The 72,089-nt window shown below is 38.5% G+C and overlaps 2 protein-coding genes across 2 annotated transcripts; both read right to left on the bottom strand.

The window, feature by feature from the left end:
• Window positions 1-33,896: 33,896 nt before the first annotated feature.
• Window positions 33,897-44,610, bottom strand: LOC110917475 (neurofilament light polypeptide-like). Its single transcript, XM_035984825.1, has 4 exons — window positions 44,149-44,610; window positions 43,675-44,072; window positions 34,627-34,652; window positions 33,897-34,195 (listed from the first exon to the last, which is right to left on the bottom strand). Exons 1-4 carry the CDS (start codon window positions 44,608-44,610, stop codon window positions 33,897-33,899), a joined length of 1,185 nt encoding a protein of 394 aa, XP_035840718.1.
• A 5,150-nt stretch (window positions 44,611-49,760) lies between these two features.
• LOC110916321 (CASP-like protein 1F2) lies at window positions 49,761-53,168 on the bottom strand. Its single transcript, XM_022161064.2, has 3 exons — window positions 52,805-53,168; window positions 52,582-52,705; window positions 49,761-50,188 (listed from the first exon to the last, which is right to left on the bottom strand). The coding sequence occupies exons 1-3, from the start codon at window positions 53,017-53,019 to the stop codon at window positions 49,967-49,969; spliced, it is 561 nt and encodes a 186-aa protein (XP_022016756.1). The 5' UTR covers window positions 53,020-53,168; the 3' UTR covers window positions 49,761-49,966.
• Window positions 53,169-72,089: the final 18,921 nt, after the last annotated feature.

Below are 72,089 nucleotides of genomic sequence, written 5' to 3'. Positions count from 1 at the left end.
CACTTGTTACCATCGTCATGTTAAGTCATCTTACCTAACTTGTAAATACACATGGATTTTTGAAAACTAGTCTTCGTAACCTCTTTTTAATCTCCCACCAGAAAACCGATAATTCAGTAAATAGTAACAGCAGTAATGCAATTGACTTTCACTTTGACTTCTTACTCTTGATACATATTTGAAGAGTTCTAAAGAGCTTGCAGGAGCTAGCGGTATCAATGTGTGTATGTAAATACATAATTATGTTTTCTTCCCAAGTGGTTGAGGCCAAGTAGGGTGGAAAACCTGGAAGAGGCCAAGTAGTTACGAGCAATACCTCAGGTACACTGTCGCATTATAAAATTGATACCGGATACGTGAACAATTGAAACACATAATTGATGGCTAACACCCAAACAATGTTTATTATGAAGAAACTTAACTCAAAACTTCATACATCCCTACCAAAGTGATTTGGTATATATAAACTAACCTATTCGCGTTAGACTATATAACTAGGATTCTATTTAACTAAACTCACAATAATTATCTAAACAATTCCTATTCTAACTCAGGTAGGAAACTTGATAATTAGACTATAACTAAGATTATATTTAACAAAACTCACAATAATTATCTAAACAATTCATATTCTATGGATGTAGTTTTTAAAAGACTTAGTTTTACTATTCAAAAATGGGTAGCGGCGCAACTTGTTGCCCGTTTACCATCTATCTCGATGTAAATTCATAACACGTTTCAACTAATAGCAAAATAACTTTATCGAAAAAAATTATTAAACTGATTTGTTGGTATTTGACTTCCACTCACACACTACCACCTAGGTCGATCTTCACACAAATAGCCACAATCAACCAGGAATTTCCCCACGCCGCAAGTGTCCCGGGTAGGCCGAGTATGTTTTCCTGGTTGTAGTACTCGGGTGTGTGTGGTGAAGTTCTAGCCGTTGCCCAACAGCTTTTTAGTCGTAAACATTTAAAATATCATTTTTTACACTATGTACATGTGTGTATATATATATCACAATTTTTACACATTTTTACCACTCAATCTTTTCTACTCTTTATATTACTACTCTCTACACTTTTATGCCAAAAAAATATTCAAATGGAGGGTTCATTGTTGGTGCACTTGTGTCTGTACTTTGTCTGTATTCGGTCTGTATGTAAACGATGACCTTGTCAGTCCTGTAAGTTGACAAAGTCAACCGTCCTCCTGGTTTGACTTAGTCAACAGTTGAAAGATGTACTGTGTCGAAGGATAAGAGGTCGAAGGATAATGTGGATCCTTCGACCTCATCGAAAGATATGGTTCGAATCATAGACCTCGAAAGGTAATCTTTCGAGGTCCTTGATGATCTTTCGAATACTTGGTCTTCGATAGATGATCCTTCGGACCATCTATCAGATCCTTCGATCAGACATGCTAGGCTGGGTATATACATACCCATGCAGTGTTGAGTTTTAGACAAGGATGCACACAGAAAAGTCACACAGAGAGACACACAGCAGAGAGCATCCTGTCCGAAACACTCACACACTTTGAGAGTTTATAGAACATTTCTGTAAACATTGAGCTTGTAACCGAACCCTCATTGCATTAATACAAGTTGTGTTAATCGGTGAACTTGTGTGTTTGTTTCTCTACTTGCTACTAACTCGGTTTGCTTGCTAGCTGGGATTCCGCACTCGCTAGTAGGTTTGTATAACAAGGTTTAGGTTCGTTATCCTCCGTGAAAAAGGGACCTACAAGTGGTATCAGAGCCTTGGCTCTTTACCTTGTTTAAAACCGGGTTTTTACAAGTTTTGGTGTGTTGAAACACTTGGTTTTGCACCTGTTTTTACTTAGTTTCTTGCATTTTCTTTGAGTAAAAACGTGTCTAAACTAACCGGGAGTGTTTAAAGTGGGGTTGGGTAACTTAAAAACTTGTTTTTGAGTGTTTTGGTGATTTCCGGCATACTCCGGTAACTATTCCGGTCACCGGACTGTGTGGATAAGATTGTCCATATTTGGTAAATTTTCAGGTCATTTCAAAGTTGGTAGAAATCTGTGTCAGACCTTACCTCCTTTTGCCGAAAGTTGACTTACCAACCTGTCACCTTTTCACCAACCCATCACTTTGTGCCAGTGTGTCAGAACCTCTCGAAAGATATCCTTCGACCTCGAAAGACTATCTTTCGATCAAAGAAGGCTCGAAAGATTATTATCCTTCGACCCATCCTTCGAAGTCCGAAGCATATCTTTCGATAAAGGAATCTTTTCGAAAGACAGGTGTCCGAAAGATAAGGATTTAACTCGAAAGATAAGGATCTTTCAAAGGGGAATCCTTCGAGTTCTTGAATCTTTCGAAATCATTGTTCGAGATTCAACAGTGATCTTTCGAGCACTGTTGATCCTTCGAACAAGATTTGATCTTTCGAAGTGTGGTCTGTTTATTGCTAACAAGTTTCTGTTTTCTTTTAAGATCTTTCGAACTAGGGTCCTTCGACTGTGTGTGATCTTTCGGGTGCTCATCATCTTTCGTGACTTGGACATAGAATTTATTTTTCTTGTCAAAGATGAATCCGAGTTGGTGGGGAAATCCGGCTCCAGACAGTGGAAAATACATGAATACCAGTCAATCTCCATCATGGGCCGAATCTCCGGTATCTACATCCTCACAAACAAATGCCACTCCAGCTGGTCAATGGGCGTTTGTTTCAAATCAAACTCTGAGTATTCAAAGTCTTCTACTAAGCGAAAGTGAAACCGGAAGTTTGAACAGGCCTCCAAAGTTGATGCATCTTAATGAATATCCGGGATGGGTTGATCGTTTCCATACATACATTCTTGGTCAAAATACAGAGTTGTGGTTGCGGTTCACTACGGAATTCGATCAATCTATCGAGGTTGCTGCTTCTTCGACAGCTACATTTGCCGATCTTCCTGATGATCAAAAGAAGACGTATGACTTAGAAAAGAAAGCATACGCTATTCTCACTCAAGCACTGAGCAAGGATATTTATCATCAGTTCGTCAGTTTCAAGACTACGAAGAAGCTGTGGGATGCATTGAAGACAAGAGGAGTAGGTAATGAAGCCACACGTCAACTACGACGAGATCTACTGAAGAAAGAATTCGATGGCTTCACATGTATGGATAAGGAGTCCTTGGGAGATATGACAAGCCGTTTCTATCACCTACTTACTGAGCTGACCAACTTTGAAGTCACAACGACTCCAACAGAGGTGGTAAAGAAGTTTGCCGATGCATTGCCTCCTCAATGGAATAACTTCCTGGAAATCTTGAAGTACAACGGAACGTTGAAAACTACAAATATCAACGATTTCGTGCAGCTTCTGGAGAACAAGGATCAGGAAGAAACGTTGAAGGCAAAGAGAGTTGCAGTGCCACAGAATCCAGAGATGTATTATGGCACCTCCACTTCTTCATCTGCAAAAGCCGGTTCACATGCTCCACTTCAAACGGCGTTTGTCACAAGCACGGATATGTATGGCAATCCAGTGCAAGTTCCTGTAAAGCCGCCTCCAACCACAGATCTGTATGGAAATCCAATACAACCATCTCCTCCTCCTCCTGCTCAACAACCACAATATGCGTGTTATGGAGGAACACCATCTGCTGCAGGTCAACAATCAAAGCCAAATACAGTACAGCTTGACACTTCAAGCTTCTCTAAAGTCAGTGTAGAAGTAGCTAAGGAACACATGGAGCTACTTAACACTGTAGTGAGCGCGTACTGTGGGTTGATAGAAGGTCAGATTGGAAACATTAATCTGACACAAGAAGATTACAGGCAGATTGATAAGGAAGAGATGGACTTGATGGATATCAAGTGGGCCTTTGCGAGTGTTGTGAGAAGAGCAAAGGATTGGATGGAAAGTACTGGCAGAACCAGCTTGGAAAGTAAGCGAGACACCAAGTATGGGTTCGATAAGCAGGCTGTTAAGTGCTTCAACTGTGGTGAACGGGGCCACTTTAAAAGGGAATGTACAAAGCCAGCACAGCACGGGAATCAAAATCCCTTCAGAAACCGAGGCAACCAGCAGAATCAGAACAGAAACACTGAGCGTTCATTGGTGCCTGCAAATAACCAAACCAACCGAGCACTTGCAGTTCAGGTGGATGAAGGTTGTGACTGGTCAATCCAGTTGGGTGGTGATGCTCCTGATGGAACAGCATGTTTTGCTCAAATTGTGAAAGAGTTAGTTCACACCAGTGGTAGAGAATCTTCTGCCAGTGGTGGTGAATCGTCTGAAGATGAAGACTCTTCTGGTTATAGCAGGAGTGCTGATGAAGAATCATCCAATTCTGGTGATGATCATATGGGTGAGACATCAAATGCAGCAATCGATGCAGATATTGATGAACTTTTGGAGGAAGCTGCAGCAGAAACTCAAAGAAGATCTATTCTGGTGGATCAAGCTGCTTATACTTCATCTTCTCTCCATTCAGCCTTTATGGCTAATGTCGAAGGTTCATCAAGTCAGGTATGTGTCGATGAACCCACTGCTGTTAATTGTGATGAATGTGCTAGGTTGCATGCTAGATGTGCTGATCTGGAGAAAAGTATGTCTGAGTTGCAAGGCAAACATGATGCTTTACAAGCTAGTTTGTTTGACTTGCAAGACAAACATACTACTGTGAATGAGAATTTGAGTGACTTGCAAAGTAAGCATGACGCTTTGCAAGAAAAATATGATGTGACCTTTCTCCACAATCAGAAATTGACTGTGGATCTCTCAAAATGCACAGAAGCCAACATGTTTCATGAAAACCATGAAAAAGAATTTAAGTCAATGATTGAAACATTAAAGAAAGATAAAACTGAATTGACAAAAATGGTTTCAAGAAAACAGACGGACATTAATTTGTATATCTCTCGTCTTGAAACAATGCAAAAAGAGATGGCTTGTGTGAAAACCGAAAGTGATGCGATCCAACTCAAGCTAGACAGTTATTTGAGCTCTAGCTATGTGTTAGATCACATCATTGATGTTCAGAAGGAAAAGAGAGATGTCACATGCATAGGCTACAAGAAGTGTCCACCACCAGTGAGACATAATTATGACGCCATGCCTGATGAAGAGGACAGGGTATTCTTTGAACCTTCTGTGCCTCTAGATGTTAAGGAGTTTGCTGCAGGACTCGGATACCAAAAGGAAGTATCCTCAGATTCAAATGTGTCAGCAGATACATTTGTGAGTGCTGAACAGAATCAAGATCCTCCAGTTGTGATTGAGGATGCTGATTCGTCTGATGATGAATCTGATGATACTGTCCCAGCAAAGTCTGATGCGGTAGTCAAAAATGAGGACATACCTCTTGAGAATCACATTCTATGTGATCCTCCTGTACAACCCGCTAAGACTATTGCAACTGAGTCCTCATCTGCAGAAGAGCCGGAGAGTGTGAATTTGTTGTACACTCTAGTTGGTGATGATAAAATTTACTCAGACAAAGATTTTCCCATTAAGAATGTTAATCAATCCTTAATCTGCAAAGTCTTTGAGAATTCGACGAGTAAGTTCTTGGGAAAGGCAGGACCTAAAGTTACAGTTACACAGTGTCCTCCTATTCCAAAGGCTGAAATTCGAAAACAATTTGGTAACAAGAAATTACCAACAGTGCCAACACAGCAAAATCACACCAAACCCAAAGGTAAAGCACCGGCTCAAGCTGACAAGAAGCCGAACCAAAAGAAGAAGAAAAAGGTTAACTTTGTGAAATCGACGGGAACGGACAAAATTGAAAAGTTTGAAAATCAATCTAACTTAGATTTTGTCAAGAAAGCTATTGTCGAGAAAAGAAATGAACCAAGTAGTTCAAAGCCTAGTACCTCGGGCTCACAAAGTTCAACATCTTCGGCTAAGCGATCACATGATTCTTCGGGGTTTGTTGAACGAAGATCATGTTTTGAGTGTGGAACCATTGGGCACATTATTAGAAACTGCCCATATCTTCATAAGCAGAAAGGGAAGGTTGATGATCCCCGTGGTAAGACTGACCGTAAGCCATCTGTTTCAACAAAACAAGATCCCCGACTTGTAAAAGAAAGGGAAAAGAAACAGAAACGCCAACAGGTCAAGAAGATTGAAAAAGCAATTAAAACTGATGTGGTTCAAAAACAATCTGTTGATGTAAAACCAGAAAATTTCAAAACTTCAAACTATCAAGAAGTTAAAATTTTAAAGAAAGACACTGGTAAAACAAAACAGACATGGAAACCTAAATCGGTTACTGAATCAGGGGGACCATCACAATTCACCAACCATCAAAGACAAGAAGTTATTGTCATTGATGAAAATGGAAGACCCAAGACCACAATGGCTTGGGTCCCCATCTCCAACTAATTCATTTGAGTTCATGTGCAGGGTGCTTCAGGAGGAACTATCAGTAGTCATTGGATTGTTGATAGTGGGGCATCCAGGCACATGACAGGCGACATGAAGCTTCTCTACGACGTTAAATCTATTAGAGGAGGTTATGTTGCTTTTGCTGGAGATAAGGGTGGATATATAACGGGTGAAGGAATGATATCTAACGGGATTGTCAGCTTTGACAAGATCAATTTTGTGCAACAACTTGATCACAATCTTCTTAGTGTTTCTCAAATTTGTGACAAGAAATTTTCAGTACACTTTGATGCTAATGGATGTTATGTGCTGAAACCCGGCTTCAAAATTCCAAAAGAATGGATTCTCTTGTCGGCTCCAAGGATAAATGATTTGTACGTCCTTGACATGAGCCAAGCTATTACTACGTCTGCACAAGCAACTTGTTTCGTTTCCAAAGCCACAGAAAAAGACACTATCTCTTGGCACAGACGAATGGGTCACATTCACTTACGCAAAATGAATCATTTGGTTTCAAATGAATTGGTGAATGGTGTTCCCCTCAAAAATTTCCATCTTCAAGACGTCTGTGTTTCGTGCCAGAAAGGAAAGCAAACAAAGAAGAAGCACCCTACAAAGAAGATCAACACGGTGGCAGTTCCTCTTGAACGCTTGCACATGGATTTGTTCGGACCTGTCAAGCACAAGAGTATTCGGGGTGATCAATACTGCCTCGTGGTTACTGATGATTATTCAAGATTTTCTTGGGTTGCGTTCATGGCACACAAGAATGAAACCTTTGGCATCATCAAAAACTTGATCATTCAGATTGAGAATTTGTATAAGTTGAAGGTTAGGCGGATACGTAGCGACAATGGTACTGAATTTAAGAATCATTCCATGACGGAGTTCTGCACTTTAAAGGGTATTCTTCATGAGTTTAGTGCAGCTTATACTCCTCAACAGAATGGTGTCGCTGAACGTAAGAACCGCACATTGATCGAGACTGCTAGGACAATGTTGGTAGAATCACAGTTGCCCATTCCATTCTGGACTGAAGCTGTGGCCTCTGCATGTTACACATTGAACAGAGTCCTTACAGTCAAAAGACACAACAAGACCTGCTTTGAGCTTCTTCAAAAACGGAAACCAGATTTGTCTTATCTAGAACCGTTTGGAGCTCCATGCACAATCATCGATCCTCATGGAAAGTTTGGGGCAAGAGCAATTGATGGATACTTTCTTGGGTATGCCACCCCTAACTTACGTGTCTGGAATCTAGAGACTAAAAGGGTCGAGGAATGGTCTGAGGTCAGAGTACAAAGGCACACCTTGCCAGTCAAAAATCCGGGTCAACCTTGGATGTTTGAGTATGATGACTTTTTCAATTCGATCAATGTTGAAGCCGTTGAAGAAAATGCTGCGGCTAGGATGTTTTTCGAGAGTGACAATGCAACAGTTTCACCGGTGGTTCGTCCAATTCTTGTTAATCAAGAACCATCTTCTTCGGTGAACAATAATACTCTCAACAATGAGGATTTTCATGATGCAAACGAATTGAACGAATCTTCAGAGGATGATGAATTTCTAGATGCAGATCAGGAAGCTCCTACAACAGCAGTTCATGGTACTTCAGAGGGTACTCCTCCAGTAGATGCTCATAGAACAGCTGAGGCTACTGCATCATCCTCTTCGTCAATTCCGGGCCTTGAATTGGTTGTTGATCTTAACCTCAACAACCTGGGTATAAATGTTCCAGTTCCAGATAATCCAGAAACAAGGATTCATAATACCCATCCTCAACAAAACATCATTGGAAATGTGCAAAGTGGCGTTCAAACAAGAAACATGTTGCGAAACAACAACAATGCAGGCTTGTATGCAGCTATTCGAGAATCCGGGCAACAAAACGACTGGTCCTTCGCGTGTTATGTCTCACAGGAAGAACCAAGAACATGGAAAGAAGCCTTGAAAGATAACGCTTGGGTTGAAGCAATGCAGGAAGAACTGCAACAGTTCCAGAAGCTGGGTGTCTGGAAACTCGTAGAGAAACCTGCTGGATACAAGAAGATTGGTACCCGTTGGGTTTTCAAATGCAAAAAGGATGACCGCGGAGTTGTTATCCGAAACAAAGCTCGTTTAGTCGTTCAAGGTTTTCGTCAGATTGAAGGAATCGACTACAACGAAGTCTATGCACCAGTGGCACGTCTCGAAGCAATTCGAATCTTTCTAGCCTATGCATCCTTCAAAGGATTCAAGGTTTATCAGATGGACGTGAAAAGTGCATTTTTACATGGTGTGGTTGAAGAAGAGGTATATGTCGAACAGCCTCCAGGTTTTGAAGATCCTATCCATCCCGATCGGGTTTGGTTGCTAAACAAAGCTCTTTATGGTCTTCATCAAGCACCGCGAGCTTGGTATGCAACCTTATCTCACTATCTGCTGGAGAACGGTTTTCGTAGAGGTCTTATCGACTGTACTCTTTTCATCAAGGAACAAGATGGAGATCTTCTTCTGGTACATGTATACGTTGATGACATTATTTTTGGTTCTACTAATGATGTCTTGTGTAGGGAATTCGAGCGCATTATGCAGGATAAATTCGAGATGAGTGCTATGGGGGAAATGACTTTCTTCTTGGGCCTACAAGTACAACAAACGGAGTCTGGGATATTCATCCATCAGACTAAATATGTTGGTGACATCTTGAGCCGGTTCCAGATGTCTGATGCAACGCCCATTGGTACCCCATTGCCAACTAATCACGGAATTACTCCAGATTTGAAGGGAGAAGCTGTTAGTCCCTCAAACTATCGCGCTATGATCGGATCTCTTATGTACCTCACAGCATCAAGGCCAGACATAATGTACCCAACATGCCTGCTTGCCAGATATCAAGTTAACCCGAAGGCCTCACATCTTGCTGCTGTTACAAGGATTTTTCGTTATTTGAAGGCGTACCCTGACACCGGTCTGTGGTACCCTAGGGATAATAACTTTGAATTGGTAGCTTTCAGTGATTCTGATTTTGGCGGATGCAAAATCGACGGTAAATCCACAACGGCTCGATGTCAGTTCTTAGGAAATCGCCTAGTCACATGGCAGTGCAAGAAGCAGACGTGTGTAGCTACATCAACATGCGAAGCTGAATACATTGCTGCCTCAAGTTGTTGCTCCCAAGTTCTTTGGATTCAACAACAAATGCGGGACTACGGTTTTGAATTCCTAACTACTCCTATTTACGTTGATAATTCTGCTGCTTTAGATATCACTAAAAATCCTGTGCAGCATTCAAAGACCAAACACATCGAAATCAAATATCACTTCATACGTGATTGCTTTGAGAAAAGGCTAATCGATGTTGTTAAGGTCCACACCGATGACCAACGTGCCGACTTATTTACCAAAGCTTTTGACAAATCTAGATTTGATTTCTTATTATTGGTAAACGGCATTAAGGTCAAGCAAGAGTAAAACCAACATCGGAAAATCATTTTTGTAAATACCTTTGTGTTTTAAATTTCTCTTAGTTTATTGATTTTAGGGGGAGTAAATCCAAAAATCTGAAAATCCAAAAACATCGAAAAATTTCAAAAACACAAAACAATAGAAAAACAAAAATGAGTTTCCTGGCGAGCAAAAGAGAAAATGATAGTACATCAGTGGTCTATCCGAACCTCTTTAAACCTTAAATGAAAAACGATAAGCAGCTCTATATAAGATGTATCGGTAGGCTCACAATCATTTTAAAGTGTGCAGGGTGATATAAATCTTAATCGACTGAAGATCAGGTGGGAACCACTCATTGGCATATGGTCTTAGTACCGAAATTTCGTTTGATAGATTGCCGAGGTTCTGAGATATTCGGTCTTTATGCTGCTTATCATCTGGGTATCATGGTTGTATCTTTTACCGAAAAATAACGGGGACGCAAGTCTAGATCTTCCATGATACTATACATACGTGTACATATTACATACTGCATTCGACCTCAATAAGTGATAAACAATCACATGTCCAAATCAAATAAGTGATAAAATATCACATTTATCCGGGTGTCAAGTTCGTCTCTCTGCTGTACGAAAGTACTGACCTGTTCACGGACTTGCACCTGTGCCCTCATGCATATGAAAATCAAGTTCCTCATCAATAAGTGATTATATCACATAGGGCTTGTTTTCAAATCAAAATAAGTGAGTATCTCACAATTTATACGGTCAAACAGATGATAATCGGTATACTCACCGGTAAGATGAACCCTCGTGCATACCTTGATACGGGAATGTGTCGTGATGTGGATGAACACCGGTCGGTAAGTATAAATCATACCTTAACGTATCCCCTCGCCATGATTACATCTGATAAGTTGAGTTTAAGTGGACAACAATACCGATAATTGTTATAGGATGCTTATCTTAATGTTAATTAACTGAACAACAAGAGTGTTTTGGCATGACTGTACACTGATATGATTCTCTTACCCTCGAAACTCGCAAAAAGAATGTCTGTAAATATTTATTTACTGCTTAACTTTTATTATTTCTTTTAAACAGTTTCGTCGTTTGGTGCATATCAGCACGACATTAGCGGTGATGTCGTTTGATAACACTCAAAGGATTTTAAATTGTTGTTTTTTTTAATTTCAAAAATACCAAAAAGATTTTAGGTGTGTTTTAATATAAACTTTATAAAAGCCAAAAAGATTTTATTTCTGCTTTATTTTCGATCGTACGATGTTGGAGCTCAAGTCTTCGTTACCTGAAACCTGACTGAAAACCGAACTGACTAAATCTTCATAAACGGTCAAAAATTTGCATGTTTGAAAGTTAAAAACTAAAGTTGACAAATTTAAACTTTCAAACTGTCGGACGGTGTTTGATTATGACATGGTCATTCGTGTGTCATGTGTGTATGTTAACTATATTCCAAGCAGTTGTTCTCATTACGCGTTTAGATTTCTTGCATGTGCAGATTCTAAAGGCTGGGAGAACATAGTCGATGACAAGCTCTGGAATGAAGACACGACGAGAAGGCGCTCAAGTGATGAAAATGATCGAGTTGCCGTTGGCCATCATCAACACCACAAGGATCTCACTTCATAAAGATAAAGTCTTTTCACGAGCATAACTCAAGGGGGAGCTTATATTAAGGGGGAGTTTGTCAACACACTTCCTACATGATACGGGTAGTTTGTTGATACACTCTCTGCTTTCAAGACGTGAAGACTTTGAAGATCCTCCGACTTTGAAGACTTGAAAGGACATCAGAGTTTTGATAACTCGAAGACCAAAGACCGTCGAAGTTCAAGACGAGTCTACAACCATAGAAGATAAAGACAAAGCTACAGCCAAGGGGGAGTTTGTTGGTGCACTTGTGTCTGTACTTTGTCTGTATTCGGTCTGTATGTAAACGATGACCTTGTCAGTCCTGTAAGTTGACAAAGTCAACCGTCCTCCTGGTTTGACTTAGTCAACAGTTGAAAGATGTACTGTGTCGAAGGATAAGAGGTCGAAGGATAATGTGGATCCTTCGACCTCATCGAAAGATATGGTTCGAATCATAGACCTCGAAAGGTAATCTTTCGAGGTCCTTGATGATCTTTCGAATACTTGGTCTTCGATAGATGATCCTTCGGACCATCTATCAGATCCTTCGATCAGACATGCTAGGCTGGGTATATATATACCCATGCAGTGTTGAGTTTTAGACAAGGATGCACACAGAAAAGTCACACAGAGAGACACACAGCAGAGAGCATCCTGTCCGAAACACTCACACACTTTGAGAGTTTATAGAACATTTCTGTAAACATTGAGCTTGTAACCGAACCCTCATTGCATTAATACAAGTTGTGTTAATCGGTGAACTTGTGTGTTTGTTTCTCTACTTGCTACTAACTCGGTTTGCTTGCTAGCTGGGATTCCGCACTCGCTAGTAGGTTTGTATAACAAGGTTTAGGTTCGTTATCCTCCGTGAAAAAGGGACCTACAATTGGTATCAGAGCCATGGTGCCCGATTTAGTAAAACTAACCGTTTACTAAGTCACATGTGCTCTAGATCTGTGATTTTTGTGGGTTTTTGTTCAAGATGTAAAAATGGTGAAAATGAGAAAAACTCAGATCTGGACCCGAATATTCAGATCTGTGATAAAACGAGTGTTGGGTTTTATGTTTTTCTCCTAAATATTCAAGTTTTCTTCATCAAAAATCGTGTACAAGCGTTTTCATCAAATCTGCAGATTTACACAGTTGCTGTGTTCTTGATGTTCATATCAGCTTCATATTTCGAAGGATGTTGTTTTTCCTTCGAAAGATCAGTAAAGAACTTCGAAGGATCATTTATCTTGTCGAAGGGTCACCCTAAAAATTCGAAAGGTCACTCTTTTCCGAAAGGTCATCTGTTGTCAGATCCAAACAGTACTTTGAAATATCATCAAAATTCTCGAAGGGTCATCCCTTTTTCCTCGAAGGGTCTTCCTCACCGACAACTTCGAAAGATCAACAGATCTCGAAGGGTCACCTGCACAGATTTCGAAAGGCTCTAAATGTTTTCGAAGGGTCATCCCTTCCTTTTGAAGGATCAGATTCATCTGTTCTTCGAAAGATTAACATTATTCCAAATAAACAATTTCGAAAGATGTAATCTGCTAGATATTTGATTGGTGTTCACAATGCCCATGTGCACCGCCATTTCCACCGTCTCAATAATCCAATTGATATTTTGATGATTGCTGTGCACCGCCAAAGTGACCAATGAACTTGTTGTGTATTGTTGGTGGTCACCGCCCAAGGATCACCTCCCAAGGCACCGCCCAAGGATCATCTTTTCCAATTTCGAAGGATCAATTTTATATAATGCCCAATTAATAGTCAAAGTCCATAAACAAGTTACGGCCCAAGTTGAAAGAATTACGGCCCAGATTACTTGTTTTGTTGACAACTTCCATTTAGTCAATGTTATTACATCATCATGACATCATCATGATGATGTCATGATGATGTGTAAACGGGACTTTGCTTGCGGCGGTCCGTGCTTCGCGTGTCGAGCTCTGGGGCGCATGACGGAGGAATGTCATGACGTCGGGCTTGAGCCGGACCTAACCGTGTCAAAACCGAGTCGAACCGAGCCGAGTCGCGTCCACACAAGGTGTATCAAAGTGAAAATCTAGCGCCTAAAGTTATATTTTGCTAGATTTTTCTATTGGGCCCATTTGGTGTGAAATTTTGGGCAAATATTAAAAAAAAAAAAAAAAAAAAAAAAAAAGGGATCCATTGGAACAAAGGTTCTTGATGCAGAGTGGGGTCGGGTGTTCGCGAAGATGATTTGAACCGCGCTTCTAAATGTCAACGTCAAAATTCGTATGAATTTGGGAGCGTGCGGGGTGATGCAGCATGATGAAAACAAGAGATGATGAAATCTTGATGTTTGAAAAATTGTGGGGTAGTCACGGTTACCGATGCAATGGCAAAAATGGTAACGCGACTATTATGGGCCAAAATCAACACGATATGTTCGCTTCCGCGCATCAGTATTTATGATTGTTACCGGTCATTCGGAAATGTTCGAAAGGATTTTGTTTATTGTCATATTCTCGCATTTGAAGACGAACGTATGAACCTGGAACGTCTATACCGGTCCTAACGAGTTCACAAAGTCTTCGGTCTTTGGGGGGATACAAGTCAGATCCTACGGGGTACCAGGGGACGTTCTTATTCAACTAGATTATGCAAAGAAGAAAGTCATGTTCGTGAATTTTCGGAACCGAGAACATTCAATGAAGATTGATGACAGTTCCGCTCAGTGGAGGGAATTGGTGAACATTTGACGACAGTTTCTTTGAAGTGGAAAGAATCTGTTAAGGTTTAGAGATTTTACCAAAGAAATGGGGGGATAAAAATTTTCATATGTTGAATTTCTTCGGTAAATTTCTAAACGCAATCAAGGGTGGTAGAGTTTGTGATTTTCTGGTGAGACAAGGGGGTTCTGCGTGGAATGTTTTGCACAGAAAAGTGCATTACTTGGTCGATTTCACAAAGACGGTTTACAGAAGATAGTTTACCAGAAATCTCTATCAATGTAGTATGCTTGAAGATCAAGACTTGATGCAGTTGTTAAAGAATGGAACCCTTATCAAATGCCGGTTGGAGTATTGGAAGATCAGCGGAAGATCGGTCAATTGAGTCCTTTGAGGAAATTGCACAACACTCAACACGGATGCGCGCACTCTGAGGGGGAAATATTATACAATGAGCATCAAGATACTACTTACCTGGATCATCGGTCAAGGGGGAATTTGTCAACACAGAGAAGATGAATACTTGACTGAAGATTGATTGCAGTTGCATTTTCAGCATTCGACAGCAACGGACAAGGGGGAATTTGTTGATGCAGATTTTGTGTCCGATGCTTGTCGAATAGATTAGTTATTATTTTACGCTGAATTTGTAATAGTTAGTGAAACGGTCTATCGAACGTGTATAGACCCGCTCGTTTGAAGTGGTCAAACGAGAGGGTTATTCGGTTGACCGTGTGTGTTTGCTAGACAAATTATGGTTGTATATGTTGGTGTCGAAGGATAAGGCATCGAAGGATTGTGTATCCTTCGATGAGCTCGAAAGATATCCATCGAAGGTTGAAGATGGACCTCGAAGGATATGGCATCCTTCGAGGTATGTGTGTATCTTTCGAAAGCTGGATGGTCGACAGATGATCTATCGACCAGTCAGTTTAATCCTTCGACCGTGCAACCTGTGTTTGGTATAAATACCAACACCTTGTCATTTGCAACATAAGAGTGAGAGCACAAGTGTGTGCAAGAGAGTGAGTGGAGGTTTGAGACCTCACCGGGAGAAATCACCACTTGGTTTCTCCCCGGATGTATACTTCTTTGGTATTAGTTCGGTTATCATGTAATCGGGCCGACTTGTAATGTTTTACTACCGGATTAATACAAAGTTTGTTTGTTTATCCTCTCTTATCTCTTCCATCTTTGAACATAATCATGAAAATCACGGATTGGATCCCGAAACACGGACCTACATTCATCAAACCGAAAAAAAAACACATCCTTAAAGCCAAGAAAATTTAGATCGAGAGTTCGATCAACCCAACCGCTGCCAAGTGCCAACATAATATCCAGTGTTTTAATTCCAAGCTCCACAAGCTCCAAACATGCCAACTCAAATTGTATGCAGCCAATTTTCGTTTCAAGAATCACCAATGGACCTATACGTGTATCGTGACCATAACACCCAATACTAAAACCAACTTTGTCGTAACCCAACACGTATCGCTGCCAACTCGGAAGATCAAGTTGATAAAAAAGAGTTTCAAGAAAATGAAGAAGAAGAGCAAGAACAAGTAGACGAAGAACAAGACATGGCGAGGTTGCCGCCAAGCCTAAACAACAATTCACAAACTAAGCGGGATGAAAGAATTGGACTGACGTGGAGGAAGTTGTTGTATGCAAGTCTTTTATTCATAAATCTGAAGACAAAGAGGAAATAAAAAAAGTTATTCGTTTTGGCGCAAAGTTCTCGAGCATTTTAGAGGTTTAGTTGGTGAAACCAATCGCTCTATTGACTAAGTCTATTGGAAGTGGAAGGATTTAAATAAAAATGAGTCGCTTAAACGTATGTTAGTGACAAATGGTATAGTTTTACTTTCGTTGTTAGTTTCTTTTATTTTAGTTACCCTTTACATCATAGTAATTTTTTTTGAATTATAAATATGATATTGGCCAAGTGGAAGTTTGGATGTGGATGTTGTCACGACGGCTCTAACTCAATACAAGAAAAAGTATAAGCGAAGTTTCTCTCACTTGAATAATTAGGAGGTTGTATACCACCATGCTAAATGGGAACCTATACCATTGATGGGTGCGCTGAGGAGTTTAAAGGTGGTTACTACTCAAAAAGAACAAAACATGTGAGTTGGGAAACTATTCAAGTGTGACGAATGGTTTTACAAACGCCATTTTGGACCTCAGCATGATTGAAGACCTTAACGTGGACACTGACAAGGTCACAACATGCGAGGAAGACAGTGGCCAAAGGTTCGTCTACAAAAGGAAATTTGGTAGACATCATCTCCGAGTAAAAGACAATGAAAGAGATGAAAAAATCATCAAAAAGTGTATTCGTGTCACACCCCAACTGATGGTGGAAAGATCAAAGTGAGATGAACGAGATTGGTCAAAACATCATAACGTACTAAAGTGACAATAATTTAAACAAACCAACTTCATTTCATTCATACTCCCAAAGTACATTGTTTAAAAGGAAAAAATACAACAATTTGATCAAGACATAACCAACAAGTAAAAGATTACATAAATAAAAATTTAGGTGCACTTCTAGTTCACCCTAAGTAGATGTCATGTGTGTCGAAGCTAATTTCCTGCAACATGTATTCAAATATCCGTCAACATAAAATGGGTCGGTGAGCATACAAGTTTAGACTACATGGTACATATAATAAAAGTCCCAAATGCAACATGGTAACTGTATTCTAAGTCTAACAACATAATAGCATTCATAAACTAACAGTCAAACCAAAACGTCCACTAGTGTAATCTCATCACCGGGGTGAACGAGACCGTTATGATAGAATACTTAACAATGACCACAAACAGGCGGTGTGCTACTCCTCGCAATACATGTTAAGGTAGGCATGCAAAGTTAATGAGAAATTGTATGAATTCAAGTATAATCTAGCATGTATAAACATAACCTATGACAAATAGCATGTTTGGTGGATTGAGTGTTTGCATAATTTTGATTGTTTGCGTTTTGTGAGTTTACTAAATTATACATGTTACACCCAAAGTGATTTTAAAGCGAAAATGGGTCACGTATATTCACAGTTTGCGAATGCTTTTCCATAATGGTGAGCTTGGATGTATTGGAAGGATAGAGCACCGAGGTTATCCTAAAATGGATAATGAAGTACTATAGGTACTATGAGTATGAAGAATTTAGAGTTTAAGGGAATCTGGAAATCTAATAGTATGAAAATACATAAAAGTCTATCTTACTTGAATACTTATTTGGACACCATTTTAGTTGGTGTTTTTCATGAGTAAGACACTCATTGGAAGCCCAAGATAAAAAGTTCAGGACTTATATAGATTTCCACCACAACACATGACATTCAACCATGGATTGGTTGATATCATGGTTCGGTTTCGGATTGAATATAGTGTGTGTGTGTATATATATATATATAGAAAAAGTATATCGTACATTACGGCTTAACGTACTTCACGTACAACAACGTGCGTGATTTGTTCTATAACATGCGTGATTAATGTTTTCAATATGCGTGATTATTGTGTTTCAACATGCGTGATTTTGGATTTTTGAATTATAACGTGCGTGATTTTAAAATGAACGTGCGTAATTACCTGTCGTACGTGATGTACGTTAAGCCGTAATGTACGTTAACCTTCCTCTATATATATATATATATATATATATATATATATATATATATATATATATATATATAGGGGACCGCTAAAATGAAAACCACCTTCAGTTGTAAGAACCATGAAAACTTTTTGATCTGGGGCGAGTTGGACCAAAAAAATTTTTCATGAACGTAGATGTGTGTATTATAAACACATTTGTAAAAAAACTCTAAAAAAAATGTCGTGTGTGTAGTTTTGAGCACCACAAGTTTGTGTTTACGGGTACCGTAAATTTTAATTACAAATGTGTTTATAATACACGCATCTACGTTTATGAAAAAAAAATTTGGTCCAACTTGCCCCATACGGTGTAGTTCTCATGGTTCTTACAACTGGAGGTGGTTTTCATTTTAGCGGTCCCCTATATATATATAGGATAAGGATCGGTTAGGAACCACCCTTTATTGCGAAAACCAATGTGAACACAATAAAAAATATCTAAAATACCTAAAAACACACAAAAAAATCTATTATTTTTTATATAAAAATCATTACTTTTAGTTTCTAAAAAAATTCAAGTAACAACCATTGATGTACATGTGCATACGTATCATTTCTTTGACAAATCCCGTAATACATTACTAGTATTAAACAATTGCACTTCATTTACACTACTATCCGTAATACAATACTTTTTACATTACAAATATTAGAAATGCACATGTGCATCTATATGTATGAACATGATATAACGTGTTTTTTTGTACACTACTTTGAATACACTTTTCTTTTCATCTATCATATCATCCATAATACACTATCATTACCTCCTACTATCTATAATACACCACCATTACCAATATGTGTAGTATTTTTTACTTTATGCACATGTGCATCAACACCCTTCATACCATATCAAACAACATATTACATCATAAAGTGACAAGTATAACCAAACCATCAACCACTAGATATAACCTCGGAAGCACGGAAACGGCTAGTAGGTACCGTCTCCCGTCCCGGGGACTGCACTGGGACAGAAACGGTATGGGGACGGCGTGGATACGTTTCCGGCATGCTGGGGACGGCCTGGATACGCGATGCAGCAGGGGACGGATTATGGGGACGGCGTGGATACGTTTCCTGCAAGTTTCCTTTTATTAAGGCGCTCAGGCGAGTATTTTGGCCGAGTTCTAGAAAGATTTTGGCCAAGTTCTGGCCAGATTATGGTCGAACTCTGTTGAAATTGCATTTTGGGTGGAGTAGGAGAGATATAAGAGAGCAGATTCCGGTGACTATTCTGGTCAGATTCCGGTGAAGTTTTGGAAAATAATGCCAACTTTCGTCTGGACTCCGGACAGATCTGTGTGGTTGTGTTTGAAAAATGAGAAATTTGGAGAGAGAGAAGAAAGATAAGAAGCTGAATAGTGAATACCACTAGACCTAGACAACTTACCTTTTTAACAAGGATGTGGCTTTACAAACAAAGACAAAGGTCATTTTTTTCAGAAAAGTTACTGTTGTAGCAATGACACAACAGATTATAAAATTCATTTTTCTTTAAAATATCTTTTTTATTTATTATAGTTAATACACAACTAAATCTGTTAGAATTTCTTAGTTAAAAGGTTTGAAATTTTTGTGATGCCAGATGATTTTGATATTTGATTATATTAGTTTTATAAGTATATTAGAGAGTAATTATTAGTCTCTAAATCTAAATATATTAATAAAACTAATATAATTATGTAACATAATATATATATATATATATATATATATATATATATATATATATATATATATATATATATATATATATATATATATATATATATATAGGGGACCGCTAGAATGAGAACCACATCAAGTTGTAAGAACCGCGAGAACCACACCGTACGGGGCGAGGTGGACCAAATTTTTTTTTCAAAAACGTAGATGCATGTATTATAAACACATTCGTAAAAAAAATTAAAAAAATGCCGTGCGTGTAGTTTTTTACACCACACGTTTGTGGTTTACGAGTCCCGTAAATTTACGGAACTCGTAAACCACAAACTTGTGGTGTAAAAACTACACGCACGGCATTTATAAAAAAAAATTTTACGAATGTCTTTATAATACATGCATCTACGTTTTTGAAAAAAAAATTGGTCCACCTCGCCCCGTACGGTGTGGTTCTCGTGGTTCTTACAACTCGAGGTGGTTCTCATTCTAGCGGCCCCTATATATATATACATATATATATATATACATATATATATACATATATATATATATATATTCATTATATTTGATAACTATGACTTTACATCAATACATAACTATTTTGGGTTTTTGTGTTACATTATCTTTAATATATATTTATTTTTTATATGTTATTCTAGTACCCGTACCCGTCCCCACTTTTGAGCAGTGAGAACGTATATTGGCCGGTCATGTGGTATAGCGCGCTAAATTATGTGCAGTGGTACGATTGTCCTTGTCCACATCCCGCTAAATAATGGTGTTATGATTCCTTTCCAAACAAAATTTCAATAGAAATGGCGTTTTCATCGTTATGCTAGTTTTCCATGGCGTTTTTTTAACAAGCATTTTTTTCGAAAGGCGTTTATGTTTCAATGGTGTTTTATCGATATCCAACAGATATGGTTTTGTGTTTTTTACTTGTTTTAATTTAGTTTTTTAAGCCTTTTTAATGTTATTTATGTTTCAATGGTTACTATTTGCTAATTATTCAAACCATGGTGTTTTCATTAACATGTTTTATTTTATTTTTTATTATGGATTACTAGTCATGGCGTTTTCATTGATTTCTCACATATTTGCACAAATATTATCGAAAATCACACAACAAAACATGTAGATACAATAATCTAAAAAGCAAAACACATTAGTCAACACTAAAATTATACAATCCATGTTGTTTAAGCTAATCTACATATAGAGTCATCCTTTCTTGTATTCTGTTGTCCCCTGTTTGATACAATTAATTTATTCTTTTCCCCTCTAAATTCAAGAATTTTCTTACAGATTTGGTCACTTGTGTTCTGTTTTCATTTTTGCTATGAAGCAGGATTTTTACAATGTATTTCATCCTCAGTCCATTTAGCTATCTTTGCTGTAGTTGATTTGGGCATCTTCTTTTTCCAAACCACATGTCCAACCAGCTATCTGCCCCATATATGTTTCCATATGCCTCATTGCAAAAAGCCCACAATTGACCACGATAGATTTTGTCCTCCATTCCATCTTTTGTCTGACAACGGGGCCCCGACTTCATGATCTTATGCTTTGGGTATTTTTTAAGACGCAAGTATTTTGCAAACGCATCGTGCTGCAGTTTCACAATTTTTGCATATATTAGTATGGCGTTTTGTCAACATAGTTTCTACATACAAAGTTTTTAAGATATTTACCAATTTTTCCACCCATCCAGCATACTTTTTTGATGTCGAGTTTATCCTCGTTAGCGTTGTTATCCAATACATCAACTCTTTTCTGTTTTATGTTGAAACAGACAATATAGTAATGTCTGGCCCATATTATTAGCATGAAGACCAGTTCATAATCTTTGATGTTTCTATATTCCTGGTCTGCTTTGACACGGTCGTTTTTCAAAACCGTTGCCATGTTTCTGTTGAATTCTTTGTATCAAAAATTGACTTTCGTTGTTTTGTCATACGCGGGACGATTTTGTAATATTCAGTACCACATTTTAAACAACAAGACAATGTCCTAATATAATTTCATCAATTAAATATAGCAAAAGAGTTACCAGCATTATTTCTGTGCAAAATAACCTTGAGGGTGATTCTGGAGCCTTGTATCTTTCTTCATAGTTCAAGATATGCGCCCAACATTGAATAATGCCGATGTGTGCATCAAATCCCAGTCTCATGCTCTCACAAAACACCCTTATGAGTTTAAACTTGTCACACCCCAACCGATGGCGGAATCATCGAGGCGCGGCACTGAGCGAAACAGATTGTTCAAAGAAATTCCATAACAACTAATATTACCGAATAGTTTAAATATCACGTCCCATACCGTGACCCACAAGATAAATTCAGTTATTACAGACATAGGTATCCTTCAAACAAAAACATGTTCCGACAACTCAGATTTTAAGTACATAAATATAAATTGTCTTGGTTTCTAGACTCTTTCCTAGCCTCGATTTCACAGTAGGGAAAGCAAGTAAGCATCCTAAACACCTGTCACATACGTTAAAATAAAGTCAATACATATAATGTAAAGGTGAGCATACAAGTTTGATAGTAATATAGAGTTCGAATAGTTTACGCATAACCAGCACGTACACAGAGAGAAATGATGCACGTTAATTATCGACATGGACCTATCAATACCAACGACTGCGGGTTGACTGTCCGAGACAGTTCGCAATACATGATCACCACGTAAATCATGCAAGTAATTGTCCTTAACAACCCCCGTGTGAACGGGTGCTGAGTCCAAACTATAGTACTATGTTGCTAAGGCAGGTAGACAACATTCCACGTGTAAACATAATAACAAGCATACATTTAATCACGTAATACATGCAATCGGTTAGCGTTCATATAGTTTGAATAGTGTGTTCGATTGTGATTTTGATAAGTAACGTATGTAGCACCCAAAAGTGCTAAAGCAAAAACGATTCGAGTATACTCACAGTGATTGATTATGTATTGAAGGGAGCGCTGAGAGTAAGATTAGCCTGAATAGTTTGATAGCACAACAATGAGTAACGTGGGAATGCAAACAAGTATGGATGGATCGAATAGGCTGGTCGATCAAACGGCAGGTTCGATCGAACGGTCTGTTCGATCGGCCGGTATATCCGATTGGACAGTCCTGTTCGATCGGCCGGTAGGCTCGATCGGCTGGGCCATTCGAGTGGATTGTTTCTTCCTCTGGTGTGTTTGTGTTTGAGGATTTGAACTTTTGAAGTTTTCGTTGTAGTATATGAGAACACAAAAATGTCCTTACCTTTCAGGTCGATCGATCGAACGGTCCGTTCGATCGGCCGGCTTAATCGATCGGCTGGGAACTTTAGAAGTGGTTCTCAACAGAATGTCACTCGATCGAATAGACTGTTCGATCGGCTGGCATTCCCTACTACGAACGAGTTGTGAAAACGATTAAGTGTTGAAGCATAGTATCTCATGATCCGAACAGTAATGTTTACCAATCGAGTAGCGTATTCGATCGAACATCACTTCGTCAATAGCATACTTCATAAAATTCGAAGAGTGTGGGGCCATGTGCTAGCCGATCGGCTGGCCCGGTCGATCGGCTGGCATGTCCGATCGGCTGGGCTGTTCGAACAGCCTAGCCGTTCGGCCAGCAAGTCTGACCTGGTCGGCCTTTCGTCTAACACTTAGCTGTTTAATTACTTGTCATCATATCGAGGTAGTTTTGATAACGAGTTTAACTATGATATTCTCCGTTCCTACTTGTTTCCTTGGCTCGGACAGGAATCACCCAAGTCCGGCCAGTGAACGGTTCGGAACGTCGGTTAGAGTTTAACCCGGAATCGGTGAACCTAGTATATAGAATCCGAATCTTTAACCTCTTAACTGTTAGTATGATTAGTTAGCCGGTTTAAGCTCCGTTTCTACCGGTTTAAGGTTTCGAGTGTAAAAGTTGAAGGAAGTTGGAAATTATTCATAAAAATGTTAAGATTTGTAAAAATCTTAGTTTGTTTATGTGGAAATCGGTCAGATCTAAGCTATTCATGGTTAAATGAGGCCAAAGTTTGGTGTTCTTGAAGAACACTATGATGACATAACCCAAGAACACTTAGATCTTGGTGATTTCACGGTTAGAAATCAAGTTTTGAAAGATAGAAAGGTGTAGAATCATGCATTGATAAAAAAACGTACAAGAATTAGAGTGCAAACTTACCGGAGTTGAGAGAAATCTGAGAAAAGGTGAAGAAGAAGGCTGGTTCGGTCAGAGCTTTCCAAAAATGGAAAGTGTGACAATGACAGCCCTATTTATAGGCTCCAAAAGAGGAAAGTGGCAGCCGATCGGCCAGGAGCTCCGATCGAATGGGCTGCTCGATCGGCTAGGAAGATGCTAGCCGATCGGCTGGCCTGTTCGATCAGGATGCCTCCTGTTCGATCCGCGACCCACTTTGAGTATTTCGCGACGATTTTCAATGTTTCGATTTCGATGCACGATGATACGAATACGATAGAGTTCCTAGTCAAATTACTTTCAGTCCCAATCACTATATCTACATACAAGCATCTACATTTCACGTTTCGTTGTCGGTTTCGATTGAGTTCGATTGCTTTTCGAGTTTCGATTCGATTTTCGATTGATTCGCTTGAATACCACACCAAACATATAAGTAAACACACACAAGCAACACATAAGGCACGCACACACGTATAACAATACCAGAGTTCGCATAATTCGAGTCTCGAGCTTGATTGATGGATAGATTAGCTTGATTATTGATTGATTAACTTTATCGCATTGTTACTTCCTACTATTCACAGTCATAAATCGGTCGTATTGATTAAACATTCGATCATTTCATTATATACAACACTTACTCCACATAATACAAAAGCAAAAAGAACATTAACAGTCAAAGAAGTCAAAGTTAACTTGGACTTTGACTTTGACATTCGAAAACACGGGGTGTTACAGCCTCCCCTTGTTTAGGGAATTTCGTCCCGAAATTAGGCTCGAAGGCCACACAACGCCGTGATTTACCAATTTGATGCTTCAGATCTATTTATTTAAACAACTGCGGGTACTTGGCCTTCATGTCGCTTTCGAGTTCCCAAGTGAACTCCGCGCCTCGTTTGCCCTCCCATCGGACTTTCACGATCGGAATGCGAGAGCGCCTGAGTTGCTTGGTTTGGCGATCCATGATTTCGACAGGCTTTTCCATGAAGTGTAATGTTTCGTTGACCTGAAGATCGTCTAGGTGTACGATTAGATCATGATCAGCAAGGCATTTTCGGAGGTTAGAGACGTGGAAAGTCGGGTGGACGTTACTGAGTTCCTCCGGTAATTCGAGTCTGTAGGCGACTTTTCCGATCCTTTCCAGAATCCTAAAAGGTCCAACATATCGAGGCGCGAGTTTCCCTTTTTTGCCGAATCGGACTACACCCTTCCAAGGTGATACCTTTAGGAGTACGTAATCACCAACTTTAAATTCAAGGGGCTTGCGTCTTTTATCGGCGTAACTTTTCTGTCTGTTCCGAGCTTTTACCAAATTGTCTCGAATCTGGTGGATTTTTTCAGTCGTTTCTTGTAGAATCTCGGGACCGGTTAGTTGCGAGTGACCGATCTCGTGCCACACAATAGGCGATCGACATCTTCTACCATACAAAGCCTCGAAAGGTGCCATTTGGATGCTGGCATGATAGCTGTTATTGTACGAGAATTCCACCAATGGCAGGTGTTTGTTCCAACTACCACCAAAATCTATGACACACGCTCGGAGCATGTCTTCAAGAGTACGGATCGTCCTTTCAGTCTGTACGTCGGTTTGAGGATGGAATGCAGTACTCAGATTAAGCGACGTACTAAGGGCCGCTTGAAACGTTTCCCACAATCGCGAAGTAAACCGAGCGTCACGGTCTGAAATGATGTCACGAGGCGTACCATGATTACGAATGATCTCGTCGGTGTAGATTTGGGCTAGTCGTTCCACCTTGTAGTCTTCCCGTATCGGCAAAAAGTTGGCTGATTTCGTTAGACGATCGACTATGACCCAAATACTGTCGTGACCTGATGGCGTGGGCGGGAGTTTTGTTATGAAATCCATAGCTATACTCTCCCACTTCCATATAGGTATCAGCGGTTGTTCGAGTAAGCCAGGAGGTCTTTGATGTTCAGTCTTGACTCTTGCGCAAGTTAAGCAACTTCCAACGTAGAGGGCGATATCTTGCTTCATGCTCGGCCACCAGTACTTATAACGAAGGTCCTGGTACATCTTGTCAGCACCGGGATGAATGGAGTATCGGGATTTATGGGCTTCATTCATGATAATCTTTCGCAAATCGGTCCGTTTAGGGATCCATATTCGGTCCAGATAATAGAATATCCAATCGGATTTGCTTACTAACTGAGCTCCATCATGGTAGATCCTCTCTTTCTTCAATGTACGCTCGTTAAAGCAAGCATGTTGAGCTTCGCGGATAAGGGTTTCGAGGTTGTGCTGGGCTTGGATGTTTCGGGTACTGAGCACGTAACTCTTTCTGCTGAGCGCGTCGGCAACCACATTCGCCTTGCCTGGGTGATAACGAATCTCACAGTCATAATCGTTGAGAAGTTCTACCCATCGGCGTTGACGCATATTAAGCTCTCTCTGATTAAGGATGTGTTGTAAACTCCTGTGATCAGTGTAGATTGTACACCTAGTGCCATACAGGTAGTGTCGCCAAATCTTCAATGCAAAGACAACCACGCCTAGCTCGAGGTCATGGGTTGTATAGTTCTTCTCGTGGATCTTGAGCTGACGGGATGCGTAGGCTATAACCTTGTCTCGCTGCATGAGGACACAGCCGAGACCATGGTTAGAAGCATCATAGTTGGCAATGAAGTTGTCGCTTCCGTCGGGCAGCATAAGAATCGGTGCGTTGCACAGCATATGCTTGAGGGTTTGGAAGGCAGTCTCTTGTGCGTTTCCCCACACAAAAGGCTTGTCTTTATGAGTAAGAGCGGTAAGTGGCACAGCGATCTTGGAGAATCCTTCAATGAATCGTCGATAATAGCCCGCTAGTCCGAGAAAAGAACGAACTTCTGACGGGTTCTTAGGCGTAATCCAGCTTTTGACAGCTTCAATCTTCGCAGGATCGACATGGATACCCTGACTATTCACGATGTGACCCAGAAACTGAACCTCCTCCAACCAGAATTCGCACTTGGGGAACTTGGCATAGAGTTGGTTCCCCTGAAGTAACTCGAGAACCAAACGTAGATGTTGCGCGTGTTCGGCTTTCGTTTTGGAATAAATCAAGACATCGTCGATGAACACGATGACGAAACGGTCAAGGTAAGGCTTACACACGCGATTCATCAGGTCCATAAAAACCGCGGGTGCGTTGGTTAGACCAAAGGGCATAACAACAAATTCGTAATGGCCATAACGGGTTCGAAAAGCGGTTTTGGTGATGTCTTCATCTTGAATCCGCAATTGATGGTAGCCTGAGCGTAAGTCGATCTTCGAGAAACATGATGCACCTTGTAGCTGATCAAACAAATCGTCAATTCGGGGCAAGGGGTATCGGTTCTTGATGGTTAGCTTATTCAATTCCCGATAGTCGATGCACATCCGGAACGACCCGTCCTTCTTTTTGACGAAAAGGACTGGCGCGCCCCAAGGAGAGGTGCTTGGGCGAATAAAGCCTTTTTCGAGTAATTCCTGGAGTTGGTTCGAGAGTTCCCGCATTTCGGATGGAGCGAGTCGATAAGGGGCTTTGGCAACGGGGTTAGCTCCAGGAATGAGGTCGATGCGGAAGTCGATATCATGACTTGGTGGTAGTCCGGGAAGATCATCAGGGAACACCTGAGGAAATTCACGAACCACTGGAACGTCTTTGACTTCAACTTTCTTTTTCTTTTCCTTCTCCGCTACTACAATGTTGGCCAAGAAAGCTTGGTATTCCTTGCGGAGATACTTGCTGGCTTGAATACAAGACATGAGCTTGAGACCCTTCGACGCTGTTTCACCGTACACACACAATAGGTCACCATTCGCGAGCGAGAATCGAATCATCTTTTCGAAGCACACAACTTCAGCATGGTTTTCGCGAAGAAAGTCCATGCCTATTATGACATCGAAGCTTTCGAGTTGCATTGGAATAAGGTCAATTGGAAAGATGTGATTGTTGAGTTCGAGAGTACAATCACGGAGTACAGAATTAACGGCAATAGTTCTACCCGTAGCGACTTCGACTTCGAATGATGAGGATAGATAAGAGCGCTTACGACTAAGGAGCTTCTCGAATTCAAATGACACAAAGCAGTTATCGGCTTCAGTATCAAACAGACATGATGCATAAATACCATTCACAAGGAACGTACCATTAACCACGTTGTTATCCGCCTCAGCCTTACGGGCATTGATGTTGAAGGTTCGGGCATGGGCTGCTTGCTGCTGTTGCTGAGGCTGCTGCTGGGGCTCTTGCTTGACCACCCTATTCGGGCACCTGTTTGCAAAGTGGTTAGGGTCGCCACATGCAAAGCAGACTCGAGCATTGACTGCAGGGGCTTGAGCTGCTTGTTGGCCTTGAGGGGCGGGAAGTAGAGCTTGGTTAACAGTAGCTTGAACTGGGGCTTGACGGGGACCATAGCGACAGTTCGCAGTGAAATGACCGTAAAGGTTGCAGTGAGCGCAGAAGCGACAGACTAGCCCCATTGGGTGATGATACGAACACGTTGGGCAGAGTGGGTGAGGGCCTGTGTATGCACGCTTTGCTGGCGGTGCATTGATCACTGGAGCTGAGCGAGGGTGCTGCTGCTGTTGAGCTGGTACAGCTTGTAGAGGAGTGGCGTTTGTTGCGGTAGCACAGCTCTTGTTGCTGGAGCTGTTGTTGTTCCTCTTCTTCCTTCTCGATGACTTGGAGGATTGAGCAGTTAAGTCGGTGGGTGCTGCAGTGGCTTGGTGCAGAGACTTGGTTTGCTTATCCCAGAAACCAGACTTCACTCGCTTGTCGTTTATCTCAGCGGCGAGTAGGTAGGTTTCTTCGATCGTTGCTGGCTTGGCGGTGTGAACAAAGTCGGCTACACAGTCGGGCAGGGCTCGAATTTACTTCTTGATAGCTTGATCTGAGGTCTTGACTTGATCGGGGCATATGATGCTAAGCTGCTTGAAGCGAGCAGTGAGAGCAGCGTTGTCTCCATCCTTCTGCTTGATTCCCCAGAATTCGTCCTCCAGCTTTTGGCGTTCATGAGGAGGGAAGAATTCGTCGGTCATAATTGCCTTCAACTCCTCCCATGTTAGCTCGTAAGCCGCATCATTTCCGCGCTTGTTTCATTCGGCCGTCCACCAGTCTAGAGCACGGGACTGGAAGACGCCTGTAGCATTGAGAGTGCGGAGATGTTTAGGACATCCGCTCTGGCGCAGGGTGACTTCGACTGAGTCGAACCAGTGAAACATGGCTGTAGGACCATCTTCGCCAGTGAACTCTTTTGGTCTGCATGCTTTGAACTGCTTGAAGCTGAAAGCAGCCTTGCTGGAATCCTTAGGGTTTTCAGCTTGGGATTCTTCAGACGTTTTGCTGGCATTTTCATACACCTCACTCACTGCTTTCGCCACTTGCTTGGATATGATAGCAGCGAAACGTCTGTCCCTCTTTTCCTGGCGAGTAAGTGGGGTTCGTTGTCCGGATGACAACATGGTCTGCAACAGACATCGTCACGAGACTCAACACCACGAAATCGAATCTCACCTCACACGTCTACTACTATCTAAAGCTTAGAATCACGTCGAAACACGTATCACATAAACACATAAGCACATACCCACAGATACACGTAAGCATAGAAGCACATAAGCACAGAGTCACATAAACACGAAAGTACGTAACCATTTAATCATAGAAGCAAGTAATGTCACGTAAGTTCCCTATAAGCAGATGTAGCATTCTGACTGCCTCAAGATCCTATCATTCAAAGCTCGTGTGTCGTTCGTATAGTATATCGAATAGCATCGTATTAGCCTAACTTAGTCGTATAGCATAACATAGTATAATATCGTCTAGAGTTGCGACAACTGGATGTCGAATTGAGATAGAGCAGCAAATGTGAGTCATGTGTGTCGATTGAAATGATAGCAAAATTGGATAACATCCCAAAATATAAACACAAAACAGAGAAAGCACACATAAACACGCAAAATCAACGAGTCATCGGAGTACACGGTTGCGGTTCTCAGAATTGAAACACATAAAATCGAGAGATGGATTGTCTGCGGCTACTAGACATCGACTACCCAAGGAAACTCGACTATTCACAGTAGACTTGTCATCACTTTCGACTCTAGTGGTTGTGTTTCTGCCTCGATTCTTGGGCATTCCACACGCGCTTCCTAGGTCATACTTGTGAGTTCAGGTCGTTGGAGTCCATCGAGGCCTTGGTGAGATAAATAAAGTCCAGAACAAACTGCCAAGGTCAGGGTTTCACCCCTTGGCTTAGCAATTTCTTCCTTGTTTTTAATAAAATAAAGGAGATTATTCATCAAAATATGGATTTCACTCCTGATTTGGTATAATCTCCCTTGTTTGTTGGTGAAAATAATGAGATAAGCATGAATAAACGAATAAAATCAGCATAAATCAGGCAGTTTGGTCAGGAGTTTGCGGCTTTCACACCTATTCCTAACTGAATCTCCTGACTTTAATTGAGAATTCGAGTGCAGTGATAGTGAAGGATTGCAGAATAAGCACATAAACTGGGTCTGTTGGTTCCTAACTATAGTCTAGGTCTCTAAGACAGCGACCCGGACTAGGTTGTGTCTAACCTAATTCCCTATAGTTATGGCTCTGATACCAATCTGTCACACCCCAACCGATGGCGGACTCATCGGGGCGCGGCACTGAGCGAAACAGATTGTTCAAAGAAATTCCATAACAACTAATATTACCGAATAGTTTAAATATCACGTCCCATACCGTGACCCATAAGATAAATTCAGTTATTACAGACATAGGTATCCTTCAAACAAAAACATGTTCCGACAACTCAGATTTAAGTACATAAATATAAATTGTCTTGGTTTCTAGACTCTTTCCTAGCCTCGATTTCACAGTAGGGAAAGCAAGTAAGCATCCTAAACACCTGTCACATACGTTAAAATAAAGTCAATACATATAATGTAAAGGTGAGCATACAAGTTTGATAGTAGCATATAGAGTTCGAATAGTTTACGCATAACCAGCACGTACACAGAGAGAAATGATGCACGTTAATTATCGACATGGACCTATCAATACCAACGACTGCGGGTTGACTGTCCGAGACAGTTCGCAATACATGATCACCACAGTAAATCATGCAAGTAATTGTCCTTAACAACCCCCGTGTGAACGGGTGCTGAGTCCAAACTATAGTACTACGTTGCTAAGGCAGGTAAACAGCATTCCACGTGTAAACATAATAACAAGCATACATTTAATCACGTAATACATGCAATCGGTTAGCGTTCATATAGTTTGAATAGTGTGTTCGATTGTGATTTTGATAAGTAACGTATGTAACACCCAAAAGTGCTAAAGCAAAAAGGGTTCGAGTATACTCACAGTGATTGATTATGGATTGAAGGGAGCGCTGAGAGTAAGATTAGCCTGAATAGTTTGATAGCACAACAATGAGTAACGTGGGAATGCAAACAAGTATGGATGGATCGAATAGGCTGGTCGATCGAACGACTGGTTCGATCGAACGGTCTGTTCGATCGGCCGGTATATCCGATTGGACAGTCCTGTTCGATCGGCCGGTAGGCTCGATCGGCTGGGCCATTCGAGTGGATTGTTTCTTCCTCTGGTGTGTTTGTGTTTGAGGATTTGAACTTTTGAAGTTTTCGTTGTAGTATATGAGAACACAAAAATGTCCTTACCTTTCAGGTCGATCGATCGAACGGTCCGTTCGATCGGCCGGCTTAATCGATCGGCTGGGAACTTTAGAAGTGGTTCTCAACAGAATGTCACTCGATCGAACAGACTGTTCGATCGGCTGGCATTCCCTACTACGAACGAGTTGTGAAAACGATTAAGTGTTGAAGCATAGTATCTTATGATCCGAAGAGTAATGTTTACCAATCGAGTAGCGTATTCGATCGAACATCACTTTGTCAATAGCATACTTCATAAAATTCGAAGAGTGTGGGGCCATGTGCTAGCCGATCGGCTGGCCCGGTCGATCGGCTGGCATGTCCGATCGGTTGGGCTGTTCGAACGGCCTAGCCGTTCGGCCAGCAAGTCTGACCTGGTTGGCCTTTCGTCTAACACTTGGCTGTTTAATTACTTGTCGTCATATCGAGGTAGTTTTGATAACGAGTTGAACTATGATATTCTCCGTTCCTACTTGTTTCCTTGGCTCGGACAGGAATCACCCAAGTCCGGCCGGTGAACGGTTCGGAACGTCGGTTAGAGTTTAACCCGGAATCGGTGAACCTAGTATATAGAATCCGAATCTTGAACCTCTTAACTGTTAGTATGATTAGTTAGCCGGTTTAAGCTCCGTTTCTACCGGTTTAAGGTTTCGAGTGTAAAAGTTGAAGGAAGTTGGAAATTATTCATAAAAATGTTAAGATTTGTAAGAATCTTAGTTTGTTTATGTGGAAATCGGTCAGATCTAAGCTATTCATGGTTGAATGAGGCCAAAGTTTGGTGTTCTTGAAGAACACTATGATGACATCACCCAAGAACACTTAGATCTTGGTGATTTCACGGTTAGAAATCAAGTTTTGAAAGATAGAAAGGTGTAGAATCATGCATTGATCAAAAACGTACAAGAATTAGAGTGGAAACTTACCGGAGTTGAGAGAAATCTGAGAAAAGGTGAAGAAGAAGAAGGCTGGTTCGGTCAGAACTTTCCAAAAATGGAAAGTGTGACAATGACAGCCCTATTTATAGGCTCCAAAAGAGGAAAGTGGCAGCCGATCGGCCAGGAGCTCCGATCGAATGGGCTGCTCGATCGGCTAGGAAGATGCTAGCCGATCGGCTGGCCTGTTCGATCAGGATGCCTCCTGTTCGATCCGCGACCCACTTTGAGTATTTCGCGACGATTTTCGATGTTTCGATTTTGATGGACGATGATACGAATACGATAGAGTTCCTAGTCAAATTACTTTCAGTCCCAATCACTATATCTACATACAAGCATCTACATTTCACGTTTCGTTGTCGGTTTCGATTGAGTTCGATTGCTTTTCGAGTTTCGATTCGATTTTCGATTGATTCGCTTGAATACCACACCAAACATATAAGTAAACACGCACAAGCAACACATAAGGCACGCACACACGTATAACAATACCAGAGTTCGCATAATTCGAGTCTCGAGCTTGATTGATGGATTGATTAGCTTGATTATTGATTGATTAACTTTATCGTATTGTTACTTCCTACTATTCACAGTCGTAAATCGGTCGTATTGATTAAACATTCGATCATTTCATTATATACGACACTTACTCCACATAATACAAAAGCAAAAAGAACATTAACAGTCAAAGAAGTCAAAGTTGACTTGGACTTTGAATTTGACATTCGAAAACACGGGGTGTTACAAAACTCTCCTCCTATCTTGAACACGACAGTCCTAAAAGAAACATCGTATGGCGTTTTAGTTATACAAATTCATTCTATTATAAGACATGGCGTTTTGAGCGTTTTTACATGCATATTCAAGCAAACGTGATAAATGAAAAGTTTAGCGTTTTTATTTGAGAGAAACGTACATACTCGTATTCACCACATCCGGTGAAGATGTATATGGCAATGTTGGTTTCATGGTTCTTCCTTGGTTCATTTATAACCACTTGCCTCCTTACATAAGGTGACAAACATGCCCTGCTTATTTTTGTATCTCGCTTCTCCTTTTCTCCTACAGTCTTTTTGTTTATATTTTCATCTTCTTCATCATCTTGATCAGCTTCTTCTTCACCAGGCAGCTCTCCAAGGTTTAAAATTGTATTTTCATGCATCAACTTTGTGATGTTTGGAGTTTTGTCCTCATCACCCTTCTCCTGCACATCTGACATGTTTAGCGTTTTTGGTGGTGATGTGTTAATGGTGTTTTCATCTTAGGGTTTATTGGGTGTCTCTTCTTCTTGAAAAGTTTGCAAGAGGTTCTTCCCACTTACAGATGGTCGATCCCCACATGGCGTTTTATCAAACACTGTACCTTGTTGGTTAACACTTTTGTTCACCATCTCCCCTTCAGTTTTTTCTAGTTCAGTGATGAACGCCTGAATGTATTATGTTTCTATTGGGGGGATGTCTGGTGTTTTATTAAATACAGACATTTTTGGGGTCCCTTCAGCAGGTTGCTGATGTTTTTTGTTGCTTTAATCATTTCATCCACCATCCTCAGACAATCTAGACCTTCTTTTATTTCAATCATTGGTTTTAGATCTTGTCCCGGCAGTTTCAAAACCTCAGCAATATTCCTTCTAATTATTTTTCCCCATTGTATCTGGAAATATGATATTCAAGTGTCTTGGAATCGCAATCCCATCTTTCAATATCATTTTCGTTTATATCTTCATCTGAGAATATAGTAGTCTCATCATCATCATATATGGGGGCTGTTGTAGCAGTTGAAGGTTCGGCGTTTTGTTCTCCGGCCATATCCACTTCTCTTTCTATTCCCCTTTCCCCTTCTGCTTCCCCTTCCCCTTCCCTTTCTCCTTCCTTGTAACACCCCCAAAAATACCACAAGCGGAAGCACCGCGGGAGGTGCGACACATCAGAGTCTGAGCCACCAATCACATTGAACCAATGATAAATACTTAAATAAGTCATGTCATTAATTACCAATAGAAAATGTCAAGCATGATATCAATTCTCAAGTGTTGTATAGCGGAAGCATGTAATAAATCGTTTAGCAATTGTTTTATAATAATACTCAAAACCAATGTATCAAACATAAGTTAATCCAAGAGCCTCGATCCATGACCACTCCAGCACTCCCAGATAGCAAGTCCATGTCACGAATTCTAACGACCTGCAAGCATGCAGACAAGTGTGTCAGACGACGCTGGTGAGTTCAAAGTTTTGTTAACGTGTTTTGTTACCAGATGTATGTTAAGCCGATTCAACGTTGCGATACGATGTTGCTTTGTAACATGCTAGATACCCTAGGGAGTGTGCCCATACGTATCCGGTGAGTGTGCCCCTTAATAACCTGGAAGTGTCCAGACCCCAATGCCCCTAACCAAGCATTGGAATGATGCCCAGATAATTAGTTCACGCCCGTCCTTACGGCCCGGTGTGAGGTATCGAACCTAATAGCGCTATCAACTAATTACCCCATTGCCCTACAGGCAATCCGATAATGATAGATTCCATGTTCAATAACCAAAACCGATTTAATTGTTTACCCAAAGTTTCCCTTCCAAATGTTTACCAGTTGTCCCAAACCACCGGGACGCATGCTTGAGAAATGCAATGAACTCACCTGGGGTTGCTCGGTATGATACACAACAGTTCAATTAAGCTACAAAGTGATCAACCACGTCCTATCACGGTTATCATACCAATCAGATTCATATACTAGTATTGCACGTATGTTCCACACACATTGTAACAAGTTGTGTACAAATATTGGTCATCATATTCACGTATAGGTATCAGCAGAACAATTACATAAACAAGCAGAGTCCAAGTATCCGACCCAATCAGTTGGGCTCGTAACAGTGTGCAGGCCCAATAACAAAATGTACGTGTATATGGTCTCGAGTCGAGACTAAGCTCTCGAGTCGAGACTAAGTGGTCTCGTGTTGTACTGGTTTCAAAGTCTCGAGTCGCAACAAGGTGATCTCGAGTTGTCATGTTCTAGTCGAGACTACACGGTCTCGAGTCGTAATCGGACCCGCAACCGTGGTTTCGGTTTATGCTGTTTTGTGTTGCTAATGTGGTCTCGAGTCGAGACTATGAGTTCTCGACTCGCAATCCGGGTTGAGACTAGATGTGTAACTGATTTCCTTAATTCAAGCTCATCTATTCCGTAACAGTTGCAAACAGATTTGGTAGTTTCACAATCAGATCAAATCACAATTATTTCAACATTCAACACTCATATCATCATTATCAAGAACAATAATCCATCAATCAAACAAACATGCAATCGGATTATCGAACCAGCCGATTCTAACTATCATGCACCCTAGCTTATGTGTAAATTACATATGTTAACAGGTTTTCAATCCGATCAAGTTCTATAACCATTATCCGATTCACAGGAACATGATCATGAAATTTCGTATTGTTTATCATACATGCAACCGATTTCAACTTAGTTATACAATCCGATTCATCTAAGCATCATCACATAATATCATTCAATCATCTAATCATGCATAACCTCAACAATAACAAACACTAACCGGTTAGAAGGAAACTCGAACCGAACAAGGAGATAATCTTCGAGAGATGGGAGGTGATTGCCGTCGAGTTTGAGAGAGAGAGAGAATGAGAGAAAACTAGGGTTTGTGTATGTGTGGGTGTCTTGCAAAAGTATGAGAAAGTTACAATCATTCTAGTGTTATGCGTGCAAGGGTAGTGGGCCGAACCCAAAACCAGGTTGCCCCTTTTGATCCGAGTTTGGTTTGTGCGGCCCAACCGGCCTTGTGCGATTGGGTTGCGTTGTGCAATTGGTTTGTTTCATGTAAACACATACACATTCACATAATATATCATGCAATTAATCAATTCATATAGTTCACATAAGCACGTAACGTTACATAAAGGACAGGTTCGAAATACGAGTTGTCACATCATCCCCAACTTGAAAGAAATTTCGTCCCGAAATTTGATAAGCACACCACAAACGGAAGTAAATCACAAAACGGTGCGATGCTAATTCAAGATGGCTGTGCATTTTCCGCGGGTGTCACATCATCCCCAACTTGAATGGGAATTTCGTCCCGAAATTCATTAGTTGCATTAACATTAGATTTGCTAGGTTTTGTCTTGTCTTTGGGGAATAAATGTGGATACTTAAGCTCCATCTGGTCCTCGCGTTCCCACGTGAACTCTGGTCCACGTCGCGAGTTCCAACGGACCCTCACAATTGGGATACGACTATGCTTACGAACTTTAACTTCCCGATCCATAATCTCAACTGGTTCTTCGACAAACTGTAACTTGTCGTCTATCTTCAGCTCTCGAAATGGTACAACCAGTGTTTCGTCAGCCAAACACTTCTTTAACTGCGATACGTGAAATACATCATGGACATTACCCAACTCAGCAGGTAATTCCAACCTGTAGGCCACCTTTCCGATTCGTTCCAGAATTTTGAATGGTCCTACATAACGTGGGTTGAGTTTTCCGCGTTTCCCAAAACGCACCACACCCTTCCAGGGTGAGACCTTTAACATAACGCGATCATTAACTTCGAATTCCAACGGTTTACTACGCTTGTCAGGGTAGCTTTTCTGACGATCGCGAGCTGCGGCCATACGGTTCCGTATCTGAACAATATTTTTCGATGTTTCAAGCACAAGCTCCAGGCCTGTGATCTGACTGTCACCCACCTCAAGCCAACATAGAGGTGAACGGCATTTCCGTCCGTACAGCGCTTCGAACGGAGCTGCCCGTATACTAGTGTGGTAGCTGTTGTTGTAGGAGAATTCTATCAACGGTAAGTGCTTCTCCCATCCTTTCCCAAAGTCGATTACACATGCCCGCAGCATGTCTTCAAGTGTTTGGATGGTGCGCTCGCTTTGGCCATCCGTCTGAGGGTGATAAGCGGTACTCATGTCGAGCCGTGAACCGAACGACTTATGCATTGATTGCCAAAGATCAGAAGTGAAACGTGGATCTCGATCTGAGATGATAGAAGTTGGTACTCCATGTCTAGAGACGACTTCTTTAAGATAAACCGCTGCTAGTTGCGAAAACTTGTCTGTCTCCTTGATTGCTAGGAAATGCGCTGACTTCGTGAGGCGATCAACAATCACCCAAATGGTATCGTTTCTAGCCTGAGTTCTTGGTAGCCCTGTCACGAAATCCATGGCGATCTGTTCCCACTTCCATGTGGGTATCTCTGGTTGCTGCAGTAGACCCGAGGGCTTTTGATGTTCCACTTTGACTTTAGCACAAGTCAAACATTTGCTGACGTAGGTTGCTATGTGAGCTTTCATGCTAGGCCACCAGTATGTAGTTTTCAAGTCGTGGTACATCTTATCTGATCCAGGATGTACGGAGTAACGTGACTTATGTGCCTCCTCCATTACAAGTTCTCGTAAGTTGCCATAGAGTGGGACCCAAATGCGTCCGGTTACGTAGTAAGCACCGTCTCCCTTTCGTTCTAATCGTTGCCTTGAGCCGCGTAAAGCTTCAGCTCGAACGTTCTCTGGTTTCAACGCTTCTAACTGAGCGTCTCGTATCTGGGAAGGAAGATTGGACTGGATCATGAGTTGCAATGCTCGCACACGCCTAGGTGCATTATCCTTTCTGCTGAGGGCGTCAGCTACGACGTTCGCCTTGCCCGGATGATACTTGATGGCACATTCATAATCATTTAACAGTTCAACCCATCGTCGTTGCCGCATATTCAATTCTTTCTGGTCGAAGATATGCTGAAGACTCCTATGGTCGGTGTAGATGGTGCATTTGGTACCGTACAGATAGTGCCTCCAGATCTTCAACGCAAATACCACCGCTCCTAGTTCCAAGTCGTGAGTTGTATAGTTCTTCTCGTGTACCTTCAACTGACGAGAAGCATAAGCTATCACCTTCTCGCGTTGCATCAACACGCAACCGAGACCCTGAATCGAAGCGTCACAATAAACCACAAAATCTTCGGTACCCTCTGGTAACGACAAGATCGGTGCACTGCAAAGTTTCTGTTTTAACAACTGGAAGGCCTCTTCCTGCTTCGTTCCCCAAGAGTATACCGTGTTCTTCTGTGTCAACGAGGTGAGAGGTTGTGCGATTTTTGAGAAATCCCTAATAAACCTCCGATAATATCCAGCAAGACCAAGAAATTGGCGCACCTCAGAGGGAGTCTTTGGCGCCACCCAATTCTTAACCGCATCTACTTTTGCAGGATCCACATGTATCCCTTTTTCATTGACAACGTGGCCAAGGAAATGTACTTCTTGAATCCAAAAATCGCACTTAGAAAACTTCGCATACAGTTGTTCCCTTCGCAAAAGTTCCAAGATGAGACGTAGGTGACGCTCGTGATCCTCCCTGTTCTTTGAATAAACCAAGATGTCGTCGATAAACACTATAACAAACTCGTCAAGATATGGCTTACATACGCGGTTCATGAGATCCATGAAGACCGCTGGTGCATTTGTCAATCCAAACGGCATGACCAAAAACTCGTAGTGTCCGTAGCGTGTTCGAAAAGCCGTCTTGGGAATATCCTCCTCCCTAACCCTTACCTGGTGATAACCTGATCTTAAATCGATCTTCGAATAGAAACTTGACCCCTGTAACTGGTCAAACAAGTCGTCGATCCGGGGTAACGGATAACGGTTCTTGATGGTCACCTTGTTGAGCTCCCGATAATCAATGCACATACGGAATGACCCATCTTTCTTCTTTACAAATAGAACTGGGCTCCCCAAGGTGAAGAACTGGGTTGAATAAAGCCCCTGTCCAACAACTCTTGCAGTTGGTTAGACAGTTCTTGCAATTCCCCTAGTGCTAAACGGTAAGGAGCACGTGCAATTGGAGCCGCTCCCGGCGCAAGATCAATCTGAAATTCTACTTGACGGTGAGGAGGTAACCCCGGTAGCTCCTCTGGAAATACATCAGCGAAGTCTCGCACCACTGGTAGGTCTTCGATCTTTCTCTCCTCAGACTGAGCATTAGTAACTAACGCTAACAGTGTAGGGTACCCCTTTTGTAGATACTGCTGTGCACGCATGGCCGAGATAATACCAACTATCGTCCCACTACGATGCCCTTGAACTAATAATGACTCCCCATCAGGGAGAGGGATACGCACAATCTTCTCCTTACATAAAATTTCTGCTTGGTGCTTAGACAACCAATCCATGCCTACTACTATGTCGAAACTTCCGAGCGTAACGGGAAGAAGATCAATATCAAACACCTGACCCACGAGATCTAGTTTGCACCCGAAAAGGACATTCGAAGCTTCTACCGTCTTACCATCTGCTAGTTCTACTACCTGCTTAACTTCTAAGGGTGTTGGGGTTATCCCAAATCGTTGACTAAATTCTAGGGACACATAACTCCAATCAGCACCGGAATCAAATAATACAGAAGCAATACGATTGTTTACAGGAAACGTACCAGTTACAACGTTGCCGTCATTCCTGGAATCCCCTGCTCCAAGCTGGAACACTCTGCCTCGAGCACCATTTCCCCCATTGTTGCCATTGTTGTTATTGTTGTTCCCAGCATTGTTGTTATTCGGGCGGTCGATGTTGTTGTTAGTGTTTTGATTCAACTGAGGGCAATCCCGCTTAAAATGACCCTCATCCCCACACTGATAGCATCCCTTCCTGAAACCCTGGTTCTGCTGGGGTGGTTGTCCCTGTTGTCTCTAGTTCTGCTGGTTCTGTTGCTGCTGGTGTTTGGGCTGTGGGGCCCTACAATCCCTGGCCTCATGGCCCGCTTTGCCACACCTGTTACACATCCGGCCACACGGCCCGAAATGATGATAGCCACACTTGTTACACCGTGGCTTCCTCCCCGCATACTGACCCTGACTTTGACTACCCCCTTGGCCTTGATTGACAGAAGACGACTGGCTGAGGTTTCGGTTGTTGTTATTATCTGGTCTTTTCTGTGTCTGACTCACGCTAGAGGCTTTATCATAGTCACTCCACTTCCTTTTGTTATCATTAGCGGACGCAGTGGCAGTGGGCGCAGCAGCTGTAGTGGTTGAAACACGCGGTGGTAACGAGTTACTCTCTACCTCTTGATCCACAATCTTGTGGGTCAAACGAACAATCTGTGTCAAATCATTGAGATGGGCTGCAGTGATCAAACTTTTCACACGCGGAGGCAGCCCCTTGATGAATAATTCAATCCTCCGAGACATAGGCCGGGACAAGTTCGGACACATGTCAGCCAATTCATACGATCGCTTCACATACGCTTCGACTTCAGATCCAACCATCTTCAAGTCGTAGTACTCGTTTTCCAACTTCTGGACCTCATCCCGAGGACAATACTCCTCCCTGATCAGTTCTTTAAAGTCATCCCAGGTTGTGGCATTCGCTGCCTCGATGCCCAACAACTGCACCTGGGCATTCCACCACATTAGGGCACCATCCGCCAAGGTACCCGCAGCATATTTCACCCTGTCCCCAGCGGGACAGTTACAGATAGCAAACACGGACTCTGCTTTCTTGAACCATCTCAAGAGTCCCACAGCTCCTTCAGTTCCGGTGAAGGTCTGTGGCTTACAGTCCATGAACATTTTGAATGTACAAGCAGGTTGGTTGGGTTGGGTTTGCGCGTGCTGACCTAAATGACGAAAGGAAACACATTATAGGGGTGAAAGGACGTGTACGTGGTATAAGAGTAAAGAGTACTTGGTACATTCCGTACCAGCTTGATAGGCTGCTAAGGCCTCAGCCACACGGGTATTGATTAAGTCAGTCAACTCAGCCTGAGTCATGTTGATGTTGCCGCGTCCGTGTCCTCGTCCACTCATGATTCTATATATAGAGATGAACCGATTCAGGAAATCGAAACGAGATGGAAATCGAGTATCGTGTCGATATCTATGTACTACCAAGTTCACACATAATAAGGCAGAACCCTTCTCACGCTCGATAAGCCTCACTGGGACTTGCATGCACCCCACGTTATTATTAAGTGTGCACCCATAATAATAAGGCAATTTGCATGCTTATCTCAGTGCCTCTTAGCTTGCGCTCGTAGTTTCCCCCGTTCACACAACACCACGATTGGTATCACAGGTTTACAATTCACATAAGTCGAAGAGTTGTGTCACACTATCAAGTCACTACAGTATCAAGTGTATATTTTCATGCAAGTTATGAGTGTGTGACTACTAAGGAAGTATTGCATAAACTAAACAGAAGACGAACCTTGCGATCTGGAGCTGAGTGTCATGATCGATTCTTCGAAGGTATTCGGTTATAGTCTGGTTTTATAAAACGTTTTAAAACCTAGTTCACTATAACCAGCGGCTCTGATACCAAACTGTAACACCCCCAAAAATACCACAAGCGGAAGCACCGCGGGAGGTGCGACACATCAGAGTCTGAGCCACCAATCACATTGAACAAATGATAAATACTTAAATAAGTCATGTCATTAATTACCAATAGAAAATGTCAAGCATGATATCAATTCTCAAGTGTTGTATAACGGAAGCATGTAATAAATCGTTTAGCAATTGTTTTATAATAATACTCAAAACCAATGTATCAAACATAAGTTAATCCAAGAGCCTCGATCCATGACCACTCCAGCACTCCCAGATAGCAAGTCCATGTCACGAATTCTAACGACCTGCAAGCATGCAGACAAGTGTGTCAGACGACGCTGGTGAGTTCAAAGTTTTGTTAACGTGTTTTGTTACCAGATGTATGTTAAGCCGATTCAACGTTGCGATACGATGTTGCTTTGTAACATGCTAGATACCCTAGGGAGTGTGCCCATACGTATCCGGTGAGTGTGCCCCTTAATAACCTGGAAGTGTCCAGACCCCAATGCCCCTAACCAAGCATTGGAATGATGCCCAGATAATTAGTTCACGCCCGTCCTTACGGCCCGGTGTGAGGTATCGAACCTAATAGCGCTATCAACTAATTACCCCATTGCCCTACAGGCAATCCGATAATGATAGATTCCATGTTCAATAACCAAAACCGATTTAATTGTTTACCCAAAGTTTCCCTTCCAAATGTTTACCAGTTGTCCCAAACCACCGGGACGCATGCTTGAGAAATGCAATGAACTCACCTGGGGTTGCTCGGTATGATACACAACAGTTCAATTAAGCTACAAAGTGATCAACCACGTCCTATCACGGTTATCATACCAATCAGATTCATATACTAGTATTGCACGTATGTTCCACACACATTGTAACAAGTTGTGTACAAATATTGGTCATCATATTCACGTATAGGTATCAGCAGAACAATTACATAAACAAGCAGAGTCCAAGTATCCGGCCCAATCAGTTGGGCTCGTAACAGTGTGCAGGCCCAATAACAAAATGTACGTGTACATTGTCTCGAGTCGAGACTAAGCTCTCGAGTCGAGACTAAGTGGTCTCGTGTTGTACTGGTTTCAAAGTCTCGAGTCGCAACAAGGTGATCTCGAGTTGTCATGTTCTAGTCGAGACTACACGGTCTCGAGTCGTAATCGGACCCGCAACCGTGGTTTCGGTTTATGCTGTTTTGTGTTGCTAATGTGGTCTCGAGTCGAGACTAGGAGTTCTCGACTCGCAATCCGGGTTGAGACTAGATGTGTAACTGATTTCCTTAATTCAAGCTCATCTATTCCGTAACAGTTGCAAACAGATTTGGTAGTTTCACAATCAGATCAAATCACAATTATTTCAACATTCAACACTCATATCATCATTATCAAGAACAATAATCCATCAATCAAACAAACATGCAATCGGATTATCGAACCAGCCGATTCTAACTATCATGCACCCTAGCTTATGTGTAAATTACATATGTTAACAGGTTTTCAATCCGATCAAGTTCTGTAACCATTATCCGATTCACAGGAACATGATCATGAAATTCCGTATTGTTTATCATACATGCAACCGATTTCAACTTAGTTATACAATCCGATTCATCTAAGCATCATCACATAATATCATTCAATCATCTAATCATGCATAACCTCAACAATAACAAACACTAACTGGTTAGAAGGAAACTCGAACCGAACAAGGAGATAATCTTCGAGAGATGGGAGGTGATTGCCGTCGAGTTTGAGAGAGAGAATGAGAGAAAACTAGGGTTTGTGTATGTGTGGGTGTCTTGCAAAAGTATGAGAAAGTTACAATCATTCTAGTGTTATGCGTGCAAGGGTAGTGGGCCGAACCCAAAACCAGGTTGCCCCTTTTGATCCGAGTGTGGTTTGTGCGGCCCAACCGGCCTTGTGCGATTGGGTTGCGTTGTGCAATTGGTTTGTTTCATGTAAACACATACACATTCACATAATATATCATGCAATTAATCAATTCATATAGTTCACACAAGCACGTAACGTTACATAAAGGACAGGTTCGAAATACGAGTTGTCACATTCCTCTTCTCCTTTTCCTTCTCCTTCTCCTTCTCCTTCATTGGCCTTTTCACCAACTGTTTCCACTTCAATGGCGTTTTGTATTCCAGCCATCTCCTCCTCCCCTTCTTCTTCATTTTCAACTCCTATTTCCACTTCCTTTTCACCTTTAACTTCTTTTTCAACCTCACCTTCATTTTTACCCTTTTCTCTCTCAGCTGCTATTTCCTTGGCGTTTTCATCAACAATTTTTGACATGTTCTCCAACAATGTCAGATAATGTGAGTATTTAATGTGTACCAGGAGGTTGTTTGGGTATTCAATCTTTGACTCTTTTAACAATGTGCTCATTTTATTATAACAATCTTCTAATTCTTTGTATGCCCCATCCAACTTATCAGCCATTGCCTGTTAAATAAAAAAAGGATTTTATTAATCATGGCGTTTTGCGGTTTTTGTTAAATTTATTATTTCAGTAACATACCTCTTCAGTTTCATTGTTTTGTTGTTCTTCATCAGCAACAATGTCTTCATACTGAGTTACTCCTGTAATCAGAGCATGTTTCCCTGATATAGAAACTTCAAACATCATTTCCCGCCTTTCTTTATCCTCATTCACAATCCTTTGAAGCAAAGCCTCTTCATCCTCATTCTCTTCATTCTCATTTTCATCATTCTCATCCTCATCATTGATGTGCATAGCGTTTTGCACATCATGGTGGAGCCCAGCATAATCATAATCATCATCATGCCCTAAACCATCATCATCATTATCAACATGCTCATCAACATTGTCAACATCATCTTCATCTTCACTCTCAAAATCATCACCATCAGTTTTTTCATCAACAACAACCTGCATTTTTTTTGTTATCTTGGGTGTGGCTTCCTTAGCCTTTTTATCTGTTTTCTTTTTTACTTCTTTGCCAACATGGCGTTTTGCCATTGCACCCTCAAACAAGTCAAGAGTATTACCCACTCAATTAGGTATCCTTCTTTTCGGTCCCATTTTTTTTCTATTACAAGCATCGTTCACCAAGGCAAGCTGTAACAAAATAGATTTTCAAATGATAGATGTTTTTGGCGTTTAATGACACACAAATGATATATGTTATATAGGGAAATTTTATTCTTATCGCAAGTATGATCAACAGCCATGTGTAATGGTTTGTGGAAACCATGCGGTTTTGGCGTTTTTCAAGCATTGGATGATATAACCACACCAATTCAGTTGGTTTATTTGAACGTTTGGTTTAACGTTGTGCAAGAAATGTTTGTTGACGGCCGCATTATCACTTGCATGCCCAAGTATAGTGAAGAATGCTACAAGGAAATTTAGGCAGAAGTTTCTCCCAAAGTTATGCATCACAGGCAAAATGTCATCAAAGTAGAGTTTCACACGTCAAACCCTTCGAACTGGGTTGTCAACTCAGCCACTACGTGGTCTTTAGTTGTTGGCCTTTTTTTCATCTGCACGAGCACCCTTCCATTTGGTATACACGTTAAAGAGTTTATCAATTCTTCATTGATATGTACGGTATGGTTGCCAACATGTAGGTTGTTTGTCTTTTCACTGTAGTTTTAAACCAACCAGTACCCAAGCATTGTCAGTACGTTGTCTATTTTCAACTTTAGTGCAGCACCAAACTCCATTTGCTCTACTGCCTGTCTTTGATTTTGGTTTAGATTTATAAACCAACTAGTCAAGTTTGTAGGTTTTACTCTTGACAAAACCCTAGCTTCACTGAACTCATAATATGGTTCTTCCTCAACCTCAACATTCTGACTTAATACCTTCCTCTTATTGGCGTTTTGGGCCTTGCCTGTGTTCACATTTATTCTCACTCTCAACCTCTCCTCACCTATAAAAACATGATTAATTTTCATGGCGTTTAATAACATAAATGATACATGTTTTTCATAAGTCAATCACAAATCTTACATGTCGTTGAACAAGACAATAACAGATGATACATGGCATTTATAACACAAATAATACATGTTTTGGCCTTTAGTAACAAATCTATCAATTGGTACATGTTTTGGCGTTTAATAACATACGGATGATATATGTTTTTCAATAAGACAACACAGATGATACATGGCGTTTAATAATACAAATGATATATGTAAAATTCCGTTCTCATACATTTCAACATTATTAAACAAACGATGCAAATTTTGGCGTTTAGTAACAAAGTATCAAAGTGTATTACAACATCATAAAAAGTAACAATCTGTACCATGTTCTCTTGTTGTCTTCTTTCGTTGCTCGTTGGGTTTTTGGCGTTTTGGAGCAGATGAACCTTCCCCTTCCACACTCATAGAAACTGCAAATTTATTGTTAAAATTAGAACGCCAAAAACATCATAAACTAGCACAATGTAAATCGAAGTTAACTCACTATTTTTTTTTTTTTGCCTCTGGATCTGGTTTGATCTTTCGACGCAATAATATTTGTTGTTTCGCGTTTTCTAAGGTTTTCGCGTTTTCCGTAGGAGTCGAGGAGGTTTCTCTAGGGAAGTATATATGTTTCGGTCACGTTTGATGTGTTTTTGTAGATGTACATTTACCTCTTTACTCTTATTGAAGCATGTACACTTTAAAAAGTATATGTTATTTATGAAAACTCCACCGTGCAATCTTAGCCATAAAGTGTTTTGATCTGACGATCCATAACCGTTCTCACACTTCTCACCGTTTGCCCTAAATCCTGATCCTATACATATATATATATATATATATATATATATATATATATATAGAGAGAGAGAGAGAGAGAGAGAGAGAGTTCTATTAATATTTTTGTTATATTATTTATATGTATAAAGGAGATAAAATGTTTTTTTGATAAAAATGGCAAGTACTGAACTGTTTAGTGTGAGTTAACTGATCTTTTTGGATGGAGTTAGGCATTTGATTGCAATGACAAAAAAATGGAAAACTCAGGAACGCATAGGAGAAAAAAAAACTATTTGGACTAAAATGACAATTTGAGACAAACCTTAGAGACAAAAATGACAATTTACTCGCATTACAAAGGCAATCATTTTTCAGAATTCTACATGACTCGTATAGAGCTGACGTATCATCACGTCCATCACCTATCTGTCACTTTTGAAAGACTTCATACTACCTTATACAAAATATGAGTCGTATAGCTCTACAAGACTCATATAGGGTTTACATGCGACTTATGTTGCAGGCTTTGTCTGACTTTGGGAGTTGAAATTACCCTGTAGGAGCTGTATAGAGCTATCCGACTTGTACAGAGAGTATCGATTGAAGAAGTTTGAGTGTCCAAATAATATGATCCATATAAAAAGCCGTATGTGTTGACCAAGGAATGGGAGTAGGGAATCTGTCAGGCATACGAAAATGGTTCCATTGAAAAAGACAAATAAAAGTTCGGTGGTCACTTTGAGCAAAAAAAAAAAAAAAAAAAAAAAAAAAAAAAAAAAGAATACTCTAGTTTTGACGGTTGGTAATTTTGTATATTACAATAAAAATTACGTGGTATGTCTAAATTGTTGTTTTGGACCTCATCTTTAAACAGTCAGAAAATGGTTCCATTGAAAAAGACCAACAAAAGTTCGGTGGCCACTTTGAGCAAAAAAGAAAAGAATACTCTAGTTTTGACGGTTGGTAATTTTGTATATGTACAATAAAAATTATGTGGTATGTCTAAATTGTTGTTTTGGACCTCCTCTTTGAAAAATCGAAAACTTAGATCAAAACTATGCTAAAACATAACAAAAACAGTCCTTGAAACCACGGATAAACATTAGCTTTCGTTGCTGTGACCCACATAGAAAGTAGGATGCTTAGTATTCAAATCGAACTTGAAATTCTCAAAGTGCGAATCAAATCTACTTAGAATTCAGTAATCGAATTAATGCAAATTTCTGATTTTTTTATTCGACTCAAATTAATATACATTTTATCTTTCTTATATTACATACACAGAGAGTATGTAATATAAGAAAGATAAAATGTATATTAATTTGATTCTCATCTCGCCTGGCCGATAAATCAGACTGGCCCCATAATAAAGCGAAAGTAATGTACGCAATCTATCTCCTCACCGCATGGTACCTTTGGAGGAATAGAAATAACAGAATTTTCAATAAAAAACAGTTGGATCCGAGTCGGTTAGTGGAAGAGATAAGAGAAGAATCTTTCGAATGGATAAGGATCAAAGCGAGACGTACAGGAATGACATGGAACGAGTGGAAGCTTTTCAGATTCTCGGAGTAAAGATAGGGTAGTTTCATGTTTAGTTTCTTGAAGTTGTGTCTAACTGAGTTCTGATTGGTTTCCTCGAATTATTGTACTTGATTTGGTCTGCGGCTGCATAGCATCTTGCTATGTGTCGTTTTGACCGTTGACGTACTTGAATAAAGATTCCATTGTTGTTGTTAAAAAAAAAACATACACAGAGAGAGAGAGAGAGAGTAGCAAAAAAAAAAAAAAAAAAAAAAACCTTTAAACTTTATCATTCGGGTCTCCTAACATTCAATCTAATGATTAACTCAACAAATAGTTATTTTTTAACACCTGTTTTAAAATTATTGTTTTAAAATTATTAATTAAATGTCTAATATTTTTTAACACCTATTTTAAAAACACTAAATGTCTAATATTTTGGTTGCTTCCACAGTTCCGCTCCATTTGACAGACATTATTGAAGAACAATAAGTCGATTAAGGGGCTGTTTGTTTACCTCTTAATGAGGCTCTTAATGGTTCAGACCTCTTACTGGTTCAGCACTTAATGGTACAGACTGTTTGTTTCATGAGCAAATGTCTGAATGGTTCAGACATTTGCCTCCGAATGGTTAAGATTTATACAGAGTCTGAATGGTTAAGACCTCTAATCTGAATTGGTCAGACATTTGCCTCTTAACGGTTAGCATTATACAGGCTCTTAATGGTTCAGACCTCTTACTGGTTCAGCACTTAACCATTCATATGTTGCCAAACAGCCCCTAAGAGAATTTTGTATTCAGTTTCGAGTTCCACTCCATTTGACAGACATTATTGAATTTGTGTTCAATTTTCAAATTTATTTAGACTTAAATAAATTTTGAATTGAACTCAACTCAACCATCATCACATTTTTAAGTTGGATTGAATTTGCTTCTAACTCAGTAATGAGGTTGAGAGTTTTAGTTACATGGTTTAGTATAATTGAGTGTATGAGTCAGTAAACTCCAAATTTTGGAAAACTACTTTGACCAAAACATAATATAAAATTATGGGGCTACATTTGAAATTTTTTTAAAAGATGGCTCAGTTTTAACTTTTCAATGCAAGTGTTTCCTTTGATTTTTTATTCAGCTAAGGTTTTTCTTTTCTCAGTTTTTCATCTTTTTTCAATTATTTATGTTTGGCTAGAGTTTTTTTTTTTTTTTTTTTCCTCTCTTTTTGGATTATTCCATCATTAGGATTATGGTAGTTGAATTTATAGGTTATGTGTTTATTTGTTCCACTTTTACACATATTCAAATTGTGTTTGTAGATTTTGATTTCATTTATACCGTTTGAATGGATTTTGAAGTAAGAAATATTAGTGAACGCCAACATCCAAATCCGATATGTGTAGATTTCTTCACCGTCGCTTGCTTCTTATGAAACAACTCACATAATGCGTAACCAAAAATTTGGTGTCGTGATCTAGATAAAAGTTTAATGACCCTTAAAGAGACATGTACCAGTCAACGCACAGCCACACTATACTATTTACATTACACAAGATTTACACCATTTTGGCTAATCAATAGACGTAGACTTTGATCTATTTTTTAGCCAAAGAAAACCCAGAGCCTTCACATCTCCTGTGATGTCTAATGTCTTAGATTTTTGCCTCCTTATCCGAAAAGATTTTCTCATTCCTAGTTCTCTAAATGCGCCAACAGGATATAATAATGATCCATTGAACCACCACTTTTCTAGCCTTCTAACTCTTAAGTAATATTACTTTTGTATTTATTGACCCCTAAAGTATCTATCATTCATCTAAAGTAATATTACTTTTGACCTTTTGTATTTATTGACCCCTAAAGTATCTATCATTCAAGGTCACACTTTATGGCTTGAGGGGCAGCTAGATTCATTACATCCTTAAAAGAGGTAGTTACATATGCATTTCTGTCCGATTCATTAAAAACATACCAAACATGACACTCATTAAAAATAAATAAAAATTTTAATTAAAAAAATCCCAAATTACTACTACCACAGCTAATTTCCCACTTCATGAGCGGCATATAAGTCATTTCACATATGATATCTATCACTCTTTTAAACCTTGATTTGCCTCGCTTTATTCGCAGACATGACTGCAAGAACCATATAACAAAATAGAGCTAGGAACCCCAAGATCAAAGAAGCAGCGACATGATGACAAAATTTTCCAAAATCGTTACAAATCGGCATCCAACCCGCATGGCTATTCCCATACTTGCCCACTTGAGCATAAGTAGTCGCGGCTCCAAATCCACCCGCCAACAATATCACTATCATCTGCATATCACAAACTAAATCTAAATACCTAACTCGTATGAATATGTAATCTTACAATAGATATAATCATATAAGACACTATCCAATAGTGGAAATTGATGTTTTAAAACCCCACATTTTGGGAGGTGAGGGTTTCAGTGTACATAAAAGCAATAAATGTTGTCTTTCCTAGTTAAGAAAATTGTGAGTCCCAAGGTCGAGGGTTTCAGTGTACACTATCCAATAGTGGAAATTGATGTTTTAAAACCCCACATGATCGGGTTTTTAACGGCTCTACTCCGAAGGTCGACGAAGTGTTTAGGTCAATAAAGTCTGTCGGTTTTTTATGGTTCAGGAACAAGTCTAAATGTATAGATGTTAGTTGGGATAGTTGGTGTAAATTTGTTTAAGGTTGTGTAGGTGGTTGGGTCGCCCGCTGTTTTTGGTCGGGTTGACCGTGCTTTAATGAAGTTTTCGTTTCAAAAAAAAAAGAATTGTGAGTCCCAAGTGGCACAAATTCTTAGGGATTTAGGAATGGAGAATCTTCATGGACACTTTTCTTTTTCTTCAAGTTAACACCACATTGAAATTGAAATTGAAATAATTAAATTTTGAGTTGGTCTAATCGTGTTTGAGTTAGCATGTCCAACCTATAAGATGTGTTTGGGTTGTACTGAAACTAACTTTTTTTTGAACGAATAATTTCTTTAATTATTATCATCTATGCGACTTGAATCCAAGACCTTCCCCTTCCCAACTTAGATGTTTTAAAGGTTTTGCTTTTGCCAATAGACCACCACCCAATTGGTCATACTGAAACGTAACTAAGTGGGCTAGTCTGTTAAAATTAGAATATTGTTTATTAAATATATATAAATCATAAGTTAAAATTGTCAGAACATTTACAACCAGCCAATCAACCCATCCATTTAGAATAATCGGTTACAAGGTTGACGTCTTTAACACAAATAAATATATGGATCTTCTTCCATTTCATCAATTAAAACCTGCCAACCCACTACCACAAACCATAGATCTAGATCAAAACTCCAACATAATTGTCGATCTGTGGCGGACCCAGGAATTATTTTTTGGGGTGCGGATGAGGTGTTCAACCATATATTCAAGGGGTGTGGTCAGGATTTTTGCCTAAAATATACACTAATTTTTTTTTCAAAGGGTGCAGCCATCCACCTTAACCAAAGGGTGAGTCCGCCCCTGTTATCTATAAACTTTGACTTCTTGACTATTTAATCGAAATTAAATAAGTTAAGGAATTCAAACACTGAGAGCAATTATCTCCTATGCTACAACTTTTAACTTAATGCTTCAACAAGAATTCATATCAAGATCAATTATTATATTACAGCTACTATTAGGTTACGTAACACTATTTTTAAATTACACCAAATTTTACCCCATACCAGGAATTGAACCCTGGTCTCTCCCCAAAAGTAGGGCTGACAATCGATATCTGTATAAGACACGATTAGACTTGTTTACTGAAAAAGTACACAATACTTGTGTTATACGCGTCGTCAGAGACTTGTTAAACCCGATAAAACAAGATTTGTCTGCCTTACTCAAGAGACACAAAGCCTCTACCACCCCACCAATTAAAGTGGCGATGGCTATAGCTACTAATTAACAAGAGTTTATAAAGTCATCACCCCTTTGGTGGGGTAGTAGAGGCTTTGTACCTTTTGGGGAGAGAACAATGTTTAATTCCTCACATGTGGTAAAATTTGGTGTTATTTATTTAAGAGTATATTATGTAATCTTTGTCGTTAAAAAAACAAGAGTTTATAAATATTATATATACATATATATATATATATATATATATATATATATATATATATATATATATATATATATATATATATATTGTAATATGTTATTAAAGCTGTCATTAATAATGGAAACTAAGAACCCTATAATTGTAAAGTAAATCAATTATCATTTTTTTAACGGCAAGTCAATTCTCATTTAACGAACATCATAATGATCCCCACCAGTTACATTGCTATCAACGTGAATGGACTTAATTGTGACATTATTGGTTAATAATTACCTTTAAAGTGTTATGATCAACAACGACTTTTTAACGTACAAATGATGAAAAATAAAAATAAAAATTGATCTGCGTAGATCTCATGGTAATTGGTAAACCCTTTGGCTTACAACACCAAGCCCCGAATTCGATCTATGGGGTATCGAACCCGGATACCCCAAGGAGGAAACCACCAAATGGCATAAGACGCCCTGACCAAACGAGCGGGCCCACGTTAAAAAATTTATTTTCTTGTGGATTAATTTTATTCGTATCATTCACACGTTAAAATTTGTTTGTATCAGATCCCACCCCACATTTAAATATTAAAAAAACAACTAAAAATATAAAAAAATGTTACCAGATCATGAAGGAACAAGAAGAAATAATTGAGAGAGTTTGACAATTTTCGACTGAGTACAAAAACTGGCAGCAACGACAACACAGAGAAGGCACACGCGACAACATTCATCATCGTAAAAAACCTGCGTAAAAAAACAAATAAAAAAACATAATCATGACACGTGACACAAGCAGCAGATTTCACACACACGAGTGAAATAAACATAAACATAAACATGTACTTGAAGGCAGGAGAGTAAGTGTAACGCGCGTCAAGATTGGTTCCAAAAAGAACCTTGGACTGGCGACTGTTAAGCATCAAACAAGCGGCCGCAATTGAGGCGGCGGCCGCAGCGAGTCTGAGTGAGACTTGTGAAAGCATGAAAGATAAGTGTGTGACTGGAGCTGGGACTGGTCGGATTTTAAGGATACCGGAGTTGTTGTTTTCAGTTGACATTGTTAGTTTTGTGGAAGTGAACCTTAATTTTGGAGGTGAGTTTGGTTGTAGGGAGGGGGTTGGTTTATTTATAGTGAAGGTATGTAGGGATAAATGAGGGTGTGATTATATTGGGATATTTTGGTCATGGAGGAGACACTCACGAGTCACGCCCACGGGTTGGAATTTCAGAAATGGTATATTTGTGTGATTTAGCTACTTTCTTGGTATTAAATTATTTATGATTTTATAACCCGACATGGATGATTGGATTGATTCAAAAAATCGGATAATCTTATATAAATAACTTAGACATGGATGACTGGATTGATTTTAAAAATCGGATAATCTTATATAAATAACTTAAAAACTAATATATATATATATATATATATATAGGATCAGGATTTAAGGAAAACGGTGAAAAGAGTGGAAATGGTGAGAACGATTATGTATCGTCAGATCAAAACAATCTATGGACTAAATTGGCGCGATGACGTTATCGTAAATAACATCAGTTTTATTACTAGAGCGTGCTTCATTACAGGTAAAAAAGGGTAAACATACTTTCATATATAAAACGCCAAATAAATACAAAACGCCCATTTTATTACTGCGTAGTTTTTTCTGTGTTTTAGTTAAGGTCTTAGCCTACAAAAACGCCATAAATATAAACGCAAATCCTGAGAGATGGGGACATGTAACAGACTAAACAGATAGGCTGAGCAAAAACGGATACTTTGTTAATTAGATTTATTGTTATAATAATATCCCGGATAAACTACGCGCCAAAAACATCATATAAAGAGAAACGTCTCAGCACCTCCGTTGATCACATAAAAAAACACAAAAACACAATGCTTCCTAAATACCACTCACTGTAAAACGCCAAAAAGTTAGAAAAATCAACGATGGCAAACATCGTTTCTTTGGTACTCAGTAATGTTCTGTTTGAAGTTTCGCTGAATGGTTTGTTAGATGAGGGGAGTAAGATTTTGCTGCATGAGATGGACAAATTTCAAGAAAAAGATATTGATGACGCTGATGTGTCATTTTGTCTTCTTTGTTCTTGAAGAAGGTTTGGATGAGGAGAAGAGACCGATCCCAGTATAAATGTTATTTTGAACTCGATAATGATAATGAAGATGACGTGTAAATAGCATCCACCCACACGATGTCGATCTATGTCTCGAACATCCATAAATCCACTTCAACACACGAACAACAAAAAACCACACCAAAACCAAAGCATCATTTATTTGTGACAGTTCTTGTAGTTTCAAAAGGAGAAAGAGACTGACAATGAAGATTTAGAAGATAAATTGCTTCTATTTTTTTTTTTTTTTCTGTTGTTTGTTATGTAATTTTCAGCTAAGAAACAAAAATATCCATTAAATTCTCTAAAAAAGATATAATAAAACGTCAAACTGGCAAATGCTTGTGAAACGTCATCATGACATAAAACGCCCAAACTACCAAACTATAATAAAATTACTTTGGACAAATACTATTCTAATAAAACTCAAAAAAAGAGTATAAAACAATATGCAAGAAAATAGAACAAAGTGTCGTTTTTATCTAAACACCATTGAAAATACAAAACGCCATAATTACAACCATAAAGATGGGACGTGTTACAGTCATAAGCAGATGAAGCTGAAAAGAAAACAGTAACTACGAACAGTAAAATGAAGCGACAGAAACATTATTACTAACATTTATTATATTAAAAGCTATTAAATGGGAAATTGAATTTATTTATCTTTTCAAAACGCCATTATTACATGTCACTTTATAGAATTGCATCCTACATGGCGGGAAAAAAGTCATTATAAAAGTAGAACATGTAAACACAATTTAACACACCACAGATTGTCTAAAACGTCAAACATTGTCCAAAACGTCATAATACTTAGAAAAATGGCTAAGGTTATTGCATGGAGGTTTGAGAGATCAGAGAGACGTTTCATGCTAAAGTTCTCTAATAGGAGAAGGGTGAAGGTCAAGACAATCAAAGCCATACTTAGTATGGATGAAGGGGTTCAGAAGGATATTCTGGCCCTTAGGGTTCAAATGGCCAACGATTGTGAAAGAACTCGAACAGTAATAAGAAGATTGGAGAGACATATGTCCCTAATGAAACTGACTCAAGTGGAAGAGAGGACAACGGAGCAGTTGACGTATCAGAAAATGCGACCACGAGGCATTCTTTCGATCATAAAAAAACAGAACCCCGAAAATGTGTCAACAAGAAATACAATATACAATGCACGATCGAAGTTGGGTTGGAGGGAGCAGGTTGGCGAGACTCCAATGCAAACACGTTATGGAGTACCTTCTCGCATGTGTTACTTATAGACTCTACCTGCAATACCAACCGATACAAAATCCATATAATCTAAAATAAATTATTTTTATATCAAACGTCAAGGTTTAAATAAAGCTAAAATCCATATAATCTAAAATAAATTATTTTTATATCTCAGATAATATCCATCCATTTCAGAAAATAGATTATTTTGTAATACCATATAAGTTATAAATAAAGACTTTATCAAACGAGCTCCGTTAAACATTACATTGGATTGGTGGTTGGGATCTTTAAAAACATGTGAAAAAATAATTTACATATGTTTTTAAAGTAATAATAACTGTTTGAAGCATTTCGGTAATAAAACCGTTTTGAGTGAAGGTGAGCATGTTGATCACATAACCAGTTAATCAGTTATAAAGTAGATAAATATGATAACTGGTTATATAACTAGATTTAAAAGCGAGTGAGATAGGTGATTTACTAATCCTTAAATTACATACAAAAGCAAAATATCTACTTGGTTATGTATTTACTTATCCTTATAGTTAATTTACATTTAATTGTTTGATATTAAAAAATACGTCCCGTTTATAATATATATATATATATATATATATATATAGGGGACCGCTAGAATGAGAACCACCCCGAGTTGTAAGAACCACGAGAACCGCGACCCGCGGGTGGCCGTTGACCACGAAATTTTTTTTACACCTAGATCCGTATATTTTAAGACCGGGTGTAAATTTTGGGTTCAAACGGCGCGCCCGAGGGGGTAGTTTTTTACGCCCAAAGTTTGGGTTTTTTTAATTTTTTTAATTTTTCTTTTTTTTTAACCAAACTTTGGGCGTAAAAAACTACCCCCTCGGGTGCGCCGTTTGAACCCAAAATTTACACCCGGTCTTAAAATATACGGATCTAGGTGTAAAAAAAATTTCGTGGTCAACGGCCACCCGCGGGTCGCGGTTCTCGTGGTTCTTACAACTCGGGGTGGTTCTCATTCTAGCGGTCCCCTATATATATATATATATATATATATTGTATAGATATGGGCGCTCGAGGGGCAAAAGTGAAATGCACTAATTTAACGTTATTTTACTAATTTCGTGAAAATAATGTTAAAAGAAGAGGATGGTTAATCATACATCATGTGGTGGCGTTGATAGCAGAAAGACAAGGGAGTACACGCACTAATTGGCCTTTGTGTTAATTGTCGAGTGTTATATGTCTTATGTCCAAGGTTTGATACACAACTACCATCGAGTAGGGGGTCTATCGAGTAGGGGGTCTAACTGGAAACAGCATCTCTATTCCTACAGGGTAGATGTAAGGTTGTCTACATCTTACCTTCCTCAAACCATATCTTATCTTTGCTACTGGTGAGATTTACTGAGTATGATGATGATTATGACAGCATTAGAAAACATAAATAGTAATCAATTTTTTGCAGCAAAACTCAGGCCCACATTACAATTATATAGTACGCATTGGTAACTTGTAGTATCTAATTAACCAAGGGAAGTGAATCATTAAAGAGTTTATGGGGCCATAGAAGTATAGAAGATATTGGTATCTCGATTTTTGGGTTAGTTGCACAAGATGTTTATTCTTACTAAGGCCAGGCGAGGTGGTCATAATTAGGGGCGGATCTATCCTTCATGGTGGGTGGGCGGCCGCACCCCTTGAACAAAAAATTTTTAGTGTTATTTTTCTCGTAAAATCCCGACCGCACCCCTTGGAAAATCTCGACCGCACCCCATGGAAAATCTTGACCACATCCCTTGGGAATTTTCAGCCGCACCCATTGGAAAAAAAAATGTTAGGAATTTATAAAAAAAATTGTAAACACTGATTTAAACCTTGTTTATTTTGTATGTGATAGGAATATGGGCTATGGTTGAACACTTGAAAATCCTTGTTTATTTTGTATGTGATAGGATTAGGAGGGAACCATGAGTAGAGAAGTTATGACGCGATTTCTCAAGAGGAAAGAGGTTGAACCATTTTTTTTTTTCGCCAGATTTTTCTAATTAAAGACTAAGGTATGTTTTAGATAAGTTTTTTTTGCTCCTTTATTTAATGATTAGGAGAAATAGAAGTAGAGAGAGTTTGAACTTTGATGCTTTGTTGTTGTTACTTTACTTATGATGGTTTTTTATGCTTTTTATTTGTTTTACTTGAAACTTTGTTTGTTAATGTGATAGGGAGTTAGGAACTAAGGTTTGATTGTTTGACAATTGAAATTGACCCGACCCGATCTGATCCGACCCGCTATGAAACTTTGTTTGTTTATGTTTACATGACCCGACCCGACCCGATTCGACCCGCTATGAACCGAATTTTTTTATATAGCTAGGGATCTAAAATCTTTAAAAAAATTCCGCACCCCCAGAAAAAATTTCCTAGGTCCGCCACTGGTCATAATACAACGAGTGATAGATCAAAATAACGCGTGGAAATAACGAAATCCCACCCCCACCTCCATATATAACGCGTTATATATTAACGAAAACATGATTTCGTTATTTTTACAACGCGTGATGGGTTTATTTGTGAGTGTAATTGTTGGTTGGGGGAAATTGTTGGGTGTGGTGGTGAGTGATGACCACCCCCACTAAAAAAGGTTGTGAGTGATGGAAAAATGGTTGCTGACATAGCGGAACATGATTGGATATTGTGAGTGATGGGAAAATGGTCACTAGTGACCACCCCCTCCCCCTAAGTGGTGTAAGTTTAAGTTTCATAAAATGGACATTAAGTGGTTTTAGAAGTAGATGTTTAGACTCTCTGTTATGGGGTGGAGGCTTCAAAGGGTTTGTTGTGGAGATCTTCACTCAGACTCTTTATGTGAAATGTGGTATTGAGTTGAGGTGACTAAATATAATTTGTTGATAGATTATTAATATAAAAAAAAATCAATAAACTTTGTCTCACACCCGTGGTTAGCTCCCAGCCAAGTGGAGCAAAGCCCCGTTTGTGCCCATCATAATCGTGTCCGCGCCCTCTTAGCTTGATGTGGCCACCCCTTACGCCCCAATGATTAATAAAACATCAAAACACAGCCTTAAAGGGGTGGGTGCTCGCCGTTAAAAAAAGTACAAAATATTATATATTATATTATATTATATCATTTATTATTTATGTTCGTGTTCAAGTCACATTATTTGCTTTTATATAGTATTTTCAATTTTCAACACTTTTATAGTACGTAATAGTTATTATCAATGTAGGGTTAGTCCACTTATAAAGGCACGTGCCAGAACAACAACCGGCTACACCCATGACCAACTGTATTAGCATGTGACCGAATGTATGCTTCACTGGAATGATGTAGCAAACTAATACATCGAAATAGAAAGGCAAACGAGCAACAAGCTACGCTGCTAGTTCATTTTTAATAGCAAAACTAAGTCTCTTAAAAACAATATTCATAAATCTTGGTGTCATAACATAACTATGTATGACCCGTTAGGTCTCGAATATGGATGATGTGAAGTTTGAACTGTATTTTTTTTTTTAACTCGTTTTATGTTCATAGCTTAGGGTGTAAGGGGCACTCACCTAAGAGGTGAGTCCCCTCTCTTACGCCCAACCAATCAATCAGTGCCACGTCAACTCCCCTCTTAAACTCCCCTAACACCCCATTTTGATGGCGGCACTCCCCTCTTAGGGGAGTTGGTTTTTTTTTTTTTTAAATTATGCATGTTTACAAATTAAAAAAATATTAATAAAAATAAAAATTAAATAAAAGACATTTGATTAAATTAAAAAAAAATACATTCAAACTAGAAAAAAAATTACATTCAAACTAGAAAAATATAAAAACAAACTACTCGTCGTCCGAATCAACTTCAAGGTGATGCAGATCTAAACTTCCGAGATGCTCAACGAGATCGTGTTTTAGTCTCCAATGCGTGTCTTCGTCAATGAGCTCCGTATAAGCTGTATCATCGAAGACGGGTTCGACTGGAGGATCTTGAAAGAAAATTAAGCTAGTATCGCTTGACGATGCCGTGTCTAGTAGCTCCGCTTGTTGGATGAGATTTTGGAAGAAAATTAAGCTAGTATCGCTTGACGATGCATCTCCATCGTCGGGAAAGTCGGGTAGGGTAGAAAGAAACGGAAGCTTGGAATCCATTTTGTATTTGAAAGATTTGAGTTTGAGAGTTTTGGTGTGAGTTTGAGAGTGGTGAGTGTGGTAAAAAAAATTGATTTAGGTTGGTTAGATATATATTGTTTAAAAAAGTTGAATTTTTTTTTTATAAAAGTGACCGTTGTCAAACGGTCTATTTCCGAAAATCGTGCCAAACCAAGCGGTAACTCCACACCGCTCCCTATCACCGATTCGGGTCCCCGCTTTGATGGCGGCGGTGTTCCCGATCGGTGACTAGGGTCATCGAACCCCCTTCCCGCGAACGCCCCGTAGACCCTTATACTCAACTAACACAAGAAGAAAAAGAAAAGTGATGTTTCACATGATCATAGTTGGCACATGGTTTCTTTTGGTTAGATGAAGGGAAACTATGTGCAGCAAAACAAGTGTTGAATTAACCAAACCTAAAACATAGGTAGGTAGTTACTAGTTAAAGCCTACAAAAAGCTGCTAAATAATATTGGGTAGCCCTAAGTATTTAAAGCCACCCAATCCATGACCAAATTTGGGTCCATGAACCTCTTGAACATGTTAGGCTCATGGTCTACAGTCCATATATAATATTATTAACAAGGAAATTTTGCCAGGAAATTTAATATATCCCTTATCTAATGTATTTATACATCTGATGACAAAAAAGTATGGCAAGCGTTAGCTTTTATAAAATTGTTTATGTTGACCGTTCAAAAAAAAGTGTCGCGTCGATAAATTAACAACATCATCGATTTACATACAACATGATTAACTACCTTAGCGCCAACTGGCATGTCACTCAAGTCGTAGTTGCCCAAGAAAGTACGAATTGGAGTCTTTTCAGGATTGCTCAGGACCCATAATAAGTGTAAAAATAAGTTCTTTTTGCACTAACGTATACTTCAAATGCATACTCGAGCAAAGATTAAAAACTTTCAACATACCAACTGGATGCGACCTTTCATAGGGACCCGAAAACGAGTTTTATCCACTTGTGGGTCATCAACGCTAAGACTATTCTTCATTTTTCGACAAGCAAGGTCAATGGATGAGTAGAAGAGTAAGAAATTATCCCCATCAGAAACCCGTCATCTTCTGTACCAAATAATATTATAATCAAAATCAAAATCATGTATTCATTGTCACCAGTCAACAAACTTCGTAAAAACAAAGTCAATAAATAAAACGACCTGGCACACCAAACGTCCCGATCACAACTCTTCAAAGGACCCAATCCACGACCTTCTCACTTGTAGTCCACCGGGAGTCCTACATAACTTATGACATTGGGTCAAAAAAGTCAAATTTTGATCCCAGTCACCCAATAGCAAAGCTAAGGTATGGTCTCAGGAAGATCTAAAACACATACAACCGAAACAAAACATGGATATCCAATTTACTATTTATCAGTTCTAAGCACTCCAATCTTTGCAACAGCCCCTTCGAAACAAAGCGCAGGTATTTCCAGCCCTAACCCAAAAGTCCAAATAGCACACTTAACGCAATCGATGATTGCTTGAACTTGGAACATCCAACATCGATCCGGTCACATTGCCATTCGATTTTGTAAACGCTTTCAAGTAGAGACTCACTACTAGAGAATATATTCCGAGTAGAAAAGTAGAGATGAATTTTTTCGTGTAAAAAAATAAGATGAAATGGTTGTATTTTATAGAGTAAAAAACTATTATTATTTTTCTTATGTAACGGCTACACCTCCCAACGATCCAAATTTTTACCGTTACCTTCAAGATGGTATGAGGTTCACCAATCACCATCCAAAACTTGCTTCAGAAAACTGATCCTACGACGTTTGCGGCGGCGCATTTGGTCCCGATCCATCCCAAAACGTTTGCGGCAGCTACCCCCCCCCCCCCCTAACTATATGGTATATTCATAGTCCATGGATGAAATGGACAGATTTTTTAATCAACATAAAAACTAAACTCACAGTCTTCTGAATCTATAATCTCTTTGCAAATAGATACATAAATTCAACATTGCTTGTTTAAGATATAAGATTGCTTCAAAACCTACAGAATCACTCATATCAAATTAGTAAAATCCTCATTAAAAACCTAATTTCTGCAAATTGTAACAACTAAACGTACTAAACACGCATTGATCAAAAGCAAAAACATGATGCAGGGCCGGCCCTGAGAATTCGTGTACCTTGTTCGAGCTTGAAAAAACGTGCCCTTAGGCCTTAAAGAAATTGGGTATTGGGAGGTCTAAACCTAATGACAATGGACTAATAACTAATCTAAACCTTAAAAATAGTTTTGTAAGTGGGCATATGTTGGTGTTTGTATGGGTGTACTCTATTAATTTATTTTTTTACATATACATATCAAAAAAATTTTAAAATAACGTGCCCTTTGAAATATCGGACCCTGACCGGTGGTCCTCCCCGCCCACCCTCAGGGCCGGCCATGAGATGATGAATTAAAGCATACACAACATAATTAGTGCATCGATTAAACATAAAAATGAAGTTATTTAGAAAAGAGAGACAACGATCTTGTATTTGCGATTATATCTTAATTGTCGTTGAATTTGAAGTTTATTTAGGTTTGATTTGTTTTTTTGATATGAATAGGAAGTATTGGAAGTAGAAATATAAGAATAAAGAGCTACAAATAACAAAGTGATAAGAAGAGTAACATAGTAAAATAGAAACACATATAATATCACAAAAAAGGCAAGATATAGACATAGATATAGCAAGACAATCACATACAAAGACGGAAATCTAGGTTCCTAAAACAATGCTTATACAGATATGTACTCTCTCCTAAAGATATGTACTCTCTTCTAAAAGTTCTTAACTTTAAACTTACGTCTCCTATACTGGACCATGTCCTGAGAACGGTTTAACTCTAACAAATCTTATCTAATTTGTTTAGCCGAAGTCAAATTAGACCTGCCTCTACTCCTGTTCCCCTCCACAATGAGGATCTCCATTGCTCTAATGAGCTTCAACGTCATCATCCGCTTCACGTGCCTAAACAATCTCAATATCTCGTCTTTTATCTTATCTGATATACTAGTTACCCCTAACATTTCCCTAAAAGCCTTATTTCTTATTTGATCTAACATTGTGTGTAAGATTAAATATATTTATTTTATATTTAATCTAGTAGCCATTATAATCATTTACATTATATGGATCAAAATATATAACAATCCTATTAAATAATTAGTTGGTAATTGTTGACGGACCTAATTACCCTTATTAACTAATTAGGGTTTCCTCCTGGGTGCATATATAAGGAGAATTATGTGGAGGTTAAAGGGTTAGACAATTACACAAACCCTAATAACACATAACATCAATCTCGCCTCCCTCTCCCAACCGAACACCCTTTTCGGTTTCTTCATCACCATCATTAGATTGCACCCTAAGGAGGAACCAGATCAAGCTGACAATCATGTCAAACACTGTTGCTGCATCTCCATATGGATTCTCTGCTGCCCTGTGTTGATGCAATCAAAGGTATGTTTTTCATGTTTTCCATTATGTTTAAACAGAACTGAACCAACATGTGGTATCAGAGCATATGTTGATTAGTCGGTTCTGTTTTGTATCCATAAATCTGGAATAAAACTGGAAAATAGTTTTGAAAACCTTAATAAAATCCCGTTTTGCCATCCGAAATCATCATTACGGATCATTACGGATGATTACGGATCTGGGTTTTGTCATCTCGAATACATCTCGGATCATTACGGATCATTTCGGATCATTACGGATCTGGGGTTTCATTATTACGGATGCATTACGGATGAAAGTTCATTAAATTTTTTACTGTTCCGAAATCGATATGCTTAAAATGTGTTATAAAATTTCCAGATTTCGGATGAATGTTTGAATGTTTATTTTATAGGCTTCATCACTTGTTCATCAGAAAATTCGAAAGTTAATGAATTCGGATTATAGGGTGTTTGTTTCTGTTTTCATCTATTTTATCTACTAAACAATTTTCGAAATCTGTTATCATTATTAATGGATATAACTTTCGAAATAAACAGATAAATATAATTAATATCTAAACAGAAACTTAATCCCATAATCCCTAAGATTTCGGATTTAAATCTTATCAATTAATAACTGCTTAAATTAAGGATTGTGTGGCTTGAAGAACACATCCCGGATGAATCTGAAATCATCAACGACTGATCATTCCGGATGAACTTATGCTCGTCCATCACGGATCAATAACTGCTTGAACATTTCGGACTCAGCATCACGGATCATTTTAGACTTAGCATCACGGATCATTTCGAACTAAGCATCATCATCCGGAATATATCCGAAATCATCCAAAATGACTCGCCTTACGCGTCTTGGACACATCCGAGATCATTCGAAATCATCCATTTCGGATAGTCCGAAATGATTCGAAATCATTCATCTCGGATGAATCCAAGACATGATTCATCCGAAATCATGAGTGTTCATAAAGTTTCAAGACTTATTCGAAATCCTGTTACTTTATTGAGCAGTTAATGTGAACTAAAATTTAGCTCGGGGCTCCGCCCCGAACCCCGTGCAGGGGGGCATGTTGCCCCCCTGCAACCCCAGCGAACTAAATAATTGGTTTTTGTAATTACTTAGTTAATTAATAAGGATCAAATAATGTTTTACAAAACCAAAATGGCTTAACTTGAATGAGCTTCTGATGTATCATTTATGGCCAAAGCTGATTTGATACATCTACTTATCATCCAAGTATTACGAAAGCTACGTTAAGTGTGCATCATAAACATGAATGTCTTAATATCTGGCCAAAGCTGATTTAATTCCTTCATAGATGGCATACTTAACAAGTGCATAATTAAAGTGATTGTCAATTTCTGGCCAAAGCTGATTTGTTACAACCACTTTGCACACATGCTTAAATGATTACACTTCTGGCCAAAGCTGATTTGTCTTCGTTTAAGTAGAACTTTTAATAAGTCTATTATTTTGATGTTAGTAATAGACATATCACAACCTCTTCACACAATGATCCTTATGCTAATGATCCTTAATTAATTTTTTATGATCATTTCGTCTGCCTTATTCTTAGTACCCATAATTTTACTCACTATAATTTTCTTCTATCAGTCTATATCTCATCCATTCTAATTCCTAAATCTAATATGTTTTGCTTAAAGTTTCTATAAGAATTAGCTCTTGAATTAAATCCTTGATTATTTCTTTAGACACGATAATCCTATTGCTCTCTTCTGATAATGATTAATAAAGAAGAAAAGTAGAGCATGATTAGTAGGACAAATCGAAGACGATGTCTCTTATGATAATCAAAAACTTTCTAACATAATTGTTATCACTAAAGTTATTCCAGATTAAGTATTTCCTAAGACTAATCTATTATTGTGGAATAATCACAAGAGCTCCTAAGATGCATGCCTTCATTTAAAATTATAAACTATAAAGTTAAGTGGTATATGTGAATACATTATAATGTACAATACCATGACCCATAAAATTAAGGGCTTACACATGGAAATAAGTACATTTTTCAGTACATTACATACTAAGATTTTCACTTGTACAATTTGATGCATTATAAATCAACGATAACACTCAAAAGTACCAAAGGAAAATGAGTGTGTTGGTAAGCAACATATGTACAAAGAAATAAATGTTTGAAGCTGGAAAATAAGTTGTTACTCACCTTACAACCACTTAACTTTAAAAGAGGATTGTTCTAAGGTCCATAGACAAATTACAAGTGCTAATTCCAACTTTAAGGTTCTTAAAGGGAAAATCTCAATGCATAATTATGTCATTAGACTAGGCATAAGCAACGAGACTATCCATTATTCTAAAGAACAGTTAAATAAATTAATTAGATAGTCAATTACTAATGATATTTAAGTCTAATAATTCTTTAATATTCCTATTAACACATGATTAGTTGACTCTAGTTCCATACGCTTCCTTACCAGAACTCGACAAATAACTAACATGAGAGTTAGTGACAAAACTAATTGTTAAGGCTATAAGAAACATAATAAGCAGTCTTTTAACAACGTTTTTTCGATACCTTATATATTCTGAAGATTAATCAGAATATAGTATCATAATTAAGCAATGTTATGAAGATTGTGAGGTTTGCATAGTCACCATAAAGTCACACTTACCTTAAATTCTCATTTTATTTGTTCTAAATATCTGTATAGAAACATTACTAAGATAAAACTAGATGATACCTTACATTTTCACAACAAATGAGAATTTGACAAAAGGAAAATGAGACTTATAAATTTCATCAATTACAACCGAAATTCATGAGAAATCATGACATGGTTAATGAGGATGATTATTCAACTAATCTCATTCTAAGTGATTTTTTAAATCATGATGTTAAAAGCCATAAAATATTACTTGGCTGAAGGAATAAGTATGGGTCCATCATAGGTCATTCATTGACATTCGTGGAACTTATTCCAAATGGAATATTCAGACATAATTCATTTATCATTTAACAGACTATCAACTTGTATCTAAATTTTGTCGCATATGGCACACGGTCTTAGAAGAAATCTATGCATATATATACTTAATAAGATTTCTATTAAATATGTCCCTAAAGTTTCTTATGATATCTGGACATTAAAGAAATCAAATAAAGTCTAACGTATATATGATAGGTTCCCACGTCACGTAGCTCATTGAAACTTCTCTTGTAGTATTCTAGAGATATTAAAGATCAGTGGGAGCATTAAGTGTCTTAATATTAACTTGCAATAGTTGCAAGAGGTGGGGGAGTGAAAATTTCACATTACCTCTATTTGCACCTCTTGTACAAGACACCGCTCCATCTCGGCACTGTTCTATCAAAACTTGTTTCCTTAAAATATAATGCTACTCTTACAAAAGTTTCATTGTTGCTTTATTGTGAGCACACTTAGATTTCTTACCTAAACCAACATAATACTCAAAAAGAGAAACTATAATGACTAACGTCATTAATTTGTGTTTCTCTATTAGAATTTGTTGGTCGTTACATATTGACCCTAAGCATGCTGAGTTCCTAAAGAGTTCTAAGGTCAGTGGGAGCAGTCAAAGTCCTTATTATGACTTGTAAGGAATACAAGAGGCGGGGGGAAGAGTGTCATTAAATTTCACTCCGAATTTAACTCCGATTACACCTCTTGTACACCATACTGCACCAACTCTTACAAACTTAGAATGAAAATGATAGCAACCTAACCAAGAGCTAATCCATAAAGCTGAAACTTTTAAAAACCAATAATCAACTCAGGAGGTCATCTAGGTTTAAAAACCTACTAACTTTGATGATTACGTAACCTCCCTAACTGAAGTTGAAATGGATTATGGAAAAGTTTACCGATCCAATCTCTTCTAATTAAGCCATTAGTGTCAATTAATCTTCTAAATGGAATAAAACAGTTTTCTAGTAAAAGTTATTTTATGTGTTCGAAGAACGTTTGGGATTTGATTGAATTACCTAAGAGTGTTCATAACCATAACCAAAACCAAATCCTAATGTAAACGTTAAGACACAAAGAAGCATGATTAATTAACAAAGGTTACACTCAGAAAGAGATAAATTATCAAAGAGTTTTTTTACCTATCTTATCAAAGATTTCTTTGAGGATCATCACTGTTCTAGTAGCTTATAATAGTTTAAAGCTACATTAGATGAACATTAAAAGAATTTTCCCTAACAAACTGGCTGACACATTTACATGTTCATAAAACAACCTGAAAGTTCTAAACTGAAGGTTAAATAACACTTTATTTGTAAGCCAATAAAATCCATGTATGGGTTTAGTGCAAACATCATAATGTGATGAAATCTTAACGTAATTATTTTTATCAACAACCAAGTGGATTAATGTACCTACCTCAAAATGAGTGGGAGCAACTAAGATAAACTTGCCTATATAGATGATATTCTTTTGACAAGTATATGTTACATAAGTCAAAGCATTGTTAACACAAACTTTGATATAATAGATCTCAGAGATATCTCTTAAGTGATAGATATCATAACATAACGAGATAGACCCAATGGGACATTAGTTTCGTTCCATAAGTCTAACATTAAATGGGTCCTTACATATGTAACAAACAATATTGCTCTCCTTCAGAGGATAATATGGTAAATGAGATTATTTATTTTGCTTCATTAATTTGAAGCCTTATGTAAGTTTAAGTCTATACTCGTTTAGATATTACTCATGTTGCAACACACTAGATATGTCTAGATTAATGTGAAGCGTCTAATGGGGTATTAAAATATCTTTAAAGAAACGATAGGCTAAAATTTGAAGAAAAAGTAAGAACTAAAAACCGGTTGATTACTTTAACTTTGTAATATTCAAAGATGACAAAATGTAATTTCGGGTATATCTTTATGTCAGCAGACAACACCTATTTCATGGAGGAGTCATAATAAACTGATATTAACAACCTAAGTTATAACGACATAATATAGTCACTAAATGTTGTTGGAAATTTATCAGTGGACTCATAAGTTTATTAACTCCATATAATTAATGTTTTGAAGAGTTAGTGTGATAAAGTCAGCTACCATGACTCCTTGAACAGTAACAGTTCAAGAGGTGCTGCATTAAATTTCGATACGCAATTAATTATTCGTTTGTGAACGAATTGAGGAAACTAAGTTTGTATCGAATACATTCATGATATGCTTAAGGATCCTATAACTGAAGGGCTATTACCCATAAGTTTTATTAAGAGAGCTCATAGACGGGTATTAATTAATGGTCGTGCGCAACCGCATATCGTACTATGAATGACTAAGTATTAGTTAATTTTCCTCATCAGTTTGATTTTGTATGTCTCTAAGAATATGTCAAGTCAACATAATCGCATATAGACAAATAAAATTACAAATCAAACAAAGGGCTTATGCATATTTTGATCATAACGATTAGGTTTTAAATTAAGGCTATATTATGACTAATGGGGGTCCTGAGTCGCATAATGATTCAACGGCTGTATTTCTCTGCTATAGTACTTGTTTTAAGGCTAAAATGAGTGTTAACTCCTGATCAGGCTTATCTAATACTCATAGTAAATGATTACTCGGCTAAGTGGGAGAATGTAAGATTAAATATATTTATTTTATATTTAATCTAGTAGCCATTATAATCATTTACATTATATAGATCAAAATATATAACAATCCTATTAAATAATTAGTTGGTAATTGTTGATGGGCCTAATTACCCTTATTAACTAATTAGGGTTTCCTCCTGGGTGCATATATAAGGAGAATAATGTGGAGGTTAAAGGGTTAGACAATTACACAAACTCTAATAACACATAACATCAATCTCGCCTCCCTCTCCCAACCGAACACCCTTTTCGGTTTCTTCATCACCATCATTAGATTGCACCCTAAGGAGGAACCAGATCAAGATGACAATCATGTCAAACACTGTTGCTGCATCTCCATCTGGATTCTCTGCTGCCCTGTGTTGATGCAATCAAATGTATGTTTTTCATGTTTTTCATTATGTTTAAACAGAATTGAACCAACATTGTGTGCCCACACATCCAATGTAGCATCCTCATCTCTACTGCTTTCATCTTGAGCGTATATGTCTTCTTGATAGCCCTACAATTTTTTGTGTATGACATAGCAGGTCTAACAACATCCTTATAAAATTTTCTTCTTCATTTAGTTGGCAACCTCTTGTCGCACATACTAAAGTGGCGACTCTCCACCTACACCAACCAACCTGGATGTGGTAAGTCACACCACTATCTATCTCTCTATCCTGTTTTACAAACGATTCTAAACCTAGTAACCTACGCAAACACTTGGCCGTTAATGGTGACCTGAGTGTCATCACAGTTTCCCACACCTCTGAAATCACAGTATGCGTACTCGATCTATGAGCGATTAGTCATGCGTTTAACGCGCTTGTTAAATTGCATAAGGAATAAGTTAAAAAATAGCTATGAAGGAAGATTAGATGTAAATTGTATTAGGTCAATAGTCAATCTTCCTTGTGTGTTTGGGCATCCGAGGCACTCATTAGATGGCACCAACGAGTTCCACAGGAACAATACTCATTATCTCTCATCCTTTATCTTTTTAAAAAGTATTAAAGGATATGCTTTGGTTCCAATTAAGGGTGTTCATCGAATCGAATTACGAATTTTCGAATTTTTTGAATTTTATTTTTTACCTATTCGTATTTGATTCTATTTGTATTTGAAACCCGCATTCGAATAAATTCGATTTAATTCAATTCACCCTAAACAATAAATTATTTACTTTCTTTTTTTAAAACTACTACAAACTAATTATATTTAACATAATATATAATAATTTGCAAAATTAATTAACTATCAATATGTCAAAACACCAAAATTTAGAAGATATGTTGGTTACTCATAGCGATTTAAGTTAGGTAAAATTTAGAAATAAGTAATATGGTCTATTTGTGATTAGGTTTGATAATGTTATGGATAATAAACTTATCACTTATGGATGTGATTCATATTTTGGCCGATTTAAGTTAGGTAAAATTTGGAAATAAGTAATATGCTCTATTTGTGATTAGGTTTGATAATATTATGAATAATAAACTTATCACTTATGGATGTGATTCATATTTTGGCCAAGTTTAGAAGTCTTATATGTGTGTGTTCATGCCAACGTGGGGCTAGCTTACTTGGTAGAGGCATTACCTCTTAAAGGAGAGGTCACAGGTTCACACCTGGGCATAGGCGACTAATTTAGAATTATTGGTGTAATAGAGTAGAGCAAGCGTTGTCATTCAAAAAAATTATGTGTGTGTATATATATTAAAAACTATATATATAAATTTAATTTGAATTTCGAATCAACTTGAAAATTATAAACTCGTATTCAATTAGAATACGATAACTGTACTCGAATACGAATCAAATTATGAACACCCCTAGTTCCAATATCCTTCTTACGCTTTTATTAAAAATACTAGTATTAAGCCCCTGCGTTGCAGCGGTTGTTGTAAAACTGTATTAAGTAGTACCAATGTTATACAATTGTCAGCGGCCACCAACACCGGAAAAGCTCGTAAAAACAAATTAAATAAAAACGAAAAAAAATAACGTCAAGCGAAAAGCAGACGTAAAATCTTTGAATCACGAACGCTCGTTGTAGAGAAATTAAACCGAAACGTAAAATATATAAAAAAAACTAAATCAATCCAGGACCCGCGCGTTGGTCGAACTTGTTAAACGGAGAAAAATACATGTGCTGCGACGGGCTAGTCAAACGGGAAAAAATATACGAAAAAAATGTTGAACCCCACACGTGCGTTGCGGTGCATTAACTCACAAAATTTAAAACGAAACGAAAAATTTGGGAAAGATGATAAGTATGGTGGACCAAAATTGAAAATAAAAAAGAGTTGAGATTAAATTGCAAAAGATGAAAAACTTTGGGTTAAAAGTAAAAAAAACAAAGGGTCTAAATTGTAAAATTAAAGTTATTTATTAATATTATATAAAGATAAGGATAAAAATAAATGATATCTATATATTAGTAATTAATATTAATATTATAAGATATTTATTAAATAATTATAAATAAAAATTATGATTGGGAAAGATGATAAGTATGGTGGACCAAAATTGAAAATAAAAAAGAGTTGAGATTAAATTGCAAAAGATGAAAAACTTTGGGTTAAAAGTAAAAAAACAAAGGGTCTAAATTGTAAAATTAAAGTTATTTATTAATATTATATAAAGATAAGGATAAAAATAAATGATATCTATATACTAGTAATTAATATTAATATTATAAGGTATTTATTAAATAATTATAAATAAAAATTATGGTGTTGAAGGAGAGAATGCCATGTGGCATTATTTATAGTCTTTTATTATAAGTTAGATATAGATATAAAGACCTTTACCATTCGTGTGTAGAGGTGCTCAAATCAGTTTTTTTCATAACCTAAACCGGTTAACCGGTTGTAGTAGTTATTGGGCCAAAAAAAAAAAGGGTTACGGTTAATAATCGACGGGTTAATAACCGGTTTTCAAACTGAAAAATATTAACCGCTAATAACCGGCCAGTTAAAATAAACAGGTTAACCTATGAATCGGTTAAAAAAAACCGGTTTTTTCGGTTATTTTAAACAAAACCTGCAGAACTTATAAAAAACCTGCAGAATTATAAAAAAACCTGCAGAATTAACAAAATAGCTGCAGAAATATAAAAAAAACCTGCAGAACTTATAAAAAAGCTGCAGAAATATAAAAATAGCTGCAGAATTATAAAAAAAAACCTGCAGAAATATTAAACAAGCTGCAGAAATAAAAAAATAGCTGCAGAAATTAAAAAAAAGGCTGGAAAAATTAAAAAAAACTTGTTTAAACGCACAAACGGACAAAAAAAATACGTTTTTTTTTTTAATTTTAATAGTTTTTCAAGTAAACATTACATTAGAAGACATGAAAATATCCAATACATTTTTCTTAACTAGTCTAGAATGAAAGTTGTCATCGTGTCGTTTCTTCATTTCTTCGTTTAGTCGCTTCGGGGGCTAGTAGAGCGTACGGATTCATCGTACATGAGTTCGTCATCGGAAAGTGGTTGCGCCCGTCCTTGATATACTTCAACTTCATGTAATTGTTCTTCC

The sequence above is a fragment of the Helianthus annuus genome, chromosome 16, assembly GCF_002127325.2.
Source record: "Helianthus annuus cultivar XRQ/B chromosome 16, HanXRQr2.0-SUNRISE, whole genome shotgun sequence".
Classification (NCBI taxonomy): domain Eukaryota; kingdom Viridiplantae; phylum Streptophyta; class Magnoliopsida; order Asterales; family Asteraceae; genus Helianthus; species Helianthus annuus.
Note: the sequence above shows the minus strand (reverse complement) of the source record. Positions and strands in the feature narration are given on the sequence as shown.

Coding starts and splice junctions, on each gene's coding strand:
- LOC110917475 (XM_035984825.1), bottom strand. CDS start 44,610: ATGGCAAAACGCCATGTTGGCAAAGAAGTAAAAAAGAAAACAGATAAA. Junction 44,073..44,148: donor AAAACAATGAAACTGAAGAG/GTATGTTACTGA, acceptor TTTATTTAACAG/GCAATGGCTGATAAGTTGGA. Junction 34,196..34,626: donor TGGGGTCTGGACACTTCCAG/GTTATTAAGGGG, acceptor TTGGTGGCTCAG/ACTCTGATGTGTCGCACCTC.
- LOC110916321 (XM_022161064.2), bottom strand. CDS start 53,019: ATGTCAACTGAAAACAACAACTCCGGTATCCTTAAAATCCGACCAGTC. Junction 52,706..52,804: donor ACTTACTCTCCTGCCTTCAA/GTACATGTTTAT, acceptor TTTTTTACGCAG/GTTTTTTACGATGATGAATG. Junction 50,189..52,581: donor TCTTGTTCCTTCATGATCTG/GTAACATTTTTT, acceptor TGTGATATGCAG/ATGATAGTGATATTGTTGGC.